Raw genomic sequence first — 72089 nt, 5'->3', positions numbered from 1 at the left:
ACTGCAAGCTCTGCCTCCCGGGTTCAGGCCATTCTCCTGCCTCAGCCTCCTGAGTAGCTGGAACTACAGGCATTCTTTAGTTTCTGAACATTAACTGCATACATGTCTGACTCTCCTCCAGAGTGGAAGGGCCCCGTACAGCCCTATGCCATGTACAAGATCATGCACATATTAGACAAACAAAATTTACCACGAGGGAGACACATGGGAGGGAAAAATGTTAAAACCTAAAGAAAAAAATTATAAATATATGTTAAAACTAACCATTTCCCTTTCCAATTTTGCTTTCTAAATACCATTCCCTAATAAAAAGAACTAGGACTATAAAATTTAATTTTTAAAAAAGAAGAACCAGGGCTCCTTGGAGAAGTGGTTGATTCTAAGGGCAAGTCAGGGAAAATACAAGATAAACCTACAACGTCTTATGGTGCCAAACAAAAGAGGGGCTCAGAAAAAATGGAGGCATGTGGAAGGGACTCAGGAGGCAGTTGCAGGAGTTCCCGATGGCCAATGCTGGAACAATTTCGACAACAAAATAAATAACAATAATATTGTATTACCAGCATAAGGATGCCCAAAGAATAAAATAAATATTCATGAGTCCATACTGTTATAAATAAATGATAGAATAAATAAGTAAAAGGAAAAAAATGGATAACTCTTTCCTGCAAGATAATTCCAATTAATAAATGTAGAAGATAGGATGAAAATAGAAAACCCCTATCAGAACACTATGATAATCATCACTGCAGGCAAGATTCACCCATGAATGCTCATACCAGCAGGCAAAAGTTTAAAGAGAAGCAAATTTGGGCATAGTCTCAAAGTATCTTCCCCCAAACAAAAGGGAAAGTGATTATTTACAGTGGTGAGACCTAGCAGACATCACCTAACCCAAACGATCAATGATAACGTCACTGATGTTGTGAAAGCCATGTCCTCCCTGTGGCTTTTGTTCCCAAAATATGCGACCTAAATCTATTCATGGGAAAAAAATCAGACAAGCAAACTGAGGGACATTCTACAAAAAAAAAATCACCAGTTCTCCTGAGAAATGTCAAGGTTGCAAATGACAAAAAGGACTGAGGAACTGTCACAGATCAGAGAAGACTAAAATGACGCAACAGTTAAACACAATGAGATTCTGTGCACATCTTCTGTTCCAAGGGGGCTGCATTTACTGAGCTCCAGCCTGAAGCGGTCAAGCAGGAATATGAGCCTGGTGTAGCCACACCTTCCATTTTTTTCAAAGAAGTTGGGAATCCGTTTTTTAGATGTTTTATTGAATACTGGCAGTGGGGGGAAAGACGTGCATGAAAAAAAACTGGTGAGACTCTAATGAAGTCTACAGTGAGTGTTATACCAATATAAATGTCTTAGGCTTGGTAATTGTGCCATGATTTTGTAAGATGTTAGCATTAAGGGTGGCTGGGGGAAGTGCATATGGGAAGTCTCTGCAACATATTTGCAACTGCTCTGTACATCTGAAATTATTTCAAAATTTTAAAAAGTTTTAGATAAACAATATGTGAGAATTTAAGGATAATATTGCTACGCACTTTATATATATTGACTCTCCAATTTACCCAATAACTCTGTGATGAAGGTTATTGGGTACCTCCATTGTATCCACTTCATAACTGATGAAACTGAGGCACAGGGAAGTTAAGTAACTTGTCTAAATTACCCAGTTAATAAGGAGGGAGGCTGAGATCGAATCCAGGTGTTCTGACTCCAGAACCTGCGCTCTTAGCCATGTTGCCTTATTGGTCGAGGCCACTGTGGTTCTTAGGAATAGTATTTTGTTTTTTCCTGAGTGCTCTAAGCTCCAGAGTAGAAGTTATTGATAAATGGCAAGCTACTGTGTCCCAAGCACATATATAATCTCCACAATCATTTCAGGAGGTCTGTCATCTTATTCTGACTTTACAGATGAAGAAACTAAGGCCCAGAGAAGTATGCCAGCTGCTATTTTTATTTTATTTATTTCTATTTTTGAGTCAGGGTCTCCTTCTGTCGCCCAGGCTGGAGTACAATGGCATGATCACAGCTCACTGCAACTTTGAGCTCCTGGGCTCAAGTAATCCTCATGCCTCAGCCTCCCAAGCAGCTAGGACTACAGGCACATGCCACCATTCCCAACTAATCTTAAAATTTTTTGTAGAGATGGAGTCTCACTATGTTGCCCAGGCTGGTCTCAAACTCCTGGACTCAAGAGATTCTCCAGCCTTAGCTTCCAAAATACTGAGATTACAGAAGTCAGTCATCATGCCTGGCCCGGATATTGTTTTTGATAGTCCAGTCTTTGTTTTTCTACTCTCTTCCCAAAAGCCAGGGTTACAAAGTCTGAAAACTTAATTTTCCAGAGTCTTGAGTCAGTGGGTCCCTGGTTGGATTCCACGCAGGAGAGCCCTTGTGTGGGGTTGGAAGACAGAAGTTGTTGCCCTGTGGCTGCAGCCAAGCCGAAGCACAGACTGCAGGCTGCAGAGGGAAGCTTCTGCCTGTGGTTTCCAGGAGGCTTCCAAAGAATGACCTTGTTGGCTGAGACCAATGGAGTCAGCTTCCCTACAATCCTTGTATTTCCAGACATCTTGATACTTACTTTCCCAGACTCTATTTCTGCTTCAAACCTGATAGGCATTTCCCAACTGAGGATGTTAAGTTCCCCTGGCCTATGAGCATCACCATGAACGAAACTCATCTATCAGGTTGGACACCTTCAGTTACTCCAGGCTGAACTGAGCTGAATTTTATTACCCACCTCTCTGACACTTTTAGACATTGTGATTCTCCTGCTCCCCAGCAAGGACAGAATTAGAAGCATATAATTCCACAGCTTCTCCCAATTCCCTTTTTCTACTGCGGCAGTTCCAATGCACATCATCCTCAAAGCCAAGTTGATGATGACAGGCAGCCAACATCAAGTTCAATACTCACACGAAGGAACTTTGTAAACTTTACAAACTGCAAAGTGCTAGTAAAAATTAATTCTTTTCTTTGATTGCATGAACCACTGTCCAATTTTGTCCCTAGAAACCTGGCTCATAAAATGAAATTTAAAAGGAAATATTTACTTAGTAATTAATGTTAGGAAAGTATCAAACACAAGCTCAATACATTAATAGGTGTGGATCTCTAGCGATTCTATTTAAACAATACTAATGGTGCAGATTTCGGTTTACTCTGCCAAATTTGACATAAGCAGCCATTTCTGGCAAACGTTGCTGATATTCAGTTAATGTAAACACTAAGCAGGTTTTCTCTTCAACAGGAAGAGTTTTAGATTGAGTTTGATGGGTACAATACCATGTGGAAAATAACGAGAAGACGAGGAGAAAGCAGAGTTGGAACAAAGAGCCACTTCACAAACAGGGAGTCATACCTACTGTTCCAGGTCATGGCACAGCCATAATGTCCAGAGGGAAAGAGACAGATGGTACACAGAAAGATGGAAGGCTGCACATCTTCCATGTGAGGAGGCTGCATTAATTGAGCTCCAGCCAGAAGTGGCCAAACAGCAATGTGGGCCTAGTGTAGCCAGACCATCCAATTTCCTCAGAGAAGTTGGAAATCCATTTTTAGGTGCTTTATTAAAAACATTTACACATACATGCGAATATATACAAATATGTATACACATTTATATATATTTGTATATCACATATATAAATTATATATCACATTTACATAAATATATATTTAAATGTCACATATATAAATGTGTGTATCTATATAGACACACGCATATAAATTTATATCACTCTTTTAAAATATTGGCAAATACATTTTATTTTATTAATACATTTAATAAATAAGCTTTGTTAAAATAAATAAAAGGGCCTGCAATGAAAAATACATCTCCAATCTCTGACTTTATGAATATCTTAAGGTTTGAGATACATTTATTTAAAGAAGATATAATAAAAGGACCATTAGGATACAGGAAACCATGGATGAAAAGAATTATCCTTTCTTAAACAAATATTTGCTAAGCATTGTATTAGGCTCAAGGCATGCATTATTTCACTTAAAGGAAGAATGCTATTAAGAGTTGGGGTGGAAAGCAAACAAAAGAAGGAGGAAAGAAAAAAAAGCAAAAGGTTCTGACAGAACATTCTGGAATGTCACATTCATCACTCCAAGGGTCAGCCTACAAAAGAAGCACAGGCCTGACTGAGGAAGCGATTTCTAGGGCAGGAAAAGCAGCAGCCTTCTAATGAAAACTTGGCTAGTGTGTTTATTAATTTATTTCCTTCACATGTTTACTTTTATTTTTAGAATAACTGATATACTTGGAATCCTAATATATCATCCCTTAGGGAATTAAAGTCTGTAGCTTCCTGTCTTCAAGGTTCTGATTAAATTTAAACGGAGTTCATTGTCATGTCTTGTCTATGTGTCTGCGACCTGAAGTCCTGGCCCCTTAGTCTCTCTCCCCATTACTGCTGCCCTGAAGGGCTTCTTCAGCATGCAGCAGGGAAGGGGGGCTTGGTAAAAACAGACCAGGGCCACTGGTGGGTCAGGTCCATTGAGGGAGTAGGATATATGCCAGCCACCCTAGCCTCTCCATGGCAACCCCACTGTGGAGAAGTGGATGGGTCCCCCAGCCCAGTCTCCACCCCTAGTGCCTCCTGTCTGATTTCATATTTAATGCTGGGGAGGGTGTCCATTTCCTAGGATAGCTATACCAAAGTACCAAATACTAGTGGCTTCAACAACAAAATGTTTTATTGTATCAGAGGCTAGAGCCTGAGATCAAGGTTCCCCAGGGTTGGTTCCTCCTGAGGCCTGAAAAGGAATCGGTTCCATGTTTCTTCCCCTAGTTTCTGGTGCTTTGCTGCCAGTCACTGGCCTTCCTGGGCTTGGAGAATCATCACTCCAACCTCTGCCTTCTTCCTCACATAGCCTTCTCCCTCTGCGCATGTCTCTGTGTCCGGATTTCCCCGTTTTATGAAGACACCACTCATAACTGGATTGGGACCGATCCTCCCTAATGACCTTAACTAATTACACCTATAATTACCGTATTTCCATATTGGGCCTCATTCTAAGGTACTTCAACCTATGAATTTCAGGGGACTCATTCAACCCATAACAGGGAAGAAGTCACTTCTAGATGCTAGAGACAAAATAGAAGTTGCAACCCTGAGAAAAGTAATTAGAGTTGAGGTCCACCGCAGTTCTGAATTATTCCAGGAGAAAAATACCAGTATCTGAGAGTGAGAAACAATTCAGAAGCCCCCTGAAGCTCCTGCACAGTCCAGGGGGATGGGGAGAGCCTTCCAGGACTGAGCACTGTCTCACCCCACAGCCACAGGGCTGTCTCTGGTGCTGAAATGCCCTGGCCTCCCTTGCCCAGCCCACCTTCCCCTAAGAAGGCATGACAGCGAACGTTCCTGCACCCAGAACAAACTCATGAAGGGGCTGAGCGCTGCTCTTCTGAGAGCTGATATGGCAATTCCTCCACTCCACGTGGTTGTCAACTGGGAGGAGGCATCGCCAACAACCCGCTTCGTGTTTATTTTGGCCAGCTCTGTAGCACATCTCTTACTTCTAGCTGTTTGTCTTAAAGGAATGAATAGGCTCTTCCACATAAAGCCACAAAAAATTCTTCTCTAGTCATGACATATTTATTTTTAGCCCTTTTGAAGTGAACTCTCTTCTCCGTCAGATGCCCCTAAGTAGTCGGAACTGGGTCCCTGCCTGCACTCTGTGAATTCCTTCCGGAGTGCTCCTTTTGGTTGCTTCCAAGCAGAGCTGAGGGAGGCGCCTGGGCAGTAAGACAAACAGACCTGGGTGGGCTCCAAGCCCTCTGGCAGCGCTCTCCCAGCCTCCCCTGCTTTCTGAGTTATCACAAACTCTTCCAAAATCATCCCAGCCTGCTGTCATAACACAGACCCAGCTCGCTACTCACTCAAAAGTACAGCATCTAGACATGCTTCATGCAGCCCAGAGAATCCATAGCAGCCAGGAGAACCACATGGGATATTCCGACATCTCACTCTTGACTTTGGGCCAGAACGAGCCCATATTAATATTTCAATTACCACATGCAGTTATCCTACTGCACATCTATAGCTATGCCCAGGACAGAGAGTGTTTGGCCTACAAATCTAGTTCATGGGTTCCCATTGACATTTCTAAGCCGAACGCTCTTAATTTTGAATTTGAGAGCATTCAATAGGGAACAGGGCCAAAGTTTATCTTGTAGATCGTACCTAAAACTTTAGTAATACAAATTGATAATGCCAACAAGATGTAAACTGTTTGTACTCATTTTTTAAGATTATCGAAACAAAGTACCATATACTGGGTGACTTAAAACAACAGAAATTTAGTCTCTCACATATCTAGAGACTGAAAGTCTAAAATCAAGGTGATGGCAGGGCCATGATCCCTCTAACAACTGGAGTGGGGAAGCCTTCCTTACCTCCCCTCCCTTCTGGTGGTGGCTGTAGACCCTCGGTGTTCCTTGGTTGGAAGTTGCACTGCTCCAATATCTGCCTTTGCTGTCACATGGCATTCCCCACTCTCTGTCTCTTGGTCCAACTTTCCCTCTTCTTATAAGGACACCAGTTGTATTGAATTAGGGCACACCCTAATGGCCTAGTTAACTCAATTACATTTACAAAGACCCCATTTCCAAATAAGATTATATTTATAGGTACTAGGGGTTAAGACTTAATACCTCCATTGGGTGGACACGATTCAACCCATAACACTATTTGGCAGTAAGATGATGATCAAGGACTTCCAAAAACACACATTTAATTACTGACAATAGGCATGCAAACTAAAAACAACTGGGCTCAGATGACCCCAATGGCTTCCTGTTATCTACATAATATAGACATACTAGTGCCTATGCACTTCATCATTCTCATCTTCTAGATCTAGACGGTGTGAAATCTTATCACTTTTATGAGCACCTATTAGGCTTTTCTGCCTCTGCGACCCATTCGTTGGAAGGTGTTTTGTTTTGTTTTGTTTTGTTTTTCACACACCAACATCTTTTGAGATCTCATTCAAATAATATTTCTCAGCTCATACCTGTAATCTGAGCACTTTGGGAGGTTGAGGCAGGTGGATAGTATCAGCTTAGGAGTTCAAGACTGGCCTGGCCAACATGGTGACACCCCACCTCTATTAAAAATACAAAAATAAATAAATAAGTTAGCCAGGCATGGTGGTGCACATCTGTAGTCCCAACTACTCAGGAGGCTGAGGCATGAGAATCCCTTGAACCCAGGAGGTAGAGGTTGCAGCGAGCCGAGATGACACCACTGCACTCTAGCCTGAGTGACAGAGCAAGACTCTGTCTCAAAAAAAAAAAAAAGAAAGAAAGAAAGAAAGAAAAGAAAAGAAAAGAAAAGAAATAGTATTTCAGCTTAAGAAGTTACATTGTCTTTACGTATGCTGAACCTCAGTTATCCAGATATTACGCTCAACCACCTAGAGCACAAACCAAAATAAGAGCAGGGGAAAGACCATTGAGTAAAAACCACTCTAGGTATAAAAAAAAAAAAAAAAAAAAAAAAAAAAAAAAACCTTCGTTTTTATAAGCTGTTCTAATAAGTTTGGGCAATTGGTTTTCTATATCTCAACAAAATGCAAGATCAAATTTAAAAAGGCCACGGTGATGTTGGAACAAATGGATATCCATACGCAAAAAAAAAAATGAAACTCAAACTACAACCTTTACATCTTATACAGAAATTAACTCAAAATAGATCATAGATCTAAATGTAAAACATGAAATTATAAACATTTTAGGAGAAAACATAAAATTTTTGTGGTATTGGTTTAAGCAAAAAGTTCTTAGATACAATACCAAAATCACATCTATAAAACAGGAAATTGAGAAATTGGACTTCCACAAAATTAAAACCATTTGCTCTGCAAAGGATAATGTGTAGAGAATGAGAAGAGAGGCTTTAGACTGAGAGAAAATATTTGCAAATCATACATCCAACAAAGGACTTACATCCAGAATATATAAAGAACACTTAAAACTCAACAATAAATAAACAAACCACTCTATTTTTAAATGGGCAAATAATTTGAAGAGACACTTCACCAAAGAAGATATATGGTTGGCAAATAAGCACTTGAAAAGATACTCAACATCATTAGTCATTGGGGGAAATGAAAATTCAAACCACAATGAAATATCCCATCACACCCATCAGAATGGCTAAAATTTTAAAGTACCCCCAACACCAAGTGATGCTGAAGATGATCTCTCATATATTGCTGGTGAAAATGTTAAATGGGGGCCAGGCATGGTGGCTCACACCTGTAATCCCAGCACTTTGGGAGGCCAAGGTGGGTAGATCACTTGGGGTCAGGAGTTCGAGATCAGACTGGCCAACATGGTAAAACCCTGTCTCTACTAAAAATACAAAAATTAGTTGGGTATGATGGTGCATGCCTGTAGTCCCAGGTACTGGGGAGGCTGAGGTGGGAGAATAACTTGAACCCAGGAGGCAGAAGTTGCAGTGAGCCGAGATCATGCCACTGTGCTCCAGCCTGGGCAACAGAGCAAGACTCTCTCTCAAAAAAAAAAAAAAAAAAAAGAAGCAAAAAAAGAAAAAAAAAAAGAAATTGTAAAATGGCATCGAGGCTCTAGAAAACAACAATTCATTAAAAAGTTAAGGCATACATACATTTACCATGTGACCCAGCAAGCATACCCCTGGGTGTTATTCTACAGAAATGCAAAACTTCAAATAAAAACCTACACAAATAGCAACTCTGTGTATAATTACCCAAACTAGAAATAACCCAGATGTCCTTCAGTGGAGAATGATACACAGTGTTGTATATCCCTGTAATGGAATACTGCTCAGTAGTAAAAAGGAATGACTTCTTGATATATACAATGATGTATATAAATCTCAAAGGTATCATGCTAAGTGACAGGAGTCAGTCTCAAAAAGTTACATACTATGTGATTCCATTGATATGATCATCCTCTAAAAACCAAAATTGTAATGACCGAGAATAGATCTGAGAGTGCCAGAGTTTAGGGGGAAGGGGAGGGTATGACTTCAAAGGGACGGCACAAGGGATATTTTTGGCAGTGATGGAACTGCTCAGAGTCCTGACAGTGGCAGTGGTTGCCCAACTCCACACACATCTTAAAATTTATTGGCTTGTATACCCCCAAAAAGTCAATTTTATGTATGCTATTTTAACAAACAAAATTTTAGGAAACTGCACTGAGCAACTAGAGGTATGACTTTTCTGGTGGTTGTTGATAGCTGACAGGCTAAATGAGAAAGAGGATACTACAGCCATCCTAGACTGCAAAGTGAAAAATTAAGCAGCCCAACACATCTCCACAATCCTGTGGTCATCCTTGCATTCCAGCACAGAGAAGACATGCTGCATGCTAATTCAGCAGTAATGGTAGCTACGTTGTTTCAGCATAGCATTTTTATTTTCTGAAAAATAAATGTATGTATGTGTGTATGTGTGTGTTTCAGGATTTCATTGATTCACTTATGTGCCTTTAGAGCCAGAATTTCCATAGGACAATTTCTGACAATAGATCCTTAGGCCAAGATGTCAGGGTACTAACTCAGTGTGATTTATACCACCAATCTGGGAGAAAGGAAGCCATAAGCCAAAGAAAGCTGTAGGTCAGAGGCAGGAGACTCTGATCACCTGAACTGATTGCATGGACTCGGGTGAAGCACACAAAAGGCTGTGAGAAAAGAGTCCCAAATGGGAGCACATGAAACCAGAGGATGTGTAGCCATGGCCAGGGTCAGTCCTGGAGCAACTCTTTCCTCCTCCCCTGAGCCACCTGGTTGGCTCTCACCAGACTGACAATGGGATTTTTTCTTTTTAATAAATGGCACTCTCCTGCCAGACAGGCCTGGAGGGACACAGTGAAGGTTTTTTTTAGCCAATTTCTATGCCAAATGATTAATATTAATATTTTTAACTCATAATAGGATACACTTCATTTCTTGACAAAACTACTTATAAGGAATGGCTCAGTTGCTGAGAAAGCCAGATAATTGATATGTTTCTGTCTCTGCCTTGTCATTTCTATAATGGTAGGATAATGAAGTATTACTTAGCTTAACACAATCACTTGAGCTTCTCTATGGTCTTGGAAGGAATAGACACAAACTAGGAACCTTTTCAAAGTATAATCAGTTTCTTATACAAGATTATATAAATAAAAAGTGGAATTAATTTAAATGACAAGTGACCCATTATTTATCTTCATTATGTCCTAGGACTGGTGGTTCCATGGAAATAAGTCAACCAAGAGCATTTCGTTATTATAGAGACTGAGAGAATTTAGAGTAGATCTATATGAAATAACCTTTTAAATAAGATTAGGGTTAAAGTGTATTATGAAGTTTTATATATTTCATAAGACAGTAAAACTCAGTTAAGTGGGAGAAAAAAATAAAAGTAAATAACATTTAATGGGACAAGAATAGTAAGTCACAGTGCACTTTTCATTGACTCAAATGAGGTCTCTGTTTCAGCTCCACCATCTGGCATTTTGCATTTGTCTCTCTGCAACATACTTTCTAAAGGAGTGGACTGATTTTTAACCAAATTCAATACCCTCCCTAAGAAAGAGTAATGAGATACAACTCCAATCCCTTTCGCAGCTCAGTTCTTCCCTTGCAACAGCTGATAAAATCCTGTAAAACAATCTTATAAAGAAATTGTACCAATTTGTTTTGCAAATAACTGCTTAATATTAATATTAACAATATTAATATGTGTGTGAAATATTATGTGTATGACTGTGGCTTATTTGCAAATTAGGTTTACTACTGTATCTGTGAACTGGGAATCTCACTTGGAGTAAGTATATTCTGTATTGTAGCAGCCCTTTCCATGTGATTAGGGACAAATCTGTTGAAACAAAGAAATAACAACTTTAAAACTTGCCAGAGAACTGGAGGAATGTAGATTTCAGCTATGGGACAGGAGTCCCAAAGGGTTAGTGATTCCTCCATAACTAGATGATTCTTTACAACAAATGGTTGGGAGAACCAGTGAAAATTAAAGCAGAAAAACTGAGTTGTACCTATTGGAAAATCAGAGTTTCAAGAAGATAAATAAATGAATGAGAGTACTGGTGATTAATCTGTATCAACAACAATGAAGCAATTGATAATGAAACATTTCAGGCTCTTTAACCAAGTTATCAAATAAAATCCTTCTCCAAGAGGTCCATGAGTTAGGATGGAGCCTTCATGTGGTCCAGTGGGACTGTTGAGTGGGAGTATAACTTGTGTTCTCAATAGAGATAGAAATAGTTACGCTTTTCAGGTCCAGGGTCATAGCAAAGGAAAGAAATAGTCATCAAACATGTCTTCAAAATGAATGTAAATTCCAGGAAGTGTAAGCTACAAATTGTGAGGCAAGAAATTGCAAAGAAAAGTTACCACAAGGGAAGGAAGGTGTTGATTGTTCGAGACTATAAACTGCGGTTCAGTCATGTTAATTAGGGGCTTCCACTAAATTTTCTGGGTTACTTTGGAAATGTGCGAATGTGGCATGGTACACCGGTTTGATCTTTTAAACTGAATCCTAGAATTAGAATAGTAAACCCAGTGAACATAATGCATCTGAATTTAATAAAACACCCAAAAGTAAAGTGTTTTCCTAAGATGTGATTTGAAGAATTGGATTGAATTGGGTGGGATGGAGGCCAGTCACAGAAGTGGAACTTTGGCCAGCGGTCCACATGCAGTGGGGAATGTAACCACCCGCTGTGAGGAAGTGGGGAACGGCAGAATAGGGTGAAGGCCTGTTTACACCCAAATATTCATGAGTGGTTTTGAAAGGTTCCAAAAGTATACATATGTAAAATAATTACCCCTAGAATGCAAAATGGGAACAGAAAGCTGTTAGTTCCTTAGGGATGGCAACAAATTTACACATTCCTTCTGGACAGGGCTATGGAAAAGATGCAAATTCTATATTTTAGCTTAATCTATCCTTAGCCACATCACCCCAGTTCTGTATTCTTTGAGTGCTTCCAACAGCCTATCTTATTTATACTTTGAACCATGCCAGTTTACATTTAATATTATTATCTCATATGTATTGAGTGCTTACACATACAGGGCATTTTAAACTTATTTAATACTTACTATAGCACTATGAACTAGGGAGTATTATACTTAAATGGTTGAGGAACAGGGGCTTCAAGACATGAACTGTCCACAATCACACAACAGGTACTACTCAAACCCCAGCAGTCAGCCTCCAGAGGCAAGACCCTTACCCAAAACTTCCCCTCATTTTGTTATCTCATTATTCCATGTATCTAATGTGTGTGTGTTTTTTAACATTGAGATAGTAGTAAAATTGTTATCTATCTTGTCCCTGTCCTCTTTCATGTAGGACAAGTCACAGATATTTCAAAAGAACCCAGCATTGACAAGGAGCCCTCAGGCAGAATGTACTCTCTTATTAAATGAATGTGAGGGATCTGCCTGCTCTTGAAACCACAGTGCTGGGGTAAGGGGAAGTAGGATGGAAGAAGCACCTAATGCTTTCTTAAGCACGGTTGGACTCATTTGTGAAGGGCAAATGCCTTCCAGGGATATTGGAAATCCTGTGGGTGTGAAGGGCCAAAAGAACCAAAGAGGGGATGTGGGCTTAAAAGAGCCTTTGGAATAAAGCTCTTCTCCTCAATAAAACCAACATGACATAAATTGGTTCTTTGGATCAAACTTCAAAATGGAGCATTCAGCAATGTCTCTGATCTTTGTAACATGTTTGAGTTTTCAGCTGTCACTCCGTGTTCAGCTGCCGAGGTCTCCAAATGTGACTGGGTTTTTGCCAGAAAATAATTGTGCAGGTCCATTCATAGCTTCTTTCCAAGTGAGCTCTGTGTTCACAGGAGAGGCATGTTGTTTCTAAATAAAGCCTCCGTCTTATTAAATTCTTTAGCCTATGGTTGTTGGTTTTGGGGGGTTCTTTTTCCTAAGGAAAAAAGAAAAGCCTCAAGATTTCTACTTCCTGGAAAAAAAATCCTTGCTCCTGACTATCCAGGATTCTGTGCCCATGTTGTCTAGTTGAGACCATGAGGGGAGCTGAAAACCCCCAGATGAGGCTGTTATCTATAATAGCATTGAGTACCTTATTGACTTTGAATTCCTTTTGGAACAAGCTCTAATCAACTTTCCGAGGATAGGCTTGCCTATATTCCTGAACTTAAAGAACATGTTATTTTACCTAATTTGAGCAAGAATTCCATAAAAGCCAATATGGAAATATGCTCTCCAAATGGTTTACTGACCTCAGCAACTTTGAGATTAGCTACATGTTCCAAGAGCCAATAAAATACTGAGTAGAGAATATTAAAGTAAACTGATTAGAGGGATAGTGAAATTTTCCTCCACACCCCAAATTATTTCTTTTACAAGTCAACTCCAGAATGTATGAACAGAGGTTTATTTCTTCAAAGAAAAAGAATTTTCTAAGTGCAGCTCCCCTCAGGAGAGATTAAAAGGCTTTTAATTGTTATTAATAATAACTTAATATGAATGAATTGTGGGCAATGGAGAAAGTTGGTATAGGAAAGAAAAAGAGAAAAGATCCCAATGCATTTCCCCAGCAGTTATGGCAGGGTAGATTATAGGTCTCTTGGAAGATGCATTTAAGTCGTGTTTAAGATAGGAGATGGTAAAAGGTACCACTAAAGGAAAAGCACCAGTAAAATAGGCAATTTGCCCTTTGCACAATTTTAGGTCACTCTTCAAACAAGACCGTTGGTGTCATTCACTTAACTACCAGGAAGCCTGGATAAGTCTGCAATTTCAGTGATGACAATTGCAGAATTTGAAAGTGACCAAAGAAGTTAGGCTATATTTGCTGGTTAATTTGCAAATACTTGAGTGCCCTGCAACACCACAAATTCTAAAGGCGAGTCACAGAGGCTCTGAAGTCAAATCTTGAATAGCCTTGCAATAGCCCATGCAGTGCCAGGCTGGAGTTTCTCCACTAATCAAGGGAGTTGAATGGAAACAGAGCACACTAACGTTTGGCCACGGTATAAGCATGTATACTTTATGATCTTATCCACCTCATAGAAAACCTTCCTGAATTTATAAAGGACAGACAGAAGAATTACTGGTAATATCTTCCCTTCCTCATAAATCCATGGTTAATCTCCAATTCTATTTTATTTGGGATAGAGTTCCTGGGTCAAAGGTAATGAATGCAATTAAGGAAATGTTCCAAGTTCTGAAGCATCCAGAAGAAAAAAAAAAAAAGGAGCTGAAGAGTCATTTGTTGATTATGTATTTTCTATTTCAATCTTTCTCACATATCCGCCTCTTAGCTCACTCCCTGCCGCTTTAGTGTGGTTATCGAAAGCAGAGTTTGCAGGATTCAAGCCCAGCCAAAGCAAACAGACCAAAAATTTGGGAAATGATTTATCTTAATCCAAGGGTGGTAATCCAATTTATTTGACTCAAGTGCTTTAAATTTCATCAGCTAAACCAGCAGCATTAGAGTTTGTCAAAATGATATTTAGTGAAAGCAGTCCCTCCAGTGTTGGCCACTTGTGAACAGGGTGATTTTCATCTTTGAAATACACATGTTGTTCCACCTTTTCATGCTTGGGGCTAGCAAGCAAGGCTGGTGATAAAGAGGTTGAAGCCAACTGGGAGAGTTGTCTTTCACTGTAATGTTCTGCATCCCCAGCCCCAACCAGTCATCTCATAAATGTAGTCACTCATGAAAAGGGAGTGAGGGATGGTGGGTGAATTGATGCATGTCTATCTTCAGAAGTAGAAAACTCCCACGCCAGGGTGCAGTGCACTTTCCACAAAGATAGTATAATGTTTAAATGGAAGGGGAGATTGCTTGGTCCTTGCCCCTGATATTAAGCAATACTGAATCTATTAAATATCTTATTTCTCACCCACAATACAGAAAAAAAATTGAGACTGTGTCCCAGATCTTACAGATTGTTCATCTGTTTGTACTTATGGAAAACCACTTTCATGGCTTTGAAAAATAACAACATAAATAAAGTAGCATCAAATAGGGCAGAAGAGCTCTAATTTAGGAATCCACTGACCTGAGTTCTAATACAGCTCTGCCTCTAATTATAGATAGCTTCCATGATTAAGCCCCCTTACCTCTCAGAGTCCAGGTATCAAATAAAGAGATTCCTGAAGTCCTCATAATGACACTTCTAGGGTTAATTAAAGCAACTTCTTTGTGTTCAATGCATACCACTAGATTTCTATTACTGTCATGTTTTAGAAATCAAATTAAGTTTTATGGTAGTCAAAAATACAGAATTAAGCATTCCCTAGCCCACGATGGCATGGCCAATGGTGCCAGAGCAGTGGTGAATTAATTTGGCTTTTTTATTTACCCCCTATTCTTCTACACCTTGGCCCACTGGCCAAACCAGTCTACTTCCTGTTTTACTCAATAAAGTTTTATTGGAACACAGCCATGCTCATTCTTTATGGATTGTCTATGGCTGCATTCCCATAACAACAGCAGAGTTAAGTAGTTGCGACAGAGACTGTATGGCCGCAAAGCCAAAAATATTTACCATCTGGTTCTTTGCAGAAAAAGTTGGCTGGCCCTGTTCTACACTTTTAAATCTATGTTCACTATCTTTCCATTGGAATATATGCTGCTCCTCTTATTTCTCCTTAGGCTTTTGGTTTCTCATCTAACCAAAATATTTGACCTCACCAATGTTTTCAACTCTTTCTGCATTTTTACCCTAGTTCTCTTTGTCTTCATGTTTATTCTAGGGTCATGTTTTATTTGTTCATAACAATCCTTTTTTTCAGCCTAGACTCATTTGTCAATTTAATATCAAGCAATGTTCCTCCCTTTTAAACCTTTAAAACCCTCTTAGAAAGTTGGCCCTGATGAAGGATTTTAATGACGATGACTGCTAGTTAATGCATCCTTAATCTGTGATGCATTGTTTTGACTTCCTAGGGCATTTGCGATGATAGATTAAAAATTGTTCAGGGTCAGAGACTAAGTCCTTTGTTACATTACAATACAGAACAGCCTAGAGTCCACAGTATTCACAATGATCTGTAAATTACTTTTGCTTTCTGTTGTGAACAATTCTCCATGAGTTCTCTTACTGGTCCCCAAACTTGACCTATCCAAAAACATTTCCAGTTCTAAGCAAACACAGGCTTAACACGTTTGAATGTGCTGCCTCAAAAATTTGGTAGACTTCTTTTACAAAACTTTACAGAATAATCATTGTACACAAGTGTATGAAAGAGTCTTGTTCCCAGTTGACAAATGAGGAAACTTTAAAACTTGTGGTCTTTACTAGGACATTTGGTAACCTCTATCTTATCAGATGTAATTTGGTCATAAAGCATGACTCATAGCAGCTTTCAATTTGATAAAAGAAGGCAACCAAGATTGACTTAAAACATTGCAGAAGAATACAAATGTAGTTGGAAACATAATCTACCATTGCATCATTCATCACTGTTGTTAATCTGACTGTCTTGATGCCAAAGATACACATAGTAGTCCCCCCTTATCTGCAGGGGATAAGTTCCAAGACCCCCTAGTAAATGCCTGAAACTAAAGATAGTACCAAATCTTATATATACTATGTTTTTTCGATCTGATAACTGAGACAGCTACTAAGTGGCTAATGAGCAGATAGCATACACAGCATGGATCTGCTAAACAAAGGGATGATTCACATCCCAGGCAGAATGGAGTGGGACAGCTTGGGATTTCATCATGCGCAATTTAAAACCTCTGAATTGTTTATTTCTGGAATTTTCTATTTAATATATTCAGATTGTGTTTGACTGTGGAAACCGTGGAAAGCAAAATCACAGATAAGGGGAGATTACTTGAAAAGAAACAACTTGCTTTTTCTTCAGCATGGTTGAATTTAGTCCTTATGAAATTAGCTTTGGAGCTGTAGATACACTTGAAGTTTTACAAATATTCATGAAAATACATAGACACATACAAATGCCACTGACAATACAGCTGGAGTTGCATTTCAATCATGGAGATGTTCTTCACGGGTACCTACTTTTTCTCACCTAGTGAGAGAAAGGCATGCTTGTTGATGGCAGGAGGTAGTAATTATCTTTGGGAGCAGCAATGATGTATACGAGGACTTATTCTGTAACTTTGGCCACTGTGACCCAAGGAGCTAAACAGATGATGTGACCAGACTGACTCCAGGGTTTAATAATCAAAGAAAAGATATATTCGATATCTGATATTTTGGGCATTCTCTCACAAAAACAAAAGTTTTGTTTGTTTGTTTGTTTGTTTGTTTTGAGATAGAGTCTAGCTCTGTTGCCCAGGCTTAAGAACAGTGGCGTGATCTCGGCTCACTGCAACCTCTCCACCTCCTGGGCTCAAGCAATTCTCCTGCCTCAGCCTCCTAAGCTGGGACTACAGGTGTGTGCCACCACACCCAGCTAATTTTTGTATTTTTAGTAGAGACAGGGTTTCACCATGTTGGCCAGGCTGGTCTCAAACTCCTGAGTTCAAATGATCTGCCTGCCTTGGCCTTCCAAAGTGCTGAGATTACAGGCATGAGCCACCATGCCCAACCACAAAAGTTCTTAAAAGTAGAAGTGTAATAGTCACTCCACAGTAGACATAACAAAATTAATTACAAACATCTGAGTGCAGAAAAAGGGGTAAGTAGAGATTTAAAAAAAGAATAGGGACTGCTGATGCTGTAGAAATATCACAGACTCTATTATTTGTGAGATATTTTTGCTGTATCTTATCCAACAAAGCAGTTACTGTATAAGTTTGAGAGATAAGAAATTCAAGAAGATATTCAAACCCAATGCCAATCTCTGCTCTACAGGGACAAAGTGGAGACTGGGGTAACTCATCTTTATGTGAGCATCCAGAGGTAGCATTGGATATTTGTTTATTAGAAAGTTGTTAGATTTTTCTTTATCCTTGGTCCAAGTTCTACCATTTATAACTCCCTACACACACACACACACATACACACACACACACACACCCTCCCAATGTTTATGAGTCAGAGGTTTCAGTGAACCTCTGACTTTATGCGGAGGATGGTCATTCATGATGCATTGTTTCCACTTCTACTCTGAACCAGGGATTGTGCCAGGTGCTGAGGATATGAAGAAGAATATAGCATAATGCTGATTTCCAAGAGTTCAACACTAATTGCAGAGAAAGTGAACACATAATTGCAATCAATGGAAGTGCACGCAAAGTGCTATGGGGCACAGGAAGTAGAAAAGATTTCCTGGAATATGTCTCAGATAAGCTGCACCTTGAAAGATAATTAGGAATGCACTCACTAGAGAATGCAGTGAAAAGCATTTCTGGACATAAGGAACAGCATGTACAAGGATATGGAGACCTAGGAGATGACAGCACAAGGTGGAAGGTCAGCAGATGGCTTGAGTTGAGGTATGTGATTAGGAAGACTAAAAGTTAGGACCAACCTCAAATAAGCTGGAATGAATCAGAAAAATAAAAGTCTTTGTGCTTCTCCAAAGAAGTTTTAATTTTGTCCACCAGAAAATAGAGGTCCTTAAGCAGGATTTACCTTGAACAACTTTACATTTTAGAAAACATTTTTAGGATAAGTAAAGAATATAACTAGAATGTAGAAAACCTAGAGAATGAGTTCAATGAGAAGACAGACTAGTACAGATGAAGATTGACAGACTAATTTGGTGGTGGGCACCAAGCTAGTAAGGAAAGAAGGGAAAAGATTCAAGAGATATTTAGATAATAGGATAAACTGCAGCTGGGAAGCACTGGGCGCTGGGTGGTAAGGCAGACAGTGAAGCTGAGGATGACCATAGTTTCTATCTGGGGTTACTAAGTCATAGTGTAATAAAAATCCGCAATAGAAGAAAGAGGAATGAGGAAAACATTAACTGGTTGGAGGCGTTTTGAGTGAGTTGCTACTTAAGAATGTCCAACTACAGCTGTCTGGAGTGAACTGGAAATACGGGTCTATAATCAGCAGAGAAAAGGGTGAATAAATTTATTGAGAATTCACATTGTTTAGTGGTAGTTGAAGTCATCAGAGCAAGTAAGATCCTCAAGAAGTATGCATAGAGAAAGAATAAGAACAAGGACTGAAAATTACAAATAAATCCCTGAGGACTATGAGATATTGAGGAAGTGGAAAAAAAAAAAGAAAAAAAAAACAGAAAAAGAGAAGAGAAACATAGGGAACTTTGAAGTAACATATACTGAAGTTAGAGAGGAGAGTTTTAGGAGAATGTCACCCATTGTCAAGCTGTAAATGATGAAATAGTTTAAATGGGACGAATACTGTAAGAAGAAAATTAAGAAGCCATTGGTTTCCACCCACAAAAATTCAGAGCAGATGACAGTGGTGTTGGAATAGGATGAAGATTTGGCAGGTGGGGGGCAAGAGCGAGACTGCAGTGAATTGAAGAGGGCAGGAAATGTGGGGAAATAGAGACAGAGTGTGAATGCTCTTACATGATTTCCAGGAAGCATGTGTTTTGAGCCATGAATTCAAACACCAAACACACTACCACAAAAGGATAAAACAGCAGCAATCAAGTGAAAAGAAAAAGGTCACATAGCAGTTGAGGCTGGAAGGTAAGCTCTGTGCATCCGGAGGCCATGATTTATGTGGCCTTTGCAGGGCAAGCCTCATGGGTGTGCAACCTGTGCAGTCACACAGGACCATACGTTTAGAAAGGCTCCATGCTTGGTTTAATGTTCTGCTGTCAGTCACCATCTTGAAATTCTTCATGATTTTTGAACAAGACATTCCTATTTTTATTGTGCATGGGGGCATGCAAATTATATAGGCAGTCCTGGGTCCCTGAATCTCCTGCTTGGTCCAAAGCAAAACTGATTGGTATATAACTTAGGTGATCCACTGATCCATGGATACGAATATGTTCAAAAATTGAGCTCATTGTCTCTTTTTTTTGTTATGCTAAGAGTACCCAGACCCAATTTTTCCATTAATTTTAACAATGACGTAATAATTCATAACATGTCTTGACCAATTACTACATGCAAGACATTGTTCTATATACTTTATACCTGTTAATTTGTGTAATCATTGCAACAATCCCATGAGTAGGTATGATTATCTCTATAATAGTAGTAGTGATTTTTATTGTCATAAAAACACCTACTCATTTAAAGATGAGCAAATGCAGGCAGAGCATAGTTAAACAATTTATACAATTCAGAAGGGGTCAATCTGGAGTTCAAACCCACACATCTAACTTACAAGTCTGTGCACTTCACCAAACCCTTTCAGTCTTCTTATTCCCAAGTCTTCATTCATAGTCTTGGATATGTTTTTGTCACCTTTGTCCCTATTTACTTAACATAGTCCACCACCTGAAACCTGCCCTGTGGAGAGTTGCTGCAATGCTGCAGTAAGATGACCTCCTTCTCCACAGGAAGCGTCAACGACATCCTGTGTGTGGGCTTAAGGATCCATAACCTATTTAAATGTCAGGGGTCAGTGCATACATCTCTCCCACATGGTAAATAATAAGAGCACTGGGACATGGACATGGAATAAACACGGTCCCATCCTATGGTCTTTTTCCCTTCCCCTTTCCTTTCCCACTACTCACATAGTTGAGTGTCACCAGAACCTTTACTCCTGTTCCAGAAAGGTTGAGTTGAGGTTTGCATTTAGCCTATTCCTTATGCATCTGATTGAACATTTAGTCACTGTTCACAGAGAGTTGTACAGTGACTTCTCTCTCCCAGCCCTCCCGTTTCCTCAGATGGTTTAAGTAAGGGAGATCACCAGTAAGATTTGCAGCCTGAGTTCTGCTAAGAGGGTCTATCAGTGTGTCTTTGACACAAATCACTGCAGATATAAAAGAATAGAGATGACAGAGTGGACTTTCAACTCTTCTTATCACTGGAAGCTTTTGAGGAAATGAATCTTTGGCAAAACCCAAATATGCAAAACAATAGAGCAGTATTATAGTAAAATAAATGTATTCCTTCAAAGCTTTGTCACTACAACATTTACTCCCCATGAAGGCAGCCAAAGTGGCAATGGGAGAATGTCTAGAAACATAAACATTATTAGTGTTTCAGTGAAATTTGTAGATAGCAACGTAAGACTTATTTCAGACTCGGCATCCATGTGATGCTAATAACGTATTTTTTAAAACTCTGGAGCAACAATTCAAATTTTAAAATGTGGATTTTAGACTATAACAAAAGATCTCAAGTCCATGAGGAGGAGAAAAATGACAACAGTTCCATGCTTACAGTTGTCTTTCCGGGAAAGATAAAAGAACCAAAATGTATTGGACTTGACAAAGTGCTAGGTAAACAAAGCCATGAGGATTAAGGTTTAGGCTCCAGTGATTAGTAGGGAAGTACAGGAAAATAAGCACAGCGGGTTGTCCCTCAAGGTGGTTCAGACTCCGGCTGTGTTTATTATCCCACATCAGTATGGAAATCTATGCCTGACTACATTTATGGTGTCATTTAGAACTTTAAAATAGGCTCTTATTCTCAGAAAAAGGTTACTAAATTATTCACCCTGTAAGGTTTTCTTGATTAGCATAATTCCTCCCATTATCTGCCTTATCGAGAATATCTTTCCACTGTAGGGCATGTGCTTCAGAGAGACATTCAGGGGTTCAATCCTGAGATACCCACCTTTCGCTGACTTGAAAACAAAATCCCCTTGTATAATTTGCAAAGTAAGCTTCTCCAGGTTGACACTTTTCCTGTTGAGGAACACAGTGAGGGATAATCTGTATATTCTTCCCCTGGTTTTCCACCAAATCGTTTACTTTTTTTTATGACCTTTGATGTTAACTTTTTACTTTTCAAAAGGAGAATGCATGAATATCAATGGGTAGAGCCTTCATGTAGAATTTGGGATTTTTTTTCATAAATGCTAAGAAGGCTACGTAGAGAAGCAAGTGTGTGCTTAACTAGAAGTGGGGTGATCAGAGGGAGAAAGGAGGCTGCGGGGGTCTCATCACTTAACACTAATGGTGCCTCTTTCTGGGAGCTTTTGGGTACTTATGCCTTCATTTCTTTATGCTCATCTACATCTCTTAAGCACGCCAAGAAGTTTCTGAGCCCACACTAGATGGCAGCATGGTATACTGGTCATGTGGACAGAGCCAAGGCCCCAGCAGTCCGAGCCCACATGATGCTCATGCTTGCTTTCTCTCTCTCTCTCTCTCTCTCTCTCTGTCTCTCTCTTTCTCTCTCTGTCTCTCTCTCTCTTTCTCTCTCTGTCTCTCTCTCTCTTTCTCTCTCTCTGTCTCTCTCTCTCTCTCACACACACACACACACACACACACACACACATACACAACTTCTAAAGGATCCTAGCTTTTCCAATGTCATCTGCAACTCTATCTGGCAACTTGGGTAAAAGTTGGAAAATCCCTCCCGCAAATTGAAGCCGTCCCTTCCACTGCACTGTTGGTTTCTCCAAACACTGAGAAAGGACTTTAGCTTTATGCAGCCCTGTTCCTAATCGCATCATCTGGATATCTGTGGTTTCACGAGGTGAATGAGGTCGCAGTTGCTTTATGTTTACTTTGTGAACACCAAAAAGGTCTTTTCGGTTCAGTCTAGGCAATCTGCACATTGTGTGTGTTTGAATCCAAACGCTCCTCTTTCAGAATTGAATATTCCCTTTTAAAATGCCTTCCAGTTGCACCCAGGTTCAGCGTTCCTATCTCAAAAGGAACGTGGAACGGGACCTCTACTCAGAAAGGGAATGCACATTGCAGTTTCAGGGGCTGAAGAAGGGGAATCTGACCATAGCATTTGAGAGCTGAATGAAAACTTAGAGTACATCAAAGTCAGTCAATCTCATTTGACAGATAAGGAAACTGAGACCCAGAAATCTTGACTTGCCTAAGGCCACACAGCTCGTTAGAAACCAAGCCAGGACTGGAAAACTGGTTTCCTTATACTCTGTCCAAGGCCTTTTCCATTGCCCCACATGTGATTTATAGAAAGTCGTAAATACAGAGCAGATGAAACCCCAGAGCCCTCGGAGCCCAGCTGGTTCACCTCCTGCCTGCCCAACCCCCAACCACCTCCATCCACCTCCATCCAGCCATGCTTGGACCCACCCATGTGCTCCGTATCTCTGATGCCAGAGTCCTCCTCCGTGGCCAGGAAGGAGGAGGGATAAAGAGAAAGAGAGAATCGATATTCATTGGGAAATTGGATTGCAGATACAGAAGTACTGAAATATTGCAGTCCTTCCCTTGGCATTTCCTCTTGACCAGAGAAGGAAATACCAGAAATCTCATAAGCGAACCCATTTGGGCAATTTTTTTATACTCGATGTTCATAAATTTCACATTTTTTTCTCCAAACCTTTGAGTACTAATTCAAACCGTCCAGCCTCAAGGCCCCCTGGAGATTCACCTATCACTAAATGTTGTTGATTTGCAAAACACACGGATTCTTTTTCTAGAACAGGCTCCGCTTTCATAGCTTTCTTCAGACACTGAGCCTTTTCCCAATTAAGCGATGGCCCAGCTTCTCTCTGGTTAGGATTACAAACAAACACCACCACCCTTCTGCCTGGGCTCCAGCCACCCCTCCCTTCACTTTGACACATGGTTCTTTTGATCTCAACCCCAGACCATAGCAACAGGCTCCTAATTACTCACCAGCCATAAATCATGGCAGTAATATGCTCTTTGCTAAGGAAAAGTAGTATTGTTGAGCCATCAGAGCCTGGAAAACTGGGTGTGTTTAGTGTTTCCAAAAGCAAAGCAGTCAGGGAGGGAAGGCAGGAAGAGAAAAGATGCTTTAAATGTTTGTAGAAATAGTTGCTTTGATGTTGAACCCTCTCCCAGAGGAAGTCAAGAGTCTGCAAACTAAGTCTATATTTTTTCATATTTGGAGAGGTAATAAAATCCACAAGCCCTGCTAGAGGCAGGTGTAAGCTGGGCCTCCTAGAGTGAATACAAAGGAGATGTCCAAGTCCTCAGAGAAAGCAGCACAAACATGTTTCTTGCTGTCTATCTCTTAATTTTGTTCATTTAATTTTAGTCACTTACTAATATGGAAAATCTTAATTCCTTCTTGTCCTTATGGAAGAGTAGTTAATGTGGTTCGGTTTGTCATTTTTCACTAAGAAACTCTCTGGGAATCCCAAATTATTATTATTTATTTTAAGAGACAAGGGTCTCTAGGTCGTCGAGTCTCGTCTTGAACTCCTGGACTCAAGTGGCACTCCCACTTCAGCCTCCCTAGTTGCTGGGACTGCAAGTGTGAGCCACTGCACCCCCAAAGTATTTTTAAAATTTGACCTGGACCAGGATGTGTTACTGAGTCTTTGCAAAAATCAGTAATTCTAGTAAAACTGGTCAATGTTGGTCTGACCTGGAGACAGGTCACATGAATTCATTATCATCTTGCTAATGCAGTTTCTGGGTTTAATTGAACTGGAAATCATTCTTTTTCATTTCAGGATGAGAAATACTGTATAAAGGCTAGGAATAACATATGGACATCCTTCCATTGGTCAATTCTCAGAAACAAATACAAAATATTATGGAGTTTTAAAAAATTTAATTGTGTTACATTAGCCATTCTACTTGGCTGTAACATATAGACAACACTGTGCTGGATAAAATTGCGAGATTTGTCTTTATTCTACAAATATTTATTGAAGATCTACTTTCAGCTAAATCCTGGGGTTATGACAGCTAAGAATTCAATAGCAGACAAGATTAATGCTATTCTTGCTTATATAGTACTTACAGTCTAGAACAGGGTTGGCAAACATTTTCTGTAAAGGGGAAGACAGTAAATACTTTAGACTTTGCAGTTCATACAGTCTTTATCACAACTTCTCAACTTTACCTTTATAATATGAAAGCAGCCATGGATAATACATAAAGAATCAGTATGAAAGCAGTCACAGATAATACATAAAGAATCAGTATGAAAGCAGCCATGGATAATACATAAAGAATTAGGCATAGCTGTGATGCAATAATACTTTATTGAAAGACACAAGAAGTTGCCCAGATTTGGTCCATGGGCTATTCTTTGCCAATCCTTGCTCTATAAGGAGACAACTTTAAGTTTAGAGAAGAGGAATCACAGAAGGCTATGAAGGGCAACATGCCTAAATTTGTGAGTTTCTGGAAGGCCTTCTAGGTCTAGTGGTCACTAATTTAAGACCTTCTGTGTTGGTAAAAGTCAATCCAGGGAAGTGGACTGGGGAAGAATATTTTAAGGATTAGGAATGGCATGTGTCACAATTTGAAGATAAATCACAGTTGGGGAATGGAAAGAAGTTCTGGATCACTGGCTTGGGGGTGGCAAAGGTGAGGTGAGGCTCGAGTCTGAAGCCAATTAAAAGGTTTGAGCAAAAAAATCAGAGATCAGACATGTACTTCAAAGAGATAACTTTGGCACTTATGTAGCAAATCTGTTCAGGACCTTTCTAGAAACCTCATTTCTTCCATATCCAAATGGCAGCAGAAAATGCTTTACTGCTGTCTCCTTTGACTCCTCCCTCCCTGGGAGCAAAGGTGCTCCCAGAGGCAGCTAAACACAGTTTATGGGAATGTCTTCCCTCAAACAGCTATATTTTCATAGGAATTGAAGGCTTGGTTTACTGGGTGAAGGTCTGATGGTGCTATTTTAGGCAGCAGTCCTTGCAAGATAGAGAATTTCGTTGATGGAAGAGATGAGAAAATTAGAGCATCAGCCCCCATGAAATCATACCGCACAGTCATTTTTTCACCAAAGCATAAGAATCTACATATGAGTTTCTTTTGGGTTAAGTTTTCTGACCAAATTATTCAGTTGGACAATTAGCAATAAAGAGATTTTACTTTAATGGTAGGACCAAGATTAATATCACCAGTAATAGGGCAGACCGATACTGTGAGCTCCATGATATGATGCACTGAGAAGCATACATCATTCCTATGATATTCTTACCCAAGATGCATGACCTCATTCTAGTCATGAGAAAATATCAGACAAACCTGGATTGAGGAACATTCTACAAGTTAGACAGCACGTCTCCAGAGTGTCAAGGTCATGAAAGACAGAAAAAGGCTGAGCAACTGTCACTGATTAGAGAAGATCAAGGAGAACTAACAATTAAAAGCAATGTGGTATCCTGGACTGGAAACTGGGATAGAAAAAAAAAAGACATTAGTGTAAAAACTTGTGAAATCTAAGTCAAAAGCGGTGGCTGTCCCTGTAGTCCCAGCTACTCAAAAGGCTGAGGTAGGAGGATGGCTTGAGGGCAGGAGTTTGAGACCAGCCTGGGCAACACAGTGTGAACTTTTCTATAAATAAATACATAAATAAATAAATAAAACTGCTGAAATCTAAATAAAGTCTATAGGTTAGTTAATAGTATTGTGCCAATGCAATTATCTTGGTTTTAATAATTATGTTATGGTTATGCAACATGTTAACATCAAGGTAAGCTATGTGAGAGGTATACAGGAATTCTGTACTACTTTTGCAACTTTTTGTAGTCTCAAATTAGATTAAAATAAAGTTTTTTCATAAAAAGAAGTGAATAAACTTCTTATTAAAATAATCTTGTTATATTCTGCCATTCTAGACAGGAAAGGCTGTTAATAAGTGTTTCTTTGTCAAGTTGTTAATTTCTCCACTAAAAATGAATGATGATTGCCAAGTTGCTTTCAGATTGTTTCAGGTCTCAAAGTACTAAAAGTCATCATATGAAAAAAAAACAGAGAATCATATTACTTAATCAGGCACTCATATGGAATCTACCCTTCCTTCTGATAACACTCTGCAGAAGTTTCCCCATCGAACACCACTTCTACCATTCTCTGCCTCTGGCCTTGGGCCAGTGCTTAGTCGATGCTATTTAAAAAAAAAAAAAAAAAAAAGAAGAAGTGATTCCTTGCTATCTTGTAGGGTTTGTGGAGTATTAGAGAGGGTCTGGCACATTTTTTGGCAGTTTTGTAAAGTAGAGAGCCCTGGATGGGGAGTCAGGAAATTGGAATTCTTGTCTTAGCTCTTGAGCCTTGTAGTCTTGGGTAAATCACTGACCCTCAGTAAAATCAGATCTTTTCAGGCAAGATCTAGAACAGTGAGTCTCATTCTTGGCTGGGTATTGGAATCATCCAGGAAGCATCTTTTCTTAATGCTGGTGCCTGGGACCAGTTAGACCCTGATTTAACTCTTTTGAGGTGCAGCCTAGGCATCCGGATTTTTTTTAAGTTTCCAGGATTGGTATGAACAGGTAGCCAGGGTTGAGAACCACTTACCCAGATGATTTCTAAATTCTAACCTAGGATTTACCAGTAATTATTGTTCAAGCAAGATGGGTCAACAGAACTAGGTCTGGAAAACTATTATCTTATATCTAAAGAATTCTGGCTATGGGAAGATAAAACTACAGTTAAGAAGCACTTTTCCATCATTTTTCAAGACTGTTGTTTGTGCCTGTCTGATGTGTTATCATCTTAACTAATGACTTGCACAATGAGCTGTGGTATTCAGCTTGTGGCATATGCTGTAAAGAAGATTAAAATAACACCTCTATATGGATGCCTCAGAACAGGGGTGTGATTGTCCTACCCTCAACCCATCAGTTACCTTGTCTTCTTTCTGTTTTCTTCCAGGCTTCCTCCAGCTCCATGGTCCACCACACTATCTACACCTACCAGAAATCTACATTTACAATAAAGCAAAACAGCAGACGTGGGTGATGTGTATCTGTTTGGTTGGGCTGAGGAAGAAAGAGGAAGAAAATTGCACTGTTTAAAGTAGCAGTCCCCAATTTTTTTGGCACCAGGGACTGGTTTTCTGGAAGCCAATTTTTCCATGGACTGGGAAGTGGGGCTGGTGGGAGTGGTTTCAGGATGAAGCTGTTCCACCATTGATCATTAGGTATTAGATTCTTATAAGGAGCACACAATCTAGATCCCTCACACCCACAGTTTACAACAGGGTTTGTGATCCTATTAGAATCCAATACTGCCACTGATCTGACAGGAGGTGGAGCTCAGGTGGTAATGCTTACTCGCTGCCGCTCACCTTCCACTGTGCGGCCCAGTTCCTAACAGGCCACGGACCAGTATTGGTTAGGGTTGGGGACCCCTGGTTTAAAGGATAGCAAGAACTGGAAGCCAGGGTAGCAAACCCAAATGCCTCTGGGAGGTTAGACCAGAGGGGAGCTGGAGGGCCGTGGAACTAGAGAGCTCATGACCCTCCTAAGGACCACTTCTCCTCTGCTCCAGTCAGTTGTGGCCAGGGAGTATGTTAGCCCAGCAGTGCCAGAACGTTAGATCTTAAAAAAAATTGAGAAATCCATAATTGATTTGTAAATGCTGAAAGCCTTTATTGTTATTATTATCATTTTATTATTATTTTAGAGATTAAGTCTTGCTTGGTTGCCCAGGCTGGAGTGCAGTGGAGTGATCATAGCTCACCGTAACTTGGAACCCCTAGGCTCAAGTGATCCTCCTGCCTCAGCCTCATGAGTAGCTGGGATTACAGGCTTGTGCCACCACACATGGCTAGTTTTTAAATTTTTTTGTAGAGATGAGGTCTTACTGCATATCCCAGGCTGGTCTCGAATTCCTGGCCTCAAGTGATCCTCCCACATCAGCCTCCCAAAGTACTGAGATTACAGGCATGAGCCACGGAGCCCAGCCAAAAAGCATTTTTTAAAAATAAATATAAACACTGTGTAGGCCAAATGAAACAATTATGCAGGCCATATCCTGCCAGTTGGCAATCTCTTTTTTAAAGGTTAAAAACTGTGATAGTAGAGTTGCCGGCAAAATTCTTACTGGTGAAGGATGTATTTTGTTTTATTTGGGAGATGGTGATCATACAGAGATTCTCAGTTGTCCTAAGACACACTGGACCTTCCCAGTACAGTCTTACAGGAAGGGAAGATATTAGTGCCTGGTGGGATGGAGACTGTGTAAACTTCTGAAGTTGCAGAGGGTGACGTGGTGAGAGCAATCGGGAAAAAAACACAGCACGGTGTCCAAGCTCAGGGGTGGCTTAGGCAATTATCAAAGGCCAGGGCAGCCCATTTGGCAAGTAGGAGCTTGAGAGTCAAAGAGCCCAGAGGGCAGGGGACAGACAGCCTTGAGTTAGGTAACTCTGAGATGTTGTCAGTGCTCTTAGAACAAGATGCCTTCCACTGCATGGTGAGATGGTGGAAAATTCTAGCAACTCAGAAAAGGAGAGAAGAAGAGAAAAGGAAGGGTGTTCTGACCCCACCAAATGGGCGAGGATTCAAGGAAGGGCTCAAGTCCCAGAAGAGGGGATCAAAGAAGGTATAGGATGGATGGGAGCAATATGCCAACACTGACACAGAAGGAAGCACAATGCAGGTTTTGATTTTGCCTGATGGCAGCAAAGGCAATTGGACTGCCCTGGCTGACCAGGAATCTAATCTATCAGGGAAGATTCTTAATGACAATCCCTACCAGTTGGGAGACTAGTACGGCAAGTTATTTTGGCCCAGCATGAGGGGTAGATTTGGGTGTACAGCTGCAGCTCATTCATCCATTTAGCTGCGGGGAACTGAGAATGAACCAGGCAGATAAAATGGAGCAAGTCCTAGTTCTCCTGAAATGACCTCAGATGGACAGATGCCTACTCTGCTTGTGTTTGAAACACTGAGGGAAAAAAATCAGAACCTTCCTGTCATCCATGGTGCCAGCTCTATCCTAGTTCACTGTGCACCTTCAACTTTAAAAATCTACAGTCCTGCCATGGCAGCTCATGCCTATAATCCAAGCACTTTGGGAGGCTGAGGTGGGAGGATTACTTGAGACCAGGAGTTTGAGACCAGCCTGGGCAAACATAGTGAGACCTGTCTCTACAAAAATAAAAAATAGCTGGGTGTAGCAACTGTGGCCCCAGTTACATGAAAAACTGAAGCACGAGATTCACCTGAGTCCAGGAGGTTGAGGCTGCAGTAAGCCATGAATGTGTCATTGCACTCCAGCCTTGGCAACAGAGTGAGACTTTGTCTCAAAATAAACAGTAAAAATTTACACATAGATCTGGTCTTGAAACAACACAGAGATATACACCTCATATAGACTATTTCAGAAGCACATCAGGGGAGTTCTTAGTCATTGAATTAGCTCATTCTCAGGTTGCTATAGAAAACTACCTAAGCCTGGATAATTTATAAAGAAAGGAGGTTTAATTGGCTCAACGTTCCACTGGCTGTACAGGAAGCATGGCTGGGGAGTCCTCAGAAAATTTACAATCATGGTGGAAGGTGAAGGGGAAGCAGGCACATCTACATGGCAGGAGCAGGAGGAAGAGAGAAAAGGGAAAGGTGTTACTCACTTTTAAACAACCAGATCTCATGAGAACTCACTGTATCACGAGAATAGCAAGGGGGAAATTCGCCCCTATGATCCAATCACCTTCTACCAGTCCCCTCTACCAACACTGGGGATTACAATTCAACATGAGATTTGGGTGGGTACACATATTGGTTGGGTTTGTGTCCCTGCCCAAATCTCATGTTGTGGATTTTTTACACTTTCCAAGAGTGAGAGGAAGCAAATATGGACTATTGTCCTTCAAAAGAGACTAACATACTAGCATCATAAGAATTTACCCAGCTTTCTTAGTGACTGTCTTCTACAAATTCCCATCCACCAAATAAACGTCAACTTCACTTTTTTTGGTGGGGGGCATGGGGTGGGGGGGGGACACAGTCTCGCTCTGTTGCCCAGGCTGGAGTGCAGTGGCACGATCTTGGCTCACTGCAAGCTCCACCTCCCAGGTTCACGCCATTCTCCTGACTCAGCCTCCTGAGTAGCTGGGACTACAGGTGCCCACCATCATGCCCAGCTAATTTTTTGTGTTTTTAGTAGAGACGGGGATTCACCGTGTTAGCCAGGATGATCTCAATCTCCTAACCTCGTGATCTGCCCTCCTTGGCCAACTTCACTTTTATTCTTGCTTTGACTGACCATGCAGTATGCCATAGTGGTAAGAACATAATGGAACAACTTATCTATGAGTTCTATGAGTTATCTATCTATCTGGCTTCACTACTTATTTATTGGAACATTTGCAGAAAATAACTAACTTGTGAGCCTCAGTTTCCTTGTGTTCCAATGAATTTAACGACATCTGCTCCATTTACCAACTTCACAGGGTAGTTGAGAGAATTAATTTGATAACTTGGTTAAAGAAATTCACATGGCAGCAATTGTCAATGCAGAGGGGCTAATGATTCTGGAAAGGATAGACCTAAATGTCTGGGCAGTTAGAAAAAGGATTGAAACTACATTTTTACTTGGAAAGCAAAGCTCAACTAAAACTTCAATGTTGATTCTCACCTGGTGGCAGTTCCTCAAGAGCAGATTCCTCATGGGAAAAATGTTTAGGTTTTTCCAAAGGGGATAGGGTTTTGCACAATGCTAGCCTACGTAAATGTAAGATCTTAGTCCTTTGATTTCCATTATACTTAGCATTCTTATTTGTCTTATGTTAACAAAGGTGCATGTTATAAACAGGAGGGACTTCTGATGCTGCTTTAAATCTGGTGTTTTTGTTTGTTGTTTGTTTGGTTAGTTGATTGGTTGATTGGTTGGTTGGTCACAGTGACTTTCACAATTAAAACCTTGAGCTTGACTCTCTCTTAGTGACTCCATTCCTTTGAGAGACTTCAAAGGAAATTTAATAGAATCAAGGCATTCAAGCAGGTAATCCAAAGGAATGGCAATCAAACAAGAGGCTTATTTTATGTTTTGAGAGAAAATTTTACAAATTTCATCTTCAGTGGTAGAAACAGTTTTGTTGGCTTGACTGCAGCTGTGATAAACAGAATACTCCTCGCTGTTTTGCATGTAGATGTTTATGCATGACCAGGGAAGTGCTGAAGCATTCCTCGTTAATTCACACACCTACAGCTTTCATAAAATCTAAGTGAAAACAATCAGTGCAAAAGGTTTGAATTCTGAGTCATATATCAGCATTCTCAACCCAAGCTCCACATCATTTAGTGAAAATGCTATTATTTCCTTGTAAAACATGACTGTTTTTTACCTGCCTCTATTTTTCCGTAAGCATTATTTCTCCCTACATTTAAGGAAGAATTTGCTATGATGCAAAGCACTTTATTATGCTATTAGCTAAATAAAATTGGGTTGACTCCATTGTTTACAGTTTGCATGACTGGGGCAAGGTATCTTACCTGTTTTCTACTGTAAACTGGATACAACCTCAGAGCCTTTCTCTGAAGGAGTAAGAAGTCAACATGTGTAAAGCACACAGAATATCATAGTGAAGGCTCTATAACTTAATTTCTCTCTGGCTTTTTTTTTTTTTTTTTTTTTTGCCTCCTAACTTATCTATTCAAGCTTTATTTCATTTTGATTCTCAGTTCTTTTTCTCAAATTTCAGATCAAGGATGCTTTAGAAGTAGAAGTAGCCTATTACAACATTCATCTTATGGGCTCTGGGAAAACACCGGGTGGGGCCACAAAGCTGAAATGATTTCCCCAAGATGAGACAGAGAGTCTCAGAGCCAACCCATGGTTCCTGATTCTAAGACTAGTGCTCTTGCCATTAAAAACCATTCAGCTGTTTCTTTAACTGATTAGCAGAACTTATTTCAAGACTACTTTGCTTAAAATTATCTGTAAGATAGTTACATAAGCCCTTAACTTTAATTTTTTAATACCTATCCAGGATCTTTTCAGTTCCTGGAGCTTCACTGTAGTGCTATCTTTAGGGTACATGCCAATAAAAAATATTTGTCAGAGGTTATTTACAAGAAGTTCTTTTGCTACTTTGGTAATAAATTATTCTTAGATCCTTAGATCATACACAGTATGGGCCAACCCTTAGAACACTTATCACAACCACAAACTCTTCTAAAAACTGACATAGCACCTGCTGAGCAAGACTGCCTTAGGAAATTCCTTATCCATTCTTTCTCTGCAATACTCTACTACATTTTGGCCTCAGCTAATTGGACCAGAGGGTGAACAACTGACCAAAGGCAAACAATCCATTGGCTGGTCAGCATCCTATAAGGAGGCCTTAAATGAAAGCTTTGACCAATAAAAATCAAGATAACAGGATCAATTAGATTCTATCTCAGAGTAAAAAAGAGTCAAAGTCAACTAGTTTCTAACAAATGCTATGATCCACACTTCAGATTGGAGTCTGTGAAATATGAACCAACTTCAAGACAATTCCATGATAAAACTGGAAAAAATTAGTCATTAAGACATTAGCCAGGATGTTAGTGGTATGAGAGGATACAAACATGCATCCTTAAAATTAAAATACATAGCCTTTAGGCTTTGACCTAGATATCTCAACAGAGTGAACAAAGGGTAACATTAAAAGTAAATAAAAGGTTGAGGCAGGAGGATAGCTTAAGGTCAGGAGTTTGAGATTGGCCTGTACAATACAGCGAGACCTCATCTCTACATAAAAATGTTAAAATTAGATACAAATATAAGCCAGTAAATACTCTTTGATCTTAAAATTTCTAATTTGGAAAAGTGTCACTTGTATGGTGTTCCAAGTTACTAACGGTTTCAAACTTTAATCAGAGATATCTTTCCTTTTCAGGCAAAGCACACACCATGAGACACTGCTAAAAGTCTTTAATATTGCCAGTAATGTTATCAAGATAATTAAAGGACTTGTAATAATATTTTATAATAATGTCTGAACATCTTGGTGATTAAATTTGGAAAAGCTAAACTAGATAGTGAATGACACTGAGAAGGGTAGATAGCACAGGGTCCCAGGTCAGGTGTGCTTCAACAACTGTCCGTAGAAAGTCTTTGTTTTCATCAGGATATATGAGTTGGAAAATTTCATGATCGTGGATGAGGTTTTCATTGTACTTTCATGAAAAACTACCATTTAAAATTTGGCAGATATTTAAAAATGATGATTTTTTTAAAACTACCATACCAGACAATGTCATTTGTAAATCAATGTGTAATTAAAACATTTTGAAAAGATGCCCATACCAGACCTCCAGATTTTCTCCACATTTGAGTAACTTGGAATTTGGTTCTCTGCGTAGCCTGTTAGCCATTTTGACTGAAACAGGACCACACCAAAAGCAAAGGCTGGTTGTTTCAGTCCAGAGATGTGCCTCCAAAGAAGAATTACTTTGAAAAAATCTTAATAGATTTTAGGAAAATATTTTAAAATCAGCTGTTGGAGAATTTAACTATTTTCAGATTAACAGTTTATTGCTGGATTGTTTTTCCCTTCTTATTCTTCCATGTGGTTTCATGCAGAAGTGATCTGGTTGTAAAATATGAAGAGATGGCAATAAACTCCTTTGGCATTATTTGGATCAAGCAGCTGGTTGACTTAAATCAGTTATATCACTTCTCTCCACCTCCATGCCAAGCACTGGTCCAGGCCACCATCTCCCTCACCTGGGTTACTGCAGCAGCTCCCAGCTGGTCTCTCTGCTCCTCTTCTCACTTCTCCAATCTATTCTCAATGAAGAAGCACACATGAAAAAATAGTAATTGTATCATTCATGTCACTTGACTTCATTCATTTAATGAGCCCTAATCACAACTCTTTAGCTTCCTGCCACATTCAGAGTAAAACAATTTCCCATTCTGGCTTTTAGGGCCATCCTTGATCTCACCCCTGGACTTTCTTTCCAATCTTGACTCCTCTTTCCCTGGGTCACAATCCTCCAGCCCCACTGGGCTCCTCTCATTCCATCCCTGGAGCACACAAGCTCTTCCTCACCTCAAGGCTATGCACATGTTCTTTGCTCTCTCTACTGATGCTCTCTCCCTCTCCTCTCCTTTTTTCTCAAAAAGAAACTCCTCTTCTTTTCAGGATAATGTCAACTTTTCAAGTAAGCCTTTAACACCCAGCTAAAAGGTCCCGTCCATCTCAGTCCCTTGCTGGTTATCATCCCAATGCATATCACAATTAAAAATGGTTCCATTGCTTTATTGTGTGTTATCCATGGGGCTGACAAACGTCTGTCATCTTAACTCGTGCCTTCCCAGCATCCAGCAGAGTGCCTTGCCCATGGTAGGTATCTAACAGGTATTTTTTGAATTAATAAGTGAATGAACAAATATTTTGCTCTCTCAAATCTTTGTCATCAATCTAATCTGAAGGTTGGCGATATTCTAAATACTGTCTAAATAGGCTTATATTTCTTATTCTCAGAAAATGGCCAAAATATACTTCTGGGGCTGAGTGGCTAGACCTGTTTTCCTATGGGAGGGTATGGGGATTCTAGCCATGTGAGATAGCCCGTATTTTCCAGGTTGTGTCATGCCAACATTCAGCAATTTGTTATCCCAATCTTAGTATAGCCCTGAAATCATAGGAGAATATGAATACAGTGAAGTTCAGATGGATGGTGGCTCCAAGTAGGTTCCCTACTTGGTTTAGTTTAGTCCAGCAACTAAAATCCAACTAGTCAGGCCAATAGCAAGAGGGCACCTCCTGGGCACCATGCAGGTTGCTACAAAGAACTCAGATTGAGTTTAGGAGCTACTCAGAGGAATCTGGAACACAACACTGCATCAGCCTGGGAGAATACTTTCAAATGCTGAGAGTTTTCCTTATTCCAAGGGCATGTTTGTGAGCTGTACTATCCAACCTCCCAATCCCTCATACTTGGGTAGATATAACTCTGAATGGCACTACATAAGCTCTTTCTCTCTAGTGGATATGAACTGAAATCTCCTATGGGCAATTCATTTTCTGAAGAGATATGTCATTTCATAATTTTTTCCTAGATTTGAGGGGGTGATGCTATCAATTGTCCCTTAGCCTTTAGAAGAGAGTAGCCTAAGTTGAAGAGTTGCTTTTGTCATGCTGACCAACAGCCAAAGCAGCAGGAATTGTGTGGTCAAGGGGAACTTCAGGCATCCCAGGAGGTACAGGAGTTTATATTCTCTCTCTGTGGTCTACTGAAAGGACTTTCTTATACATGCACCCCCAGGGGAGTGGATAGAGTTTATCACATAAACTCCTCTGGGGAAGATTACTTAGGTAAGACTGGAAACTCAGAGAATCTGAGTAGGGCCAAAAGCCAGAAACTGGTGCTCTGAATTATAATCCAGATGTCCAGTGGGAAATGCAGCTTGGGAGAGATCTACACAAAAGCCCTCCAGCATTTTTGTAGTTTTTTGGATCATTTAATTTAACAAGCTCTTCCCCTACTGCACTCCCACCTCTACCTTTGTTTATTAAACCTTTCCTATATTGACTTTAAATTAAAAATAAATTTTACAAAACGTAACACAATAGAGATCCGATGGACAAGTGATCACACAATACTTGCCCTAAAGACTGAAACAATTAAACTCCCATCCGTCTCGATAACGTTTTGTACCGTGATGCTAGACTTCCTGTTGCTTTGACCTCTCTCCTTCCGGCATCCTGTCCGGGGACAGAAATGACACCACAAAGGTTTCCTGTGCTTGTCCTCTCCATTTCTGACCCCTCACTACATCCTCTCTCCATCTATTTGGAGACCAATGATTTGGTTCCTTTGGAATTCCTCCCAGTTCATGTATTTGATGACATTTGTTGCTAATTTGGGATGCCGACAATGCAGGCGAGAGCCCAGGCTGAGCTCATACCAGCCCTTAGCCTCCTACACCTCTAGCATACTGGCAAATTGGAAATGCAATATTCTTGGCTATTTTTGGTCATAATTTGTTGTGGGATCCCTTCTCACTGCACTCTTCCTGAGTATCCTGGATATCTGAAATAAATTAATATCTTAGACTTTTTAGATACTTTCTATGTGCCCACTCATTTTGAAAACACCTTCTTGAAGTATCATAAATCAGCGTTCTCCTGTGCAACTGTGGGAAGGGTCCTCTGGAAAGAGCCTGAGGTCAAGGACTCCAAGTCTGGGATCAAGGAGCTACCATCTTGCTGTTTGCCCTGGTGCCATCGGAGCCTTCCTTTTCTTCCCCAAGCATCTCATGTCTGTAGAATTAAGATTTCAGCCCATTGCATAACAGCCAATGGCCATGCTTAATGCTGTGGTCTGCAGAACATTCAGTACATTGTTGCCAGCCAGAAGATATTAAATAGAAGTCATGACCATACTACCATAGAAAAATAATTAGAAGAAGATGGGTCCTGTTGCCTTCATGGTACTCTCGTCCCCATAATTAACAGCTGATGGAGTTGGGAAGCCAGGCCAGGTACAGAAGTGTGGCCCCAGGTGCTGTCTGCATGCCTTCCCTGCACCGGGAGGCCTTGATTCTGAGCCCTGTGCTGCCTGTTGGCCAGCTGCCTGTGGATACCCACAGATGCCCCCCTGCTGCTCCAGACACACCACTGGAATTTACTCCCAAACAGCACATTTTGGGTTCACATTTTCATCCTCTTCCTTCTTAAGGTGAAATCTCCCCATTGTTTCCTCTACTGAGAGACCCTACTAACTTACTTTATCTGAATCCACACCTGAACATGATTACTTACCTTTCAGAAGCCAAAAATTAATTACTGGCCTTGCCCAAATCTGCATATCCAGAGTCTAGAAATGCTAGAAGTGTTTTGCAAAGTGCCTGGCACAGAGAAGGCATTGACTGTGTGGCTTACTGAAGGGAGGGAAGAAGAAAGAGATAAGAGAGAGAGTAGGAAAGAGGGAGCAAGAAACATTCTAAAACCCAGAGACATTCTAATATTAAGCCTTCCTTGGGTCATTCCAAGCCTTTCAAAGTGACCTAAATCTAAGAGAAAACTATGATTTTACCACCTTGTTATGTGCTTTTATAACTATCAAAGATATGGAGATGCCAGGAAGAACAGATTGACAATAGCAGCAACAATAGCAGTACCTAAGAGTTGTGAGAACTTTTTGGAAGGCACTTTGAAATCTTTGACATGCGTGGACTCATTGAATTTCCAAAACAATGCCATAGATATAGTGAGTAATACTGTTATACCTGTCTGATAGATGAGCAGACGGAATTTAGAGAGATTGAGTAACGTAACAGATAGGAAGTTGGAGAGGGTGGTGTTGAATCAGATGTCACATCTACTTAGGGATTTCTTTAGGTTTTCTCTGAAGGTTCTATGACCCTTCTCCACGGTTCCAAGTTCTCAGAATGTGAAGAAGGCATGCTAAGTGTCATCTTTTCCTGCTATCTTAACTTGAATGCTTTATGCTTTGATACCTTGAATCCTATTTGCAACTCTACTTCGGTTGGGATCTCCTGGTGCCCAGCATACCTGTCTCCCTAATCCCACATCTCCTAAAGCAGCCACGTTCCTTCCCTGTATCGCCTCCTTGTCTGTCAGTGGGGGGTGACAGCAATTCAGTCTCTTTCAGTTGGGTGCCATCAAGGCTTTTCTGAGTTGCTGCTATGGAGACAAAGCACAGGTACCGTTTCCATTTGCCACCAATTGCTATTAAAAGACAGGCACGGGATGGGAGCCCAAGATGTTCAGTGAATCAACCTGGAACTTACCCCTTTTTGAAAATTCTAATAGAGGGTAATTCATGCATGTTTGTTGGTGAGCCATCTGCCTCAGGGACCGAGCACAGGTTAGATAATTAAACTCAACCTGTTTCTGCATGGCTGTCTGACTTACCATTTACCTCATTTCAGACTACTCGCCTCCAAAAACCCACTCTCCAAACTGGTTAACTCATTGTTCCCCCAAAACACCTGTCTCGCCTTTTTATTTTTACTCATGCCATCCCGTCCACCTGGAATGCCCTTACTTTACTCTCCCCCTCCAGATCCTTATCATTTGCTTCACAATATGTTCCCCAATCACCTTGCTCATAATGATCAGTCTCTCCCTTGGATTCCAATAGAACGAATTCTATATAATTTGTTTGGTAATTAATCATGTGCTGCCTTACAACTTTCTACTCTTACCTTAAACTGTTATTTAAATCTTTAATTTTAACATAACTGTTTCCATATGTTTGTCTTGTTTCCTTAATAGGAATATAAGATCTTCAAAGGCAGAAGGTATAATATATAATTGTATCCCTTTTAGTACCTCATATACGGCTGATTGTTCATTTTTCCTTTTTTATTTTATTTTTTTTTCTTTTTGGCAAGTGGACAGCCAAAATTATAAAATTTCAGCCAATTACTTTGGTAATAGTAGATCAATAATAGTTAAACATGTATGAGTGATTGGAGAATATGAGATACTTTTTAACCCAGGTAATTGAGGAATAAGCAGGAACAACAGGACTTTAGGAGTCCACTGGCCAGATCACTTTCAGGAAGCTTTCATTCTGCTCCCTTCCTCACAGAGGAAGACAAATAATTCTAGAAAAATGCCTCCATAATTCTTCGCTTGTCTCTCTTTTTCTCTTCCCCATCCCTTCCACCTTGCAACATGCATACTTTATTTCTTCTCTTTTCCTTTCCTCTAGAGTTCTCATGAAGACACGCCCTAATGCTTTTACTATGGCTGTGACATCTTCCTCTGCTACTCAAGGTCAGGGACTTTGAACCCTCCTTGCACAAAGAAATAATGAAAAAGACCTTAATGAAATTAGCGTATGTGTTAGACAGCCTCTGTGATGACCCCCAAGGATCCCAGACTCCTAATATACAAACTCCTGTAGAGTCACATTCCTGAAGTGTGGGCTGGAACCAGTGGCATATTTTTAACAAGTGGAACATAGCAAACATGATAGTATAGCACTTTCCAGATAAGGTTACAAAGCACTTTGGTTTCTGTCTTGCTTGCCTTTCTTGCCTCCTTTCTCTGAGCCTTCCCTCTAGGGGAAGTTCCTCTAGGGAACAACAACTGATATGTTGTTAACAGCCCTAGGGACAGACCCATGAGGCAAGGAACTGCCAGTCCAAGGGCCTTGAGGTCAGTTGTGGGAATAAGCTGGGAAGCACATTCTCTCCCGTTAAGTCCTCACAGCCCTGGCCAACACTTCATGGTAGACCCTGAGCCAGAGAACTGAACTATGCCACTGAGATTCCTGACCCACTCTAGCTGTGAGATTGAAAACATTTGCTGTTTTAAGCCACCAATTTTCAGGTAATTTGGTATACAGAAGTAGATAACTAATACAGTATTTAATTATGGTTAACCATTCAGAAAACAGCCAGGATCATCTGAATGCCTCTAACGGTGTTTTTAACATTTTCCTTTTGTAAGCTTGAAAAGCATAGATGGTTCATTGCAGATACAATAATTGGGTTGATACTAAGTGGTTGCTCCAGTTGCTCCATGTCCTATTGCCCGTCTTTGATCACAGTGAGTCTGGCTGATGATTAGCAATACATCCAGAGCCAGGCCAAGATTTCACAGCTAGATAGATAAATGTCTGATAAAATAAGCAGTGTGGAACAAGTCACTTAGCCTGCTCCAGTTCTCAAGATGATCGGGGAAAAACTGGTATCCTCAGTGGCTTAGTCTCCAAAGTTTAGCAAAATTCTAGTAATTACTCAGGAAAGAACTAAGGTTTTGTTTCACTATTTGAGATTGTACCTTCCCTAGTCAGAATAAATCTCACTTGTTTAATGGACAAACTGGGATCGGCAAACCATAGCTCATAGGACAAATCTATACCACTGCCTGTTTTTGTAAATAAGGTTTTATTGGGACACGGCCACTCCCATTTTTAGATATGCCTGTTGCTGCCTTTGTACAGCAAGAACAAAATTGAGAAGCTGCAACAGAGTCAGTGAAATTCACAAAGCCTAAATTTGTTATCATCTGACCTTCTGCAGAAAAAAAATATGTTGGCCCTGCTCTAAGACAATGAATTGCAAGCTGTATTTGAAGGAGCACTATTTCTACCAAATGACACTAAATGTTACACGGGAAAACAATAGGTTCCAAATGTTGGGAAATACTGAGTCAAACAAAGTTAAACAAGTTGTTTGCTGCAGAACTTCTCTGAGCTCTCACTAAATCTCCAAGAGGAGGACATGGAATGCTGCATATTTTACAATTTTTTTTGACCATAAAGCTCTTCGTTTCAGAGAGCATCCCAAGAGACTAGTGTTCGATTCCCTGGGAAATGCTATTCTAGTGCTATGAGAGCAGCAGTTTTCAAAGCATTAACTTTGCAAAATATGGCGTAGACATAAGCATCACCAATTTTTGGCTTTTAAAAACATCCACAACAATTTGAAAATACACAAGGAAATGGCCTTACTAATAGTGAGCTCAGAATACAACGGACATTTGGAAAGTCAGATAAATATAAACATAAAGTTGCTCACTAGTAGCAGGCTCTGTTTTTGCAGAGCCAGACACACTCAAAAAACAATCTTAAAGTTGAAGGGAGAGCAACCTGATATTTTACTTCAGTAGGTCTCAAATTTTCTACCACAGAGCTGCCATATTTCACGCCATGAGGTCTCTCTGCCTGGGAAGAAAGAGGACCTAGGTTTTAACAGTCAATTTGGGAAAAAATATGGGTTTTGTTACTAAAATTTACTAGTCCAACCTTTGTTCTAGAAATAAGGAACACATTTCTAGAGGGCCAAAAAGGTAATGGTCACAGGTAGCCAGCCATGGACCCATGGCCAAGGTTCAGATCCATGTTATAACTTTCTCCCCCCACCATACTATCCTGCTTGTGGCATGTGGGACACATTTTCTGGATGACTGGCCAGGCTAGGGGCCTAACCCATAAGCCTGGGAAACTGCTCGCTTACTCACAACCTCAGTCTAAATCAGCACAGGATAGGGGAAAAGACACCAGAAAGAGTTTGGTGAGTTCAAATGAAGACCATAAATTACAAAGTATGACGCTAAAACGTAATAGGATGGAGAGTGAGATGTTTCCTATTGTCTCAGAACCATGGTCAAAGTCCAAAGGTGAGCTTGGGTCGTTGGTGATAAGCCTGTCTCCATAAGGTTTACTAGAGGCTCCATCTCTGAACTATCCCCAACGAAATTAAGAAAAGAATTGAGTTGGGGATGGGGAGTGGTAATATAAAGTTGCTTGCTAATAGCAGGCTCCGTTTCTGCAGAGGCAGCTACATTCAAAAAAAATCTTAAAGTTCAAAGGAGGACAACTTGATATTTTACTGCAGTAGGTCTTTGGTGAAGTGCATGCTAGTGAAGAAAGTCTTTTCTCTCATGTCTTTGTAGCTGTGGCTGGTGGTGGTGCCTCTCTCTCCTCAAATCCAAGTAAGACAATATCCAATGGAATCCTGAATAGATGCTGATGGTGACTCTAAGAGAGGTAGACTGGCTGGATACATGCTAAACTACAGATTTTGAGGTATTCTATGATGACAGGAGTGGGACATTGAGAGAGCATACTAGGAAATGATGCCTGCTAAGGCGAGAGGAGAGAAGGGTGTGTATAGATATATGTCACCTGGAGTTTTGGGAAGGTGCGTGTTTGAGTATAGAAAATAGTGTTCACTTGGAGACCAGAGATTCCTGAAGGTAATTGCTCTAAGTCAGTAGCCCAAGTCAGCAGTGTCTCGTCATGCAATATACCTGGAAATGAGATATGGGCAGGCCCATCCCATTTCAAGGCTCTGTGGATCTGGGAAATACAAAAGAGGACTCTAATGGCTCTCATAGCTCCATGGGAAGCAACACGGAAGCTGATGATAAGAGCCATAGAATCATTCAGGATAGCCACTGTACCAAGCAACGAGACCCAACACAGACAAGGAATTGGAGATGTTTATCACTGCTCAAGGCCAATATACAACTGCCCTCTCCAATGGAGGTGGAAGTTCCCAGTGATGAAGGGGCCAAGATGAAGCTGAATGCTGTCCCTCAAACACACCACTTCTATGGAGGCTGCCAATGAACTGAAAACACCAACCTCAGAAAGGACTGGCCTGAAGCAGAGCTTGACCAGGACAGCTTCCTCCCACCACACACTAGTCCATCTGTTTCTCATCTGCTGACCATGCCACAATGGGCCAGAATAGGATCCAGAAGCCTTCCGAAGTCTAAAGAAAGGAGTTCAAAGAGAGAAGGAAAGATGTAAGTACCCGAAGAACAAACCACCAACTTTCAAGCCACTGGAGTCACAGACTGGGGGAGTCAACATTTGTGGGGGAGGACACAAACTCTGAATCTGATTTGAGACTGAAGTATCAAAATATATAGGACTGAATCTTAAACAATGAAGTGAACTGTTCTAATAACCAAAAGTGACAGGAAAGTTAGAGGAGCAGGCCAAATTGCTGTTAAGGGAGTTACTTCCCAGGAGGAATGGTGGGTCAACCTATCCTCGTTGAAGGAGCTGTCATTGTATAAGTGTGAAACTGTTTCATTTTTCTACCCATAACATGTTGAGACTCCCTAATAAATTTGTTACATAAGGTAAACACTTTGGACAGAACTTTAATGCTTTCATATTTCTAATGTTTTTCCTCCAAAGGATTCTGAAGGCAACATGCCAATATTTTCCCCATTCTGCAAATTAGCACACACAGAGAGTGGCGTTGGTTATCAAAGGGACTCAATCTATCTACAGCCTTCTGTCTCATACTCATATCATGAGGCGGCGCGCTCCCCCTCAGACCCAAATGTGATCCGTTTTTAATTGGGAACAGAACTTTTCACTTCTTGAGCCCAAAACAAATTAAAAAGTAGAAGGAGGAGGAGGGGAAGGAAAAGAAAAAGATTTGCTTTTCCTCTAATTTGAGAATCTGTGATTTCTCACTGGTTTTATCAGTACCAAGATTTTTTTGTTTTGTTTTGTTTTGTGGGGCTTTTTTTTTTTTTTTTAATGATTCTTTTCTCTTTTTTTCACAGTTCTCTATTCAAGACTAAATTTATCTGCTTTAAAAAATCCATCTGGCTTTTGTGTTATGGAAGCCCACACAAGCCTGCACCAACCGTTCTAGAAGCAACAAAGAGTTATCAAATGGAGTGAGTTTCAAATGAAGGGACAGCAAGTTAATTAAGGCCTGAGTTTCTTAATAAGGAATAAAGCACAGTGGAGACTTGAATGATGCCAAAACACATGAAAGTTTCAAAGACTAGAAAAAAAGAAGAAGTGACTTGGCCAATTTTTTAGGTCCTACCCCCAAAATAAATACATCTATTCCCATTTGTATCAACAGACAAATGTAAATATCACTCAAAGAATCTCAAACTAACATTAACATGAGAATGAAATATAAATAATTCTGAACATAAAGTCTATGTATAAAACATACCAAAATGTAAATATAATAAAACTAGGAGTAACAACATTACATTACATTGATTGTTAAGAGATTGTCACTGGTTTTCTTCAGAAACTTTAAGCAGATTTTTCTCTTCTATACTAATCTTGACAAAGTTTAATTTCCTTTAGCCAACGGATGAACAATGTCCAATAAAGTGAAACCTTTCTGCAAAAAAAAAAAAAAATATATATATATATATATATATATATATATATATATATATATATTTTGTTCAAGTGATCCTGGTGCTAATGAGATGCATTGTTATTAGGCTTTATTTTTAATATTTTTATATCAATGTTAATGGGCAGGAAAAATGGGGAAAAATCTCCTAGGAAAGATCAATATATTTCTAAGTTATTAGAAAGTCTGTAGATTTAAAAGGTGCATAATATATTCCTGCTATACTGATGTGATCTAGGGAGAGGCCCTACTAAACTAAGAATTAAGGGATCTGAAAGCTCATTTTAATCCTGCCTCAGATGCTTTCAGGGAGATGCTTTAGCACATGGTACCTCAGTTCACTCCTCAGAACAAGAAAGCTGTTGATAGCCACAGCAAATCCTGCATGCCTCTAGGAAATGAATTAAGAATCCATGTATGAAATGTTTCTTTGAATTTTATAATGAAACGGCATCTTATAATTGTATGATATGGCAAAGTGAAATCAGGGTGTGGTTATGTTGAAACGTTTCTGTTTCTTTGGCTAAACGAAAGATAAACAAGCAACTTTTTCTGAAAGCAGACTTCCTTGGGGGAAAATCAAATTGTTGCAAATTATAGAAAGGGAGAGAAGACAGGGAGATGGATGGAGAATTTTGAGGAGGGCATAGACCAGACAGGCTCAAAAAGCTCGGTTACCATCCTGTTAAAATATAACCCACAAAATGTTACACCATAGCATTCTTCACAGCCATCTGCTTCTGCCATCAACTTTGATTCCCACAAACAGATTTCAAAAGTTGAATCTGGCCCTCAGTGAGTTTAGGAACATTCAGCAGGACTATCTCTATGTGATCAGAAAATTCACCAACTCTTTATTCCTGTTTCCAGAAACAATCTCTCTCTCATCCTTTCCAATTAAGGCATAACAAGGTCTTATAATTCCTTGTAGCTTTTCAAATCCTTCACAGGGCCTAGCAGAAAATTTAAATATAGTTTGCACTGCCATCCTTTTCTCTCCGTCTCCACTTCCACCCCTGCCGCCAGGCCTACCGTGTCAAGTCATCTTTCCTCGGCTGGATGACCGCTACAGCCTCCTACTGGTTTCCTGTCCTCCATTCTAATCTCTTTCCCACAGCCGCAGTGAACTTTGCCCAGAGGAAATCAGATTGTATACTCCCCTGCTTAAAACCTTCCAATGGTTTTACATTGCACTCTGGAAAAAAAAAAAAAAAAAAAAAATCTAACTCCATATAATAGCTGCCAAGACTTTATATGTCAGTTAGTCATTGCTGTATAACAAACCACCCCAAAACTCCATGGCAGAAAACCACAACAATTATTTATTTCTTATGTATCTGCTTAGCTGGTATAGGCTAGACGTGGGCTCATGCCCGTATCTTTGGGTTGGTTGGGGTTCTGTTTCACATATTTCTCCTTCTCTTACCTGCCAGTCTGTTATGCTAATAAGCCAGTCTTCTAATAAGGATTTTTTTTTTTTTTTTCACAATATTGACAGGCAAGCATGATCTGGGAGTGGATTTACCCACTAGGCATAGCAAGCACAATGACTAGGGCCTGCAACACTTTAAGGAGTCCAGATAATTGCTTTAATTTTAATTTATTTTAAAATCAGGAGGAAAAGTTGAATATGATAATAATGAATATTTACAAATAAATGCACTAATATATTTGTCTTTATACCGATGTGGTTATAAAATATATTTTTGAATTTTTTTTTATGGATGAAGTGGCCTAGAAGGTAAAAATGCTGAGGACCACAAAGCTCATAATGTAGCCTTGCACAATCCTGGTTAATCAAACTTGAAGCCTAGAAAACTGATTGTTGGTTCTCTGTTCTCTTACGTAAGTAAGCCATGGAATATCATGAAATGTCAATTTCCTCCCTAAAATAAGGGAGCTAACTGGCAAGAGATTCACCTATCCTCCATAAAAGTAGGGTACCCCAAACACTGGGTGATTCCTCCTTATAGTCATTAATTTGCTCTATCCTGGAACTCTTGGCTGGTTTTGCTTATTATGAGAGGTACAATTTTAAAACAGTATTGTTCTAGGTCTGTCATTGCCACCGTGGGTCATAATATAAAGGAACAATATGGAGAGTTGCTTTAGTTCTGTGCAAAGAACAGAGGAAGACTCTATTCTCCAAAGGTTTATACCATTTTCCAGGAGTCCCCTTTACATTTTAATACTATAAAAGTCCCATTCATATTATCAATTCTATTAGGTTTACAGAAATCTAATGCTGGTCAAACATCATGAGACTCAGAGGGGACACAAAAATAGAAGTTACTGTTTGAAGAAGAGAAGCAAAACGATTCTTCCTCTGTAAAGATAATTAGTTTCGGTTCAAAAGTAAGAACTTTCTTTATCTTGCATAGTCTTGTCATTCTCACAAGAATAAATGTGCTTAGTGACCATCTATATATATAGTTATTCCATCCATTTTAAAAGAAGCCATGTAATTTTTTTAGATCACTGTACATAACATATTCCAATGTTAATTGTGTCCTTGTGAAACTCTAAATTAGCTTTATAATCTTTAAAGTATTTTGACATAATTCTTTGCTTTTTTAATGGGTAGTTAATTTCCTGTTTCCATGTAACCCTTGATGACTCTGTGAAAGCTTGGATTACTTTTCCTCTCTGGTTCCCAAACCACAAATGGGAAAAACTGCAATCCTGCAGTGGCCACATCAGCTACCTAAATATTTTCACAGATTCTGAGATTTGTTTCCTTGCTGAACTGGGAGAGAAATTTTCATGGCATTTTACCCTCTGGAATATAAAATTAATTTAATCTTATCTTTGTTTACACATACTTCTTGGTACCCAGCAGTCTTAATATAACTCCACGGACTCCATAACAATATGACTTTTCACGGGCTCCACTTTTAGGGGGTCCATGTGTCTTGTGGCCTATGAATTGGAGAAAACATTTCTTCTTCCCTAACTCTGAATCTCATGCCTAAAATTTCCTAAACTTAGGAGAGTCATCTATTGATCCCTTCATCATACTTCTGAGCATGACACTGAAACACATCTTCAAACAACACGGAGGGAGATTTTGGAACGCCCATGCATGTCCTCTGTGGCATCGACTCCTGGGCAGGAAGCGTGGGTGGCCCGCTTAGGGTCACCTGTCAGGGTGTCTGGTCTAAAAGAAAAAAGGAAGAACAGGCTTGAATCTCAACAAGGCAGCCTCTTCCTCTCAGCTGTCTCCTTCACTCTAAGGAAGGGGTCTCTGATTTACCTGGTGGAACTAAAGTAGCGGTTGTCAAAGACAGGCCCTGAGCCAACAGCGATAACGTCACCCGGGAACTCGTTAGTAACGCATATTATTGGGCTCCACTCCACACTTCCCAAACTGGAAACTCTGAGATGGGGCCCACTGAACTGTGTTTTAACAACCCCTTCAAGTGATTCAAGTTTGAGAATCACGGGACTAAGATATTTTTATTAAAACTGAAAGTTGAACCCACAAATTTTTCACTTGGCCCCACCAAGGCCTTATTCAAATCTGTGCTTCCTGGTCCCTATTAGATAGTTCTGTTGCAGGTGCTCACTGCAACCTCTGCCTTCCTGGAGAACAGGTAGTGTCAAAAAAGGAGCCTTGTAAGATGCATGCAAAGTTGGCTTCAGTACCCTCCTGTATTTCCATTCAGGACTTCTATCCTTCAAATTCCCTTCATGAGTTTATGTTGTGCTCACAAACAACCCCCAAATCTCAGTGGTTTAAAACCACAGGGATTATTATCAATCATACCACATGTCCAGTGTGAACCAGTGGGAGAAGGAAACTGCTGTCCATCATGGTGATCCGCACTGTGGGACCCAGGCTGGTACCAACTCATATATTGCCTGTGAATGTGGCACAGGAAAACAGTATGGCAAAGTACAGAGTGGCTCATCAAGTTTCTGTTCAGAAGTGACACACAACAGTTCCTCTCCCATGCCATTGGCCAAAGCAGATAACATAGTTATGTCTGGTCTCAATGGGGCACTAAAGTTTAATCCTCCCCCAAGGAGAAGAAGTGGCTATTGCCAAACAATACTGCAATCTTACTCCATCCTCCAAAGGGCTGTACCACCAACGTATAATTTCAGACTCCATACTGGACAATGGAAAACTCTGTGTGTGTGTGTGTGTGTGTGTGTGTGTGTGTGTGTGTGTGTGATGTTGAATGGATCCAGGATGAAGAGGGGTTCTCTGGGAAACCTACTTTCTGTTGGCTCTCAAGCATAGTCATCGGGCCAATTTCATAAAGGACAAAAAATAGTCACATTGATGGAATGCCATCTAAGTGCTGACTACTATGCCAGACCTTTTCTATTCATATTCTCTCTCAAGCTTCACAGAAACCTTATGCAGGAGAGAAAGGAACTAACCTTATTTAAAGAAGCCAAGGCCCAAAGCAATTTAGTAACTTTGCTGTAGTGACAGAGGATGTGGTAGTACTAGGATACTAAGTTCATGGGGACCCACAAAGCTGGATCTGCTCCCAGGAAAATACAGAGCTGAAGGGGAGACATCTCTCCCCCATGTAACAAAGAGAATCATTGATTCTTCTGCTGACCTCCATGTTGCTGGTGATCCCCACTGGTGCAGAATTGGCCTCTAGTCATGGTGTACAGATCAGTCTCAGTCCAATGTGATTATTACAGGTTGAGCATCCTAAAGTCAAATCCAAAATCTGAAGTTTTCCAAAATTTGAAACCTTTTTTTCTTCTTTAGAGACAGGTTCTCACTCTGTTGCCCAGGCTGGAGTGCAGTGTGGTGTGACCAAAGCTCATTGCAGCCTTATATTCCTGGGCCCAAGTGATCCTCCTGCCTCAGCTTCCCAAGTAGCTGGGACTACACACGCATGTCATCACATCTAACTAATTTTTAAATTGTTTGTAGAGATGGGGGTCTTGTTATGTTGCCCAGGCTGATCTTGAACTCCTGACCTCAACCAATCCTTCCACCTTGGCTTCTCAAAGTGCTGGGATTACGGGTGTGAGCCACAATGCCTGGCTAAAATTCAAAACTTTTTGAGCATCAATATGATGCACAAATGAAATACTCACTGGAGCATTTCAGATTTCAGATCTTCAGATTTGGGATGCTCAACTAGTATAATGTAAATATTCCAAAGCTTGAAAAAATTCAAAATATTTCTCATCCCATGCATTTTAGATAAGGGATGCTTAACCTGTACTATTAAAGTGAAGCTGTTTACCCCTAAGAATACAAATTTTCAGGATTTTAATTGAAAAAGCAGTTCTTCAAATAAAAGTAGAGAAAACTTTGTTATTCTTATTAATGAATATCAAGAAGTCTACTCAAATCTAGGGTGTCCCTAGATGAATGAAACCAACAAACTAGTTTAATGAAACCATGAACTCTTCTATTTTAGAAAAAACAAAAACAAAAATTTTTTAAAAAACAAACTTTATAGCTTTATTTGAGGGAAGCCCTTTGATTTACATTATTAGTGGTATATCAAAAGAAAATCTCTTTGACTGTATTTCATTTTCAAAAGCATTGCACAACAATCAGCAATAATGCACATTAGAGTGTATCACTGGTGGAGAAACTAAGAGGCAACGATATCCAAGAAACATAACCCTGCAAATCAGGTAACAAGCAGCTAACTTTGCCAACACTCAATCCAAAAGTGCTTACCTCACTCAGAAATGGCACCAAAGCCCTTCATGCAAACGCATCATGAAATTATGTCGATGTGATGCTGAACTCAGCAGCTCCATCAGCAGGATGCCAGCTGACTTCAAATGTTTCCCAAGAACACCATAAGCTAATGACCGTGAATGCTATCCAGGGTCAACCCCAAAGCATCCCAGGACACAAACACCAACAGCCCAAGAAGGATGTAATCTTTCAAAGAGTGAGTCACACTCACTGAAGTGGCTATATGGCATAGAGACAACTAAATATTTATTGTTCTGTAATATTAAAACTGTCACCATTAGAAAACAATTTTGAAGAAATTTGTTGGTTTTTATTACCAAGCCCATTAGAAGTACACTTGGAAGAGAAAGAGTCTTACTGACTGAGGAGAAATGCCACAATAACACAGCATTGTAGTACAATCATTCATTTTTCATTCAAGCCCTAGGAGTGACTTATGTTAACATAATATGAGCTTGGAAGACCTCAGATATAAGTTAGGGAACTAGCATAATCTCCAAGTCAACTGCCTATAACATATTCACTTCTTTACAAATTCTTTACAAATTCTATAAGAATGATAGATCCAGCCTGACTTTAATTACTATGGTATCTTTCTATATTTTCAATAACATACATATATAAATCCTAAAATCCAACAAATAATAAAGCAAAAATCACTGAATACATAGCAGTTTTAGGGACTACTCTGAACTGGCTGATAGTCTTATCATTAGCTTGTTAAAATCTACAAGCTCAGCCTACAATTTTTTATTTACTGCACTTTAAATTCCCTCTCCATCTCAACAATGATGCTGAATATGCTCATATATCACACACAGTATATCTCTTCATGTTTTCCAGATGGTATTGGATAAAATGGAAACAAAAGGAAGATGTCACAAAGAAAAAGAGATGTTTTTCTACTTTCATTCTTAACACAGTTTCTCATCTGGTAGAGAAAAATATAAACCCATACAAAGCTGATGGAGAACCTCGAGAGATATAGTTCATTTTGAGGAGATACCTATAGGTTCAGGTTTTTCTTTTGTCCTCAGCCAATCTCAGCAAACTGAGGGTATGGATTTCCTGAACTCAGATGTAACTCATTGGCTTGTGCTTTCAGCAGCGATTTAGTGGAGTGGTTTGGATATAATTAGACTCATTCCAGTATTTGTCCCTACAATGATCCCCATGCTCAAGGGGAAATATCCACAGTTACAGCAAGTCTGCTTTTTAAAGTTAGCATTTATAGACCCCAAGACATTTAAAACATAAAATTATCAATTTTGAACAAATCAGAAAAACATTTGAATACATTATTTGAGAAATAAAAATACTGAGTTAGAACATGACTTTTCAAAAATTACCTGGAGATTTGACTTTTCTCCAAGCAGGTGATCCTGAGATGAATTTTTTTTTCCAAAAATGGGAATATAAACACTTACGACTTGCAGGTCATTTGTGAGGCAAATACACAAAATATAACAGTCTTTGAATGAAAAACATTGCAAGGATGGTAAGGAAAATTACATTATTTAAAGAGGTGATAAATATTATGCACAATCAGTCCCTCTCATTTCCAAGTAGTGTTCACCGTTTTGTTTAACTCACATCCCTGGAAATAAGTTGGGACTATTTATCAGCCATGATGGACTGCAAATATGTCACACACCCACTCTGCATTTTCTCTCAGGGCTTGTTCTGATGGTTGGGGCGGCAGGGGTGTGGCTGTCATGATCCATCAGCAACACTCACTCTGAGAGCCATCTGGCCATGCCCTCCAACAAGGGAGCCTGGCCCTACTGCTTTCAATCCTTTTGGCCAATGTCTCTCCATGTCACTTATAATCTATCTTGGTTAGTTCTTGCTGCTGTAACTAAGTACCATACACTTGTTGGCTTATAAACAACAGAAGTTTATTTCTCACAGTCCTGGTGTCTGAAAGTTCAAGATCAGGGTGCCAACACTGGGGTCCTCTTCCAGATTGCAGATTTCTGTCTACTCACTGTGTCCTCACATGGTAAAAAGAGGGTAATAGTGCTTTCTAGGGTCTCTTTCATAAGGGCACTAATCCCATTCATGAGGGCACCAACCTCATGACCTTCTCACTTCCCAAAGGCCCTACCTCCAACTACCATCACATTGGAGGTTAGAATTTCAACATATGAATACAGAGGGGACACAAGTACTCACTCTATAACATCATCCCAAACAAATGCCCAAAGTGGGGTACAGACACAGTGTAATCTTGCCCTACCCTATGCATTTGCTCCTATCCACACATCTTGCTCAGGGAGTGTGAAGGCTACTATTCTGGATGCTGATACAACATTTGCCCCTCTTTATGATTTTTTTAATGATTCGAATAAACTCAAGCATTAATCAAGGTAAAGGAGCATAGCTCATCACTATAAGCTTCATGTATGGTTTCTTATAGAGGAGCTAGTATTTATTGAATACCTACTGATATGGTTTGGTTGTTTACCCATCCAAATCTCATATTTAATTGTATTATAGCTCCCATAATCCCCCTGTGTCATGGGAGGGACCTGGTGGGAGGTAACTGAATCATGGGGGTAAGTTTTTCCCATGCTGTTCTTGTGACAGTGAATAAGTCTCATGACTTATTTGGTTTTATAAAGGTCAGTTGGTTTTATAAAGGGCAGTTGCCCTGCTCATGCTCTTGTCTGCCACCATGTAAGACATGCCTTTGCTCCTTCTTCTCCCGTGATTGTGAGGCCTCCCCAGTCATGTGGAACTGTGAGTTCATTAAACTTCTTTTTCTTTATAAATTACCCAATCTTGAGTATTTCTTCATAGCAGTAAGAAAATGAACTAATACACCTACTATGTACCAAGTACTAAATCTTTGTCATCCTATATAAGCATCAGGACACCCTTTTTACAAATGTTACATATCTTTTGTTGTTTTGTTTTGTTTCATTTTGTACCTGTAAGAACGCAGTGGTCATGTGATCAGTTAAGTGACAGAGCCAGGTTCAAGCCCACATATGTATGACCCAAAGCCTGTATTCTTTTCATATCCCGCATGGCAGAGCAATGGCAGAGCAATAACTCCCAGGGATAGATAGATAAGCATAGAAACCAAAATGGAAGTAGAAGGTTCTAAAGTAATAAAGGTAATGACTACCAATGATAGGCATGTGGGCAATAGCTTTAGGGTATGTTGTTTCAAGAACTATGAGGATAATTTGGAGAAGACAGAGTTCTTATCAGAAACCAAACCATCCATGAGTGGAAAACAAATCCTGAACTTTGCTAACCCTGAACAGAATACAAACGTACAGAGAAATAAGCATAAACACATAAGAAAGGAGAGAGAGCATTTACAGAATTAAAACCAGATTGGTTTGCAAGAAGGACATATGCTGTATGCTGAGCTACTCTTAATGGAGGCAAATCAATTCTCTTATTACAACGTTGTTGGGAGGAAAAGATGAAATGTTCTCTGAGAACCCTTTGAAGGGAGAAAGCTCTATAAAATGTACTGATTCATTAGTCTATTGAACAGAGCTCTGGATTGAGAATCAGGGAGATGGAGACCTAAGCCCTCCCGTCAGCTTGGCCTCAAACTAGATGTGTGACCTTGGGTCATGCACTTAAATTTTGTAGTCCTCAATTTCATCAATAACGTAATTCAGAGTTTGAACAAAGTGGTCCCCTACAGCTGTAAAATTTTGTCCCAGTTACTTATATTATTGTCCCAGTTACTGCTGCCTGAAAGACACATGCATCTAAGTAATCCCTGTGCCCTGGGATTCCGGGGTGATTGAGAGCCAGTGCCGAGGTTTGTTCCCTCAGCATTGTTCCAAGCAAGTTCTAAATTTGCACATTGCACAGAATCATGAGCGAGCACACACACACACAGAGAAAGACAGATGGCAACAGACAAACTTGCTAACCTTTAAAAAGACTCCAGTCTGGCTACCCCAGCAGTCTAGTGGCAGGGATCTGTGCCCAGAGGAGCAGAGGCAGGTGAAGAACTCCCAGGCTGCAGGGCTCAGGCACTGAACACTCAGCAAGCTTTGCCCCCTGCCTGGAAAAGAGCAGCCTCGTTCCTCCATAGCAACTGCCCCAGCTCACTGGGGTCTGTGAGCAACAAGAGCCTGAAGGAAGACCCCGTTTTCTCTTGTTCCAGGATTATTAGGGGCCAAGGAGCTTCTGTGAAAATTTGGAAGAGAAAGGAATCCCAAACAAGAATTCGAAACAGACTTATTTTCTTTGTTTCGTGGAGTCCCAGTCTGTTGATAGGTTTTCGTGGCATCTATAAAGTCGGGTGATTGCTAAGTAAAGAGGTCAGAAATCATGCCCCTAAATTAAGCATCATCCTCTGCAAAGTGGGGTCCTTGAGGGTCTGTTCATTTCTGTTGAGCAAAATCTTCTAGGAATTTGTCTCAAGGAAAGAATTCATTAAAAATTGGATTCTGGCTGCCACAGTGGCTCACGCCTGTAATCCCAGTGCTTTTGAAGGCCAAGGCAGGTGGATTACTTGAGCCCAGGAGTTCAAGACCAGTTTGGACAACATAGTGAGACCCTGTTTCAGCAAAAAATAAAAATAAAAATTAGCTGAGTGTGATGGTGCACAACCTGTAGTCCCCGCTGCTCGGCGGGCTGATGCAGGAGGACCCCTTGAACCCAGTAGCTTGAGGCTGCAGTGAGCTGTGATCATGTCACTGCACTCCAGCCTGGGTGACAAAGCGAGATCTTGTCTCTAAAACAAATGAACAAAGACAGAATTCTAAATGAGATGGACCGGGCATGCGCTATGGGTTGCATTGTTTCCCCCTGGGAAAAAGAAAACTGTTGCTGTCCGATACCCTAGCACCTGTGAATGTGATGGTGTCTTATTTGGAAAAAGAGTTGTTGCAAATTTAATCAACTTAAGATGAGGTTATGGCCGAGTGTGGTGGCTCACACCTGTAATCCCAACACTTTGGGAGGCCAAGGCAGCTGGATCACCTGAGGTCAGGAGTTCAAGACCAGCCTGGCCAACATGGCGAAATCCCGTCTCTACTAAAAATACAAAAATTAGCCAGGTGTGGTGGCGTGTACCTGTAATCCCAGCTACTCAGAGGCTGAGGCAGGAGAATCGCTTGAACCCGGGAGGTGGAGGTTGCAGTGAGCCAAGATCATGCCATTGCACTCCAGCCTAGGGGACAAGGGTGAAACTCCATCTCAAAAAAAAAAAAAAATGAGGTTATTATGGTAGGCCTTAATAATTTGAGATGACTGGCATCCTTATAAGAAGAAGGAAATTTGGATGCAGACACAGGAAAATGCTCTGTGAAGACACTTAGACACGTAGAGACACAGAGAAGGCAGCCCTGTGAAGATGGAGGTGGAGATTGGAAGGATGTGGCCACAAACCAAGGAATGCCTGGGACTGCCAAAAACTGGAAGAGGCAAGGAACCCTCTTTCCCTAGAGATTTCAGAAGGAGTACGGCCCTGTAACACCTGTAACACCTCGGTTTCAGAAATAAACTTCTGTGGTTTTAAGCCACCCAGTTTTTGATACTTTGTTATAGCAGCCCCAGGAAATTAACACTATTTTTCAGTTTACCAAATTCTAGCTGCATGACCTCTGGAAAAGTTCCCTAACCTTTCTAAGGGGTCAGAGCCTCATCTGTAAAATGGAAATAATGATAGTACCTGCCTTATAAAGTTGTCATGGAAACGAAATAATAAATTTAGTTAACTGATTTAATAATTAAGTCCATTAAACATGGTATTGCCACATCACAGCAGCTTAAGTACATGTTTGTAATAGCGACAGTGGTAATGATGAGTTTACATTGTTTTCTTTCAAAAATTGTCAATAATGATAAATCTTCACTTTTTAAACCAAGAAGGCATTTGAAGTGTACTGAATTCAAACTGAATTACATTGTTTTAAAACAAAACCATGATCTGACTTTTATATAGTAAGAGTGGGTGTGTAAGTGTGAAGGCATTTGAAAGCCCACGGTGCCAACAAATACAGATCAAAATGGCCTATAACCAAATATATAATTTTTAAAAGAGGCAGTTATACTAGAGAAATTTGTTCTCATGAGTGGTTTTCCCATGTGCTACCACTGCTTCTGAATTTACAAAAAGGCAAGGCTGCATCTTCTAGGCCAACAGTTAAACAGAGCAAAGCCTGACCTCAGGAGAAGATTTGCTCATTGTCCACGCCCACCTTCCATATGGATGTCGCTCACCCTCTATACCTGGTGTCCCTAAAGTACCTAGAGAAATGCAGAAGCCCGGCAGGTTTAGTTATGGGTGTTAGCAAGAGTGGAAACTGTTTTACTTTAAGTAGCAATGTTCCTTTCTGGTGAAACAGTATTATTTTAATTTTGGCAAGTTCTTTTCTGATTGTTTCAATAATTGAAAAACCTAGTTATGTGTACATTCAGTACCTGGTTTGTACAGGTGCTTTGAAAGGGTAAAAGGTTTTATCTTCCTTAAGAAGAAATCATTACTCTGACACTGCAAGAAATGCATTCTTTTAGGCTGCTCAGCAGGGAAAATTATCTTCAATAAATTGCCTCTTGAAAATCACATTTTCTAAACTCCTCTGTTGAGGGTGAGAGGGACTTAGCGGGGATGAGAAGAGTATCACCCTATTTACAGTCCCCAGGCTGACACTAGACAGAAGGCAAAACTCTCATCGATTTTTGACTAAGGACACAAAGTGAGAAATTTGAAGTGCTTCCCAAGCTCAACAATTAAACTATGACCAAATGATCACTATTTATTGAGCACTTACCCCATACTTAGCTCTAAGCTGTGGGCAATATGACTCATGTCTTTTGTGCTTTAAAGAGAAAAAATAAGGCCGGGCGCGGTGGCTCAAGCCTGTAATCCCAGCACTTTGGGAGGCCGAGACGGGTGGATCACGAGGTCAGGAGATCGAGACCATCCTGGCTAACATGGTGAAACCGCGTCTCTACTAAAAAAATACAAAAAACTAGCAGGGCGAGGTGGCGGGCGCCTGTAGTCCCAGCTACTCGGGAGGCTGAGGCAGGAGAATGGCGTAAACCCCGGAGGCAGAGCTTGCAGTGAGCTGAGATCTGTCCACTGCACCCCAGCCTGGGCGACAGAGCAAGACTCTGTCTCAAAAAAACAAAAAATAAAATAAAATAAAGAGAAAAATAAGTATTGAGCACATACTATGTTGTGGTTTGATGTCAATCTTTCCACATATATTGTCGTGTGTAATTCTCTCAACAGGACATGAAGTGTGTATTCTAATTCCCATTTTATAGGTACAAATAGAATGCGTAATTGTTAACTTTCCTAAGGCATATTGAGTAGCAGATTCAGGATTTGTCTACGAGTCTTCACTGTTCCAAGCCCTAGATCTTTCCATGGCCTTATACTGCCCAGTCTTGTAAGGTACCCACGACTTATGCTTTAAGACAGAAAATATAAAATAAGATGCAATGAAGGCTCGTGCTGTGAAATTCCACCTATCAAATGCAACAGGGTTTGGAGAAAGGAGAGAACTCGATTAGGTAGAGGAGGTGGAAAGGCGCATAACATCGACAGAATTGTGTTTTTCTGTCTAATATCAGGATCAGTGACTTGCTTCCCAAGTCAGCAGGAGGAAAAATAAAGTCTTCTTTTGAAACGTTTCGTATTTTAAGGTAAATCATGAAATAATTTGGAGATCAAGGCATGCTTGTTTACATAAATATTTATCTTCTGTATTTTTTAAAATGTCTAGGCCAAAGAGCTTTGATCTGGTTATATTGAGAGATAAAGGACAATGTCTATATTAAAAGTTATAACAGAGGTAAGAACACAAGATGCATAGGGAGTCACAGATGAATTTACGGATGTATATGTTTAATTGGTCACTCATTCATTCATGTATTGAGACACGTATTTCAGAAACCTCTATTGTAAATTTTTGTCATTACTTCCTGTGAGAGTATTTTGAAATCTATATTTCAGATTCAGAGTATTTTGAAATCGCAAGCCCTATTTCATATTTTTTATTTTTATTTTTTGTCATATTGTTTAAAATGTTGGTTCAACATAAACCATCAGCAAAGTGTCTACATGACTCTGATCTGCTCTGCCAGATATGGAACCCAGGCTCATAGAGGCATTTTCTTAGTAAGGTTTATTTTGAAGAGAAACCTCAGTTCTCTCTCTTCTTTTTCTCTGTCAGTCCTTCAGGCCCTGTGACCCTCAGAAAAAGCTTCATTTAAATTCCCTAGAATGGTACCATTAAAATCTATGAAAATTTCACAGTTGAAAGATTTAATAAAGAAGTACTCCACACATAAGAATAAAGGAATTCAAAGGTTCTGAAAAGTTACCTTTTAAGACCTGTTTGTTATTGTTATTATCATTAGTTTCATAACAAAGATCATTGGGAAAATTTTCACTCTCTAGAACCAAGCCTAGCAACTAAAATGAGCGATGAGAAAGATACAGCTCAGAACTGCACAGAGGTTGAAGAGCAGAGGTGAGGCAGCTGGCTGTTGCTAAAGCTATACCTACTTATCCCTCAATCTTATGTAATAATTAATAAATTCCCATAGATCACAAGGCAGGGCTCTCTTCTATTTTTAGATGAGCTTATTAAAATACAGTTTATTGAGGCTTCACTTCAATGTAGAAAATAAAAGCAACCATGTACTTCTTAGATCTGGCAAGACAAAGACTTTATCCACTTTATCCACGACTTTATCCACGCTGTTGGTTCATTCATTCGTTCTTTCAGCCAACAGATATGCATTGAGCACGTCTGCTGAGTATTGAGTTGTAAGACATGGGAGACATATTAGCGGATAAACTCTCCTAGGGGTGGTCAAAGAGTGGATGGAAATAGACACCATCAACAAGATATATTAATATAAGTAATATAAGCCCTTCAGATAGCAGTTAGTGCTGCAGAGAAAAATGAAGTGAAGGAGATTAGAATGGGACATGATTGGTGGAGAGAGGGTTCTCAAGGAAAGCTTCATGGGAAAGATGACATTTCCTCAAGGACCTCCTTGAAGGCAGTGTCCAGGAGGTGGGAGGAGAACACCAAGCAAGAACCTGAGATTGGAGCATGCTTGAAAGGGTTCAAGGAACAGAAAGAAGACCAGTGTGGCTAGAATGGAGTGAGTGAGGGGTCATATCATAGGGCCGTCTAGCTTAGTAGAGGGGAGTAGGCTTTTCCTCTGAGTGAAATGTAAACGGACTAGGGTTGCCAGGCTTAGCAAACAAAATCCTAGGACACCAGTGAAATTTGAATATCAGATAAACAATGTGGTAGGCAGAAGAACGGCCCCCCAAAATGTGCACATCCTAATCTCCAGAACCTATTCCTCTATATGGTATGTGTTCCCTTATACGGCAAGTAAGACTTTGCAGATGTGATTATATTAAGGTACTAGAAATGGGAATATTATCCTGGATCATCTGGGTGGGCCCAAGGACATGCTAATGGTTCTTAAAAGATGGGAGAGAGAGGCAGAAGAGTTGAAGGAGGAGATGTGTTGGTCCAAGCAGAAGTCAGAGTGACTGGATCACTGCCGTTGAAGATGGAGGAAGGTGTCACAAGCTGAGGAATTCATGCTGCCTTTATAAACTGGAAAGAGCAAGGAACACAATTTTGTCAACACCTTGATTTTAATGCAATGAGACACATTTTGGACTTCTTGTCCCCAGAGATATAAGACAATACATTTGTGAGGTTTTAAGACACTAGGTTTGTGGAAATCTGTTATAGCAACAATAGTAAAACAATATAAAAAACAAATACATTTTAGTGTAAACATGTCCCATGCAACTTTTGAGACATACTCATGCTAAAAAAAATGCTGATTATTTATTTGAAATTCAAATAACTGGGCATCTCTTATTTTACCTGGCAACACTATCACAGAGGTTCAGAAGCTTGACGCACTCTGAGTTTCATGGCAAAAGGATCACTTTGGCTGCTGGTTTGAAAACAAGGAAGGAAGGCAGGGGATGAAGCAGAGAGATCTATCAGGGGGATACCACAATCATTCAGATGAAACACAGGGGTGGCTTGGATTAGGGTGGCAGTCGTGGAGGTACTGAGAAGCTGTGGATGCGTCTGTACATCGTCTGATGGGCTCTCTGAGGAAAACTGCACTGAGGGAAGTGTTTTCACGCTGTTATTCCCTTATGCCCTGCAACCTTCTATTTGCTAGTAGGTGAAATTCAGTCTTGCACCTAAAACATGTGTCTCCAGTTACTGAAGCCCAAAAAGAAGAGGACAGCCACCTGGACACAGAAAACAGAACTAACCCATGATACTTTCATGTGTGCAAGGGGTGGACCATTATTTTCATTCTTTTTCTCTTGTCTTCCGACCCCAACCCCAAGCTTGTGAACCATTAGGGAATGAACACCTGGAGCCCTTATTAATCTGTGAGTGTTGTTCATCTGTCTAATAAGCAAAACATTTTTTAAATTCCAAAGGACAGTATTTCTGTTTTTAAGGGGTTTCCTTGGTACCACTACCTCCCAAATACATGTTACTCTAATAATCTACAGCAAAACTCGTTGGCTCTGTCAGATTGTCTGAAGGGCATCCTTCTCTCCTCTGTTCTCTCCTTGAGAATCTTTTTTCTGACTTTTCTGAAGGTTTAGGAGCCTGAGTGGCCAAAGAGCTAGAATAAGAATTATTTCATGTTGCCTGCAATTGTTCTTCTGGTCCATTTCACTGGGAGAGTACACTGCATTTTTATTTGCCTCTGCTTTTCATTTCACTCATGTAACTAGACTGTTGGTGACCTCTGTCACCAAGATCCTACTATCCAGGGAAGAGGTGAAGAATCATATGAATGATTTCACAGGGTGGGCTGGGTGAGCACACACAGGTTTCCAGACATCAACTTTATCAAGGTCTATAGATCTTCCCATTTGAACAGGGCAGTGGACTCAGACGCAGGTTTTGAAATAGACAAGTGAAGATTCAGTCTAATCTTGATCTATTTTGTGGACGGAGAAAATGAATGAGACAGTGGCTACGATAGGCATTGAAGTGATTCACATATTTTCCAAATTCTATTCTACAAATATTCACAAACTGCCTACTTTGTATAAAGCATTATACCAGTTGTTTAAGAGGTGACTGAGTCACGATCCCATCAGTTTTATACAGAAAGCTGGCAAATAACTAGAATAATCCCTCTATACATAGGTGTCTTCAACCTAATCCCTGTTCTCAACTTTAATACTTTTCCCTTATTTATTTTTCTGGACGATCTGTCAACAGACCTGCAACTCATGGCCCCACTCAGGGCATTCATACAAGAGTATTCCTGTGATACATTCTGAAAGATGTGCCTCAATCAAACAGATTCTCCACTCCAACAAGATTTTCTTATCAGTCAAGTCAGCAACTATAGGACATTTTGTAAGTTACCCAATGCTTGGGTACAAATAAAAGGAGGATAGGCATTTTTTTCCCCTTTAGGAACTTGTAATATACCAGAGAGAACAGAATGATCAATAGAATGCAATCACTGGAAATGCACACAGGCAAACACGTTAATTCCAGTGGTTGGAAATGGAAAATGAACAGAAGAGAGGTCAGGGCTATGTGGGAAAATAGGAGAGAGGTTGGAAATGGAGATAAGATGCCTTGTTTTCTGGGGCCAAGCAGCGCCCTTCAGATGTTCAGTCAAAGAACTTACTTGGGCATCTCCCTGACCGTGAGTTGTTGAGTTGGTTGAACCTTCATTTGCATCGCTGCCTAGGAGAGGTTATGTCTGAAATAAACTAGTGGTCTCTGGGAAGTCTCATTGTGAGTGCTGATTTCCCCTGGGAGTGCGCTTGACAGTATCCCTAGCAAGTAACACCCCCACAGGTCATATAACGAACCCAGTCACAAGTCATGAATTTTGGCTTTCTGATACAACCCTGGTGGTAACAATTTCATTTCTAGCCATTTACTTAAAACCCTGAAAAGGGCTCAAATCATCACAGCACTTGACCATGTATTTTTTTGAAAAAGGGTTCCCTCCCCAAGTCTGTGCACTGTCACACATTAGCACTCTTTGCTTTCTTGATTGCCTTTCTTTCTCAAAATACGGGTGAAGAATGTGCCAGAGGCTGCAACACTGGGGAGTTTCACATCCTCTGTAAAATGATAGAGAGTAAGCAAATGGAGAGCTTGAATTGGGGCTTCCTTAGCTATCCAGGCAGGCTTGCCTCTTGTGCTCCCTTCTCACCCCTTCTGTGGGGCGCCCCACTCCCTCTATCATCCTGTGAAGCCATCAAATGTGGACCAGATGCAGAAAAGCATCCTTACCGACCTCCTAGCTTTACCTGAAAAATTACACCCACATACGATTCTCCTTTGCTCCAGCCCCTGCTTCAGTCATCTTGCAAGTCATGAAGTGATGGTTTAGGCCAGAGCCTGATGTCTTCCATCGCTTCATTTCCTGACTTCTTCAAAGCCTTGCACCTGTGTTCTGTCCACACAGGAGGTTTAAATTAATAGCAGCCTCACAGAGGATGGGTTGGCCTCCCGGGTTTTTTTAAATGAATTTTTAAATTGTAAGACTTTAAATTGTAACATACTTTCCTCAAAATGGTCTGTTCCCCAGCACATCTGAAAATATGCTAAATGGAAAACAACAGTTTTATCTGTGTTCCGTTTTTAAAGAAAACAAAGGATGTGACTTAAAGGCTTGAGTATTTGGAGTTGGACATTTGAGAAAAAGGTAAGAGATTTATTTCCTAGGAATTCTTAAAGAGAGTGGCTTATTTCTAAATGGTTCAAACCTAGACAGATTTCGTGGATGTGTCAGAGAAACAAAACACCCAAGTATGTAACGAACATTTATAATACTATGGCACTGTAACAACAGATTTACTTTTATAAAAATCACTGTTACAGGTAAAAGTCTGGAAATGAAAAAACCACGGAAAAAGTTGTGTTTTGTGGACCACCCAGTTCGATATGCTACATTCTTGTGGGCTGTTTTTTTTTTTCCTTCTTCAATAGACATTTAATGGGCATCTTTATGTGCTAGGTGTGGGGATTCAAAGATCAATAAGAAGCAGTCTCTGCTTTTATGGTATATGCAGTAAGGGTTACAGTTTCTTCTTATAACAGGAAAGCTGCAAAAGCCTTAGGAATCTCCTCTGAACTCTGCATGTTACAGAGGGGGAGATCAAGACTGAGAAAATGTAAGACACAGATAAGCACACACAGGTCCAAATTTTCGACTTCCTACATTCTGATTTGGATATTTCTAGAAGCCCAGTTGTGCTCACCAAAGACATGGGTGGGTAAAGTGGAAAAAGTACAGAGAGGAATGAGGGGCCCCAGTGTTCACCCACTTCAGCCATGAAGCTGGTGCATGCAAGGAACCCAGTCAGTCTTTCCTTCCCGGTGACACAGATTCCCTACAGGGTTTTTGGAGACACTCAGCTAGGCCTTTCCCCTGGAAATGCTGACTTAGTAGGTCTGGATTGAAGCCTAGACTTCTAGTGAGGCTTATCTTTAAGGACCTTGCAGAAACACTGAACCAGATAAGCTCTAACCTTCTAGCTATAAAAGTATTTCAAAATAAAGCAAAATCAAAGAAGATGTGGCAAGACAAATATTTGTTTATAGCAAGATTCTTGCTTCTAAAGCATGAAAGTTTTTACCAAGCTCTGATTCTATGATCAATATTCTTTGCCTGCTGTTGTGCTCAGCTTCCTCTGGTCTTCTGAGGAAAACCATTCACAACTACCTACATGAAGGACTCCTAAAATGCAAAGAAACTGCCAGCTACTGGCAGGCCACAGCCTATTATAGAATGATGTTACTCCATGTAAACACGTGTCTATATGGGCATGTGGAAGGAACATATTTATATCTCTATGTCTCAGTAGGAAGACAGATATATTCCACCAAATTCTGGAAATTTCACCTGGCATACTAAATAGGCTTTTAGGAATTTTATTGTCATTGGCATTGAACCTGAAATAAAAAAGTAAAAATTGTACTCACATCTTCTACTTACTTTCTAAGGTGAATGGTTAGTGTTTGTATACATTATTTTGATACGTCTAATGTGCCTAACAAAAATGGGTAGAAGCCATCAGTTAAAAGACATTGGATTGAAATTGGAAATCTCAACATAGGGACAAATTTGTGAACACATCTAGTTCACAGACTTTGACTAATTATTTTGCATTTTGCCAATGTAGAAATCACAGGTTGAGGGTTTTGCTCTGTGCTCTGGTCCCAGCACTCCCTCCATGAGAAAGTCAGAGACATGTACATACCAGATGGGGCACATTTGATCATCATGCTAGAAAAATTTGTAAGTGATTAAAAGACTTTTGTTCTGTTTTGTATTCTCTTCCATTTCTTTGAGTTGCAGAATTAAAGACACCAATTTCAGATATGAAAGAAGAACTGACTGATGATGTTATTCTGGAAATGTTTGGGCCTGAAATATCTGACAAAGTCAGGTGATGGGCTAGACAGGACAACCAGAGAGAGAAAAGAGACTCGAATAATTCAAGCAAAATCAAATTATTAATGCCTAAGAATGTGTGTGTGTGTGTGTGTGTGTGTGTACTTCATTCTTCTTAATTTTTCATCTAGTTTATATGGATCTAATTGTTTATTCTCCTAACAGATAATCATTGACCTCATCCTCTATGCTAAGGCACAGTGCCAGACAGTGTTGGGATCCTGAGAAGATGGAATAAAAAGGTAGTCCCTGCTCATAAAGAGGTAGCACCCTATTCTTTACTTACATTTTATCATCTGTAAAATGGGCATGAGGGTGAAAGAGAGGTGGAATGAGCAAGAATCAGGAAACAGTTCTATTCCCACTGTGGCCACTCTCTAATTGTGTAAACCCACCCTCAGTTTTCATCGTTAAAATAGATAAAGTTTCCCTTTCAACACCAAGAGTCAATGATCCCATGCAATACAGAGGATTTTGTGAAGAACAGTTTAAGGATCTCGAAGATATAGGAAAATATGGTCAATGCCATTAATTTCTTGGGACAACTTTACACTGTCATTTTGCCTGGGCAGAATGGGATACTTGGTTTGTTAGAGATGGGCTTTTTTTTCCTTCGCTTTGCTTCTCTCTCCTTCCTTCCTTCCTTCCTTCCTTCCTTCTTTCCTTCCTTCCTTCCCTCTTTTCTTCCTTCTTCTTCATTTCTTCTCCTTCTTTCTATTTTTTCTTTCCTTCATTTTTTCTTTCACTCTTTTTTTTTAAAGGAAATGAAAGAAAATTTATCCTTGTCTTATCTCTTTGATTGTTTCGGAAGAAGTTCTCTGGCCCCTTGTTCTGGTGATTACGGTTGTTACGCTGCAAGTCCCCTGTTAGTCTCCCGACAGGTAACAGTGCTGAGGGAAGACAGCCTCCAGAAGCCAATTTTACAATTTAAACCCCAAGCAGAAGTGGTAGATTTAAAATTCTGAGCCCAGCACAAACCTCTTCATTTTCAAGTTCATTTACCCTTGGCAACATGCAACCTCCTGTTACTAAGAGGGGGAAAAAAGCTTTAAAAGGCTCATTTAAAAGGCTGAGGAGCCTTTTGGGATCTCCACAAGCTCTTTAAAATCATATTTTGATGATACAAGTGTAAACAAATCAAAAGCATATGGATTGAATTTCCCTTAAATTACACAGGATTTTAAAAATGATGGGAGGGTGGAAATGTGTTTGGAAAAATATGTTTTTGGTTTTACTGACTCAGAAACATGCGAATGAGCTGAAACTTTGACAGACCCAAAATGACGGCAGGTTTGTCCATCATCTGTCTTTGGGGTTCTTTAGTTTTTCACAAGGCTTCTCTGGTTTTGCACCCAGGGAATACAGATTTCTGTTACTGCAGCCACACACACACACAAACACACACACACACACACAGAGAGAGAGAGAGAGAGAGAGAGAGAGAGAGAGAGAGAGAGAGAGAGAGAGGAGAGAGGAGAGAGGAATGAGAGAAGAGAGAGGAGAGAGGGGAGAGGGGAAAGAGGAGACAGGAGAGAGAGACCAAAACCACGCATGGTGAATTCTACTTTTCCCTTGAGCTAAAGAGCCCTATTTCACAGGATTAGGCAATGTGGGCTCTTCTTGTACCAGTCAAAAGGATTAGTGTTCATTTTATAAAACATAAGTCTCTACAGGGCTTTACAACTTGGACCCAGGTGCTAATGTCAGCATCCAGGCTTTCTGCAGCCTGCAAGCTGGTGTCACCCCAAAGCCTTTGCCTGAGGTTCCTCAAAGTCCTCTAGAGAGTCATGTTATCATCATTACACTCCCTTTATCTTTCAACCACAACCCATGTCTAGCCAGAATGATGAGTGTCAATAACCTGGGCCACTGCCTCTGAAGAGTTGCTGATGCCAGGATTTCAGAATGAGGGGACAAGGGCCAAGAATAAGAAGACAGAGAGAAGAGTGGTGGTATTATTATGAACACCAAAGCTTCATCCACAAAGCAAAATGTTGGGACCTGTGATTTAGATGCATCTGTCCAGCCCTGAAGGAAAATATGTTAAAATTCTAGACCCTTGCTGTTTTCTTTGTTTGCATATATATAATCCAAGAGCTGCAACAATCCCAGAGAACTGCTGGAAGATTCCTGAAGATGCAAGGTGGGCTTGGAGGACCAGGATCCTCTGAAGATGCTTTCAGCCATCCCGTTCAAGGTCAAGTGAGCCATCAGAATTACTTAGAGACAAAAAGAGCTCTGTGTTTCCGTCTTCACAGAACCAGCTAGGAAAATAGATCAGGCTGCTCTGAAGAACCTTCGGTTTGGAAAGTTTAGTTGAAAATGTGTGATCCCATGAGAGCTCAACTTACCTAAGATAAAAATAAACTGTGCATCATTTTTCTTTTTGAGAAAAAAAATCTACAAATGTGCCTCTCTTTTGATACACGTTCATCTAGAGGAGTTCACGTTAACCACCCTCTTCTTTACTTTTTACTTCAGAGAAGTGATGTAAGAATCTACTTTGGAAAAATAAAAGGCTCTTCAGTAAAAATAGCTGCTACCCCATTTGTGTGGGTAGCTCTAGTCCTACAGACTCTGCCCCCTTGCTACGATGGTGAATGTCTAACCAGAGCATAATTTTAACAGCACAATTTGCATCGCCTCGGCAGCTGTCTGCCACACCAACTCTATGAAATCCACCCACGGCATTTGACTCAATTACCTCCTGCAGCTGCGAATTCCACAGGTCAACCACACTCTGCATGGGAAAGTATTTCTTTGTATTCATTCCAAATTTATTAGCCATTTGAACCATTCCTTTGAGTGACTTGTATATTTTTAAGTGTTCATATATCACCATTTTAGGCCCCAGTCCCATTGGCCTGTATTTCATATGCAGCTCAGAATATTAGAGTATGGTCTTCAAAGGATCTATATAAAAGCAGACCTGGTGCGCTGACCCCTGCTTTGTTCAAAGGTCTCTAGTCATAGACTTCCTGCCAGTCTCCCAGCCCCACAAATCCATGATCACAAGCATATGACAGAAAAGTATTTGAAGGACCTAGAATGGAACAGTTCAAAACTTCTTCCGTGTTAGAAACATGAGTTGGGGGTCATACCTCATACAAAAGGACATGTCTACAGGAGAGGAGAATATTCTTTTACAGATAAAGAAACTGAGTACAAGAGAAGTGAGGTCACATCCCATAAGTCACAGAGGTAGTATACAACAGGCACCCAATCTACAAACTAGGGATCCTGAGGACAAGGCCAAGGTTCTTGCCGAAATTACAGAAGGTTCTATGTAAGAAGGTAAGAGCAAGATTCACGGATAAAGAAGTTGATGTTCCCATGGGCCAGTTGGAATGGATACTCAGGTCTCCCTGCAGTTAGGCTCCCTGGTCACCATATGACTTGCTTCTCTCCCTGACAGGTGCTTGAGAATGCTCTATAGAGAATCCTAGAAGTTCCCCTCTACTAGACTAGGAACAGACTTCAAAACAAATCCACAAACATGGAGTTCCAGCATTTTCACTTGTTTGAAAAGTGACATTTCTCAGCCACTTCAAAGTTTTTTGCCTCCCCATCATCAGCCTCCAGGTGAGACCACGTGGATGTCTCACCCTCACCCCCAACCTCAGGTAATCTCATGTTGGGTAGTTCCTTAACTTCCGTCACTACAGTTTCTCCTGTAAACTGAATGGGTACATAGGATAGGCTGTAAGTTTTCACATGTAGTGGAGAGTGCTCCAGCTTTGTAGTCAGAGCTTTGCAATTCCACCTTTCCCACTTCCCAACTGTGACTACAGGCAAGTTCCTGAACCTCTCAGAGCTGCACTTCCTCTGTTCCAGCACGGTGGGGAAGATGCCTCACTTGCATTGCACTTCGATCAGTGATAGTGTAGCCAGCATGCTTAGCCTTGTGGTCTACCCATGACAGATAGATAAACAGATGATAGATAGATAGATAGATAGATAGATAGATAGATAGATAGATAGATAGATAGATAATTGATAGATACTCACCTTTTGCAACTTTATGTTATAGTTTAATAAATGGTGCTAGAGGACGCTAAAGGTACAACATGCTGTCACATCCTACTGCTTCGAAGGAGTGGTCCAGCTTATTTAACAGCCTCATCGTAAAAGCACATGTAGCAGAGACAACACCCTGAACTTAGGTCTATAGCTTAAACCTTTATTCACAATTAATGCATGACCCAACTCTAACTGTTCATAGCATATACAAAAAGAGGGTTGTTTGATTAAGAGAAAGGAAAGCTTTGTGCCAAGACACCTCCCTCCTACAAAAAGAGAATAAAATGCCACTTGGAAGTGAATTTAATAACGATATGTTAAGTTGGGCACATCTGCTTCCATTCCATGTCAAGAAATTACAGTCTGCACTTGCATTCAGCAATTTATTCTTTTTCTAAAAGTTTCTTTGCTGTCATGTACAGACTATGTTTAGGGTTTAGTGTTTCAAGATGGTTTTACTGTATAGGAAATGAAAACAACTATGGGATATAGAGAATCTATTAATCTTTTGCATTTCTAGGACTGGAATTTCCTTTGCTCTTTTTGAATAATACAATTGTATTAACCACTTTTTTCACAAATTCTGAATCAGGGTGTCGTTTTCTGAGCTGAGTTAAAAACCTGTTGTCAGCAATTCAGAAAATCTTTGAAACATCCCCCAGTAACATGGTGTCAAAGCACTATACCTTAAAAAGATCTTTGGCCTTTTTTTCCAACAGCAGCTCAGTGCCCCAGTTGGCTTTGGGCAAGACACTGAACCACATTCTGCCTTAGATTGATTGTCTACCACAAGAGAAACTTGGGGCTCCATCCATGCTATCTAGCCTAGTGTTGACATTCTACTCTCTATAGTATGTGATTCATAAAGGAGCCAAAGTTTTGCAACTTCTTTTTTTCTGACCATTAAAAAAATCTAATCATTTGACATAGTTTGGCTCTGTGTCCCCACCCAAATCTCACCTTGAATTTTAGTTCCCAAATCCCCACATGTCATGGGAGGGACATGGTGGGAGGAAATTTAATCATGGGGACCATTACCCTCATGCTGTTCTTGCGATAATGAGTTAGTTCTCACAAGATCTGATGGTTTTATAAGGGACTTTCCCCCCTTTTGCTCAGCCTTTTCCTTCCTGATGCCATGTGAAGAAGGACATGTTTGCTCCCCCTTAGGTCATAATTGTAAGTTTCCTGAGCCCTCCGTAGTCCTACGTAACTGTGAGTCAATTAAATAATTTTCCTTTATAAATTACCCAATCTCAGACAGTTCTTTGTAGCAGTGTGAGAATGGACTAATACATAATTTAATTTATTTTATCAAAGCATTCTTAACCTAGATTTACATCTGTTTACCTCTACGGAATTGAGTTTATGACATTCTACTAGAAACAATAGAAACAAGTCTATGTAGTTGTAGATTTGAATTTAAATTTGAATACCAACTTTGGCCAAGTATGCATTGAAAGTAGGCCAAAGGAAAATGCCTACCCAATCTGTCTCAAAAATGATGCAATTTGAGTCAGACCTGAATTTTTTTTTTTTTTTTTTTTTTTTTTTTAGCATCTATGTGCTCAGCTTTGAACAAGCCTAGACCCCTTCACTAGTTGCATCAGTTTGAACAAGCTTCTTAGGCTTTCTGCAAATCCATTTTTTTTTTCTGAAAAAGGAAAAGAGAAAACAAAAAAAAAAGGTTATTAAGATATAATTAGTATAACACACAATTCATCCACTTAAGTGTAAAGTCAATGTTTTTTAGAATATTCACAGGATTGTACAAACACTACCACAATCAATTTTAAAAAATTTTTATCCCCTCTGAAAGAAATCCTGTACACATGAGCTACTTGCATTTCCGCAAATCCTCCTCCCTAGGCCCCGGAAACCACTAATCTACTTTCTGTCTCTATAGATTTATCTATCCTGGGAATTTCATATAAGTGGAATCATACGATATATGACATTTTATAACTGGCTTATTTCACTTAACGTAACGTTTTTAAGGTGCATCTATGTCCTAGCATGCACCAGTACTTCATTCCATTTTATGGCTGAATTGATGGACATTTGAGTTGTTTCCACTTTTTGACTTTTATGAATAGTGCTGCTATGAACATTCGTGAACAAGTCGGCACTTCCATTTTTGCAACTACAAAATTGTTTTTCTCACATGGCTATCTTGATTATTGGTTGATTTATGTAAAAACACCAGATGAATTATTTGTAAGACAAACCCATCACTCCATTTGTCACTCCACTCCCCAATCTCCCATATCATCACTTGCTTTTCTGTACTTCCTTGATGATTCCACCTTTGCTCCAGGATCTCAGGAATTTTCAATCTTTGAATTGTCCCTTCATTTTGCACTCTACACTCAATCGGTTTCTGAATTCTTTTAATATCTGGTACGTATCTTGAAGCCATGCTTTCTTTTCTTTCTTCATGGTTGTCTCTTAAATTCAAAGCCTCATTTCTGGCCAGATGTGGTGGTATGCATCTATAGTCCCAGTACTTTGGAAGGCTGAGGCAAGAGGATCACTTAAGACTAGGAGTTCAAGACCAGCCTGGGCAACATAGCAAGACCCTGTCACTACAAAATTAGAATTTAAAAACTAGCCAGGCATGCTGGCACATGCCTATAGTCCTAGCTACTCAGGGGGCTGAGGCCAGAGGATCATTTGAGCCCAGGTGTTCCAGACTATAGTGAGATATGATTCCACCACTATACTCCAACCTGGGAGACACAGTGAGATCCTGTATCTAAATAAATGAATAAAACATCATTTTTTCTCACTGAATATGGAGTCACTACACTCCCCAAGCTCCCTTTCTGTTTTTTTTTTTGTTTGTTTGTTTTACCACAAATCTTTAGTCCTGATTATCAAGTGTGTTAAATCTTAGTGACTCCTTTGCCCAAACTGAAAGGTTCACTGTACTAAATCTTTTACCAAGTGCAAAATTTGCAAGCCACAAACTTAGGTATATAAAAGCTATAAATTTGATGATCTTTCTATTAATGAGCTTAAATTATCTTTTAAGCCGCCATTTAGTCTACTGACAAAATCCAGCTATACTCAGGTACATTCAGACACCATGGTAATGTCTCAGTCCTTTTGGCTTTGAAGTCAATGTCTTAAGGTTTGGCCTCTCCTCACCTTTCCTCTTGGCTGGCAGAGACTTACATGGCATTCAGTGAGGACACGACCACATCCAGTCCACAGGCAATCTCTATGTCTACAGCCCTACTAAGATGTCTCCTGTACCATATGCTCTCAGCCACTTCCACACCCATCTTTTAGCCTTTTCTGCTTAGAACCGGTGGCTGTCAATCCTTCTCTAAACCCACAACCCATATTGACATGAAAGGCTTCTCTACAAGGCCTGTTGCCCTTTCAAGTTCCAAGGCAGTGAGTCACCTGACCATTTGTCTGAGATTTCTATTGTCCAGACCCCACCTCCTCCTCAGGTTAGTAGGAGGGAGCAGCACCCCTTCACAGGGAAGAGGCCACATTTTAGCTGCCTTTGCTCTCTCCTTAGCTCCTCCTCTACCAGCTCTGTCAACCTTTGTTGGGTCTATGCAGACAGGCCATTGAACATTTTACCAATTTTCTTTTCTATAAGTTTGTCTTCT

The 72089-nt window shown here is 40.2% G+C and overlaps 1 long non-coding RNA gene across 1 annotated transcript; it reads right to left on the bottom strand.

Moving 5' to 3' along the window:
* Positions 1 to 31715: 31715 nt before the first annotated feature.
* On the bottom strand, positions 31716 to 50164 carry LOC106994518 (uncharacterized). Its single transcript, XR_001441124.3, has 3 exons — positions 49978 to 50164; positions 42767 to 42896; positions 31716 to 34470 (listed from the first exon to the last, which is right to left on the bottom strand). It is a non-coding gene; the product is annotated as an uncharacterized LOC106994518 (long non-coding RNA).
* Between the last annotated feature and the right edge of the window lie 21925 nt (positions 50165 to 72089).

The sequence above is a fragment of the Macaca mulatta genome, chromosome 18 (genome assembly GCF_049350105.2).
Source record: "Macaca mulatta isolate MMU2019108-1 chromosome 18, T2T-MMU8v2.0, whole genome shotgun sequence".
Classification (NCBI taxonomy): domain Eukaryota; kingdom Metazoa; phylum Chordata; class Mammalia; order Primates; family Cercopithecidae; genus Macaca; species Macaca mulatta.
This window is presented reverse-complemented; position numbering and strand designations above follow the sequence as displayed.